Consider the following 60,948-nt stretch of genomic DNA (forward strand, 5'->3'; position numbering starts at 1 on the left):
ATGGTGCTCAGTTAGAGGTCAAGTGGTAGGGGAAAGCAAAATTGATAATGGTGTCTTGAAATCATTAGTAATAAAATAGTGGCTTTGCCTAGTCTTGGAGAAATGAAGGCTTTCAGAATGGGAATTTCACAGCCCTGCCCAGCCCCATCAGTACTGGGGTTAAGATAAAGCTGTAATGTTACAGAGACAAGGAAGTTCAACTATTTTGGCTTGAAGACATGAGTGATAGGATCTGCACTTTTTTCCTATCAACAATTGCAGATCAAGATTTGCAACCCAACTGAAAACAAAAAACAGTAATCTCACCACTGGGACTCGAGTTGTTTAACGCAGGTAGGATGGTGGCTTTTTTTTTTTTTTTTTTTTTTTTTTTTTTCCTTCTATGCCTCTCATTTGTCCAAATTTGCAAGCTTGCACATATTTTTTAAAACTAAGTGCCTCAGTTAGGGCTAGGCCTATGTGTAGGTAGTGGCTGTGTATCACAGACACATTAAACCCAGTGCCTAGAAACAGCAGCAAAGACGATATCTGAGGGCTGACAGTTACCGAGCGTATGATACTGGAGCAGTATTGCTGATTCCCTTTGATCGTGTCACTGCAACAAGACAAACGCAGGTTTCTGTGCACTTCTAGTAATCGATGTCCAAAAGCATTGGGGCAAACAATACACATGCCCTCATCTGGGCTCTGTGATTCTTTCATCTTTGCAGTCACACCGATGGCTTCCCATGCTTATACTGTGTTTTTACGTTTCTGTCAGACATCTCAGGACATTGCTTAGCAGCAGCACGACGCCTTCCAGGATTTTCAGTGCCACCCCAAGCACTTCTAACCCTGAAGATTTGCAAAATTTGGCAGGGTAAGGCCCTGAACAATCTGATCTACCTTTGAATTTGTTCCTGCTTAGGCAAGGGGCTTACACTAGAGACCTCCAGAGTCTCTTTCAGTCTGGATTGCTTTATGATTCTGCAATGCCTGCTTGACACTTGCACTGTGTTCCTGCAGCCTCCTATCTTCTTGTCCCACCACCCCGCTGTTAGCCATGCAGTTCACACGACTCCCGTTCCTGCACTGACTGCCAGCTGCCCGTTAACTGATTATGAAACCATTCCTTCCTCTTTTCCCTCGCCTCCCACACTTTGCCTTTGCTTGTGGTAGTTTTTATTTATCTGCTTATACATTTATTTTCTACATGGCTCTGTTACTACACAGCTTCTTCCCCCGTGCCTTGCAGGCTTCCTGTGAAGTGCTCTCTGCTACTTGGAGTCCTCATCTGTGACTGCCCACGGGGTGTTGTATTGCAGCACAGATCCCTGCCATAGTAACATAACTGAGATAACGTAAATAGCTTTTCATCAGTGACTTACGTTTGAACCAAAGATTTCTGAAACAAAGGCCATGGGTATTTCACATACTCAGCAAAGTTATCAAAGCTTATTATCGCTACCCACACAGATTAAGAAGGAGCTATGACTATGACAGTAACACTTAATTGCTGTTATGTTTCACTTTGTTTTGTTTTGTTTTATTTTATTTCACAGAATCTGCAAACATATTCTCGTCGCTTGCCATGACAGGGAGTACAGCGGGGGCACCAAGCGACGCTCACTCCCCTATTTCCTACCACACTACATCTTCGCTGTGTCCAAATCCCACGCCGCTTGGTGTGCGGGGAAAACAACACAGAACAAAACAAAATAAATAAATAAATAAAAAACCACCTCGGCGTGTGCGGAGAGCTTTTTCGGCTGCCCTTCAGGCCCCGCCGTGCGCTCCAGCAGGCTCCCACCCCCTGGCACTGCGGATCAGGCTCAGCCACCGCCACAAGCTCACCCCGCCACCTCCCACCCCCTCGGCAGCTCGCCCACAGACGGAGGACCCACAGCGCCGCCCGGCGCTTCAGCTCCGCACTGCCCAAAACCCGCCCTAAAAGCCCGAAATTCGAGCCATTTCCGCGGCCCTCCCTCGGCCCTGAGGCCGCTAGGGGCGGCTCGGGGCCGCTGCCTTGGAGACGGTTGCGGCGGGGCGAGGCCCGAGGCCGGCGGCTGCCCGCCATGCTGCCCGCCCCGCTGCCCGCCCCGCGCCGGGGGGCTGCGGCCCCGGCCGCCGTCCCCTACTGCTACTGCAGCCCGCCCCGCGCCCTGCCCGCCCGCACCAAGTACCGGCCGCCGCCCGAGGCCGCCCCGCAGTGAGTGCCAGCGGGCTGCTCGGCCCCTGCCCGCGGGGAGCCGAGGTTTGTCGGCATCTCGGAGCCCCCCCCGGCTCCGAGGGGTTGCTCCTCTGTAACCGCGGGTGTGGTGGTGTTGTCCTTGCTGCAGGGAGAAGGAGCCCGTCCGCTATGCCAACCTCATGTACGACCCGAGGGTGGTGCGCGGCAACACGTACGCCCTGCAGGTCATCCCCGCGGTATGGTTTTGTTTTTTTAATGTAGGTCATACGAGCTAAAAGCTACTGCTTCTGTAGCATCGCTTCTCGGGAAACTTAAGTCTTGGGGTAAACTCAAAGGACGGGACTGACCCCCTCTGCTCTGCCCTCGTGAGGTCCCCCTTGGAGTGCTGCATCCAGGTCCGGGGCCCCCAGCACCGGAAGGATGTGGAGATGTTGGAGCAGGTCCACAGAAGGGCTAGAGCACCTCTCCTATGGAGAAAGGCTGAGAGAGCTGGGGGTGTTCAGCCTGGAGAAGAGAAGGCACAGGGGTGGCCTTGTTGCAGATTTTCAATACTTAAACTGTACTTATAAAATGATGAACACAGACTCTTTGCTCAGTCAGACATTGTCAGGACAAAGGTAAATGGTTTTAAACTAAAGGAGGGGAGATTTAGATTAGATTAGGAGGAAATTCTTCACTCAGAGGGTGGTGAGGCACTGGCACAGGCTGCCCAGACAGGCTGCGGATGCCCCATCCCTGGAGGTGTTCAAGGCCAGGCTGGGTGCGACCCTAAGCAACCTGATTTAGTGGGTGGCATCCCCACCCATGGCAGTTGGAACTAGATGATCTTTAAGGACCCTCCTAGCCAAGCCATTCCATGATTCTGTGATTTCTCCTGACAAATTGTAAATGTTTTAGTGATACTTATTTTCAATACATGGATGCTTTGATCATATAAGAATTTAAAGTAGTCTGGTTTTAAAAAGTGATTTTGTGGAAATAGCTTTGTGTTGTTTGGTAGCTGTTTCTTATGGTGAATTTCACATATGTTCTGTTTACAAAGCTCCAAAGGCGTTTTCCTTTCAGTTGGCAAACACAGTACTGAATTTAAAAGTGAGTATGGGCTTCTTTTCCTTCATCAGCAATAAAGATCTTTTATCTAACAAACAACTGGACTTAAGTCCATTTGACCTTCTTAAAGGGTCACCTAGATACTCTCAACTGAACAAGAACACAACATTTTAATATGCTTTATCTTGCAAAGTTCTGTATATAATAGCCACTTCCAAATAGCAGTTGATTGTTCTTGGTGTGAGATGCCGTTAGTACGTGCCTATAGGTAGCCACCAGACCTTATTAGTTTCATGCGCTACAGTCTTAAAGGGAGCTGACACTGTAGGGTCAGTTACCATGAGAAGCAAATCTGAAATACTATGCTTCTTGTGTTAAAAACAAACAACAATGTTCATTTACCAACAGAGAGAAATTAGTAATATTTCCAAGTACAAACTGTATGGTAACATATTTTTTACGTTCATCCCTGTCCAGTGTACCCATCTTGATCTGTTTGAGATTCAAAGGCAGAGAGAAGCACGGAGAAAAGCACTGGCTAGAAAGAGAGCAAAAGAGCAAGTGCAGCTAACACCTGAGCCTGTGGAAGGCAGAGAGCATGTTCACGTGCAGACAGGTAAAAGGACGGATTTTGTTTTCAGATCAAATTTTTAAAAAACTTGCTGATCTATATTCACTTACTAAGTGGATGATGCAATCAGTAGATTCACAGACAGCTAAGGTTCTCTAAGCCTCACCACTATAACCCCCCTATTTTTAGTACTATCTAATTATTTATAAACTTGGCTAAATAGAGTGACATTTTTGCAGAGGTTCTCTTTTTCAGTTCTCAGCGTACATTCATGAACAGTAGTCAGGATTGCTTCATTTATTCTTTTGTTTTTTACTGTCTTCAGAGGTGTTTGGAATATGCCACAGGTAGAGGTGTGGGTTTTTTTTAATCATTATTTTTAATTTTTATTTTTCTAAAGAATGCAGTCATATCTAGGAATAAGATCACTATTGAAAGTTAATGGGGAAGGGGTAGGAGAAAGAGGATGGGCGGTGGCCCTAATTTAGAATAAGAGACTGCCCTATATGTGAGAAAATAATTTTATTTGTTGCAAAGCCAAAATATGGAGTAATCATGGGGTAAGTGTAATGCATTGCTATGTTCCTCTGAAAAGCATTTCAGATTGGGCTGACTTACAAATGGTCAAACAGCTGTGGCACGTGCTAATCAGATATGGCCTTTGGTTTGTGAATGTTCCCTGTCCCCCAGTGCCACGGAACCTCCTATACCACCTCTGATGTATGCAGCAGCTTTTCACCATTGAAAAATGCAGAAGAAAGCCATCTGGTGTGGGTATCTTGGTCTCTTATCCTTCCCATTGACTAATGCTGATAATCTTAAGTCCTCCACAGACCTCATTTTATGAACCAGGCTATTTATCTCTGTAGTAGAGGACAGGTATAATTCAAGTTACGTGCATGCTGTTACAGATGTAACACGTGGTTACCTCAAGGTCAGTGCTGGTGGGGCCAGAAGTAGACAATCATTCTTTAAACCCAACAGACACAGTGTTTTTCATACAGCGGAGAAAAATGTGGGGTTTTGTTTGTTTTTGTTTTTTTAATATTAATGGTTAGTAGATATATAATCATTGTCCCTGTTTGAAATTGCCATATCCCGTTACATCTACCAAGAAATGTTTATTCTGCAAGGTGGGCTGAAATGGTCTAGACACTCCTCTGAAACCTGGTGATAGAAGTGTGTTTCTAGGATTCATTTCCAAGAAGCACAGGAGACATTACGAAGTACGTGTCCTTAGACGGCCTGTGCAGCAAACTGATCTATGCTTTAGGTCAATTTTTTTGTTTGTTTGGTTTGTTTTTTTTTTTTTTTTTCTTTATGGAAGACATTTTACTGCACTATTTGGATATAATTCACCCTGTACAGTAATAAGGAGTAGTTGAGACTTAAAATAAAAAAAGAATCCTATTTAGAGCATTCATTATGCTTTTATTTCTAGAGCTGTATTTGGAAGAGATTAGTGACCGGACAATAGAGGTTGATACGGAATGTCAAACAGATGCCTTTTTGGACAGACCACCCACTCCTTTCTTCATACCAGCCAAAACAGGAAGAGGTGTGGCCACACAAATAGAAGAAGGAGAGGTATGAAGCAAAGTGGAGTCCACAGGTAGTGTCAAAACATGCCTCCTATATGAAACAAGTTTGAGGCAAAATTGAGGCAAAATCAGGAGTGAAATTCTCCTCACAGAACATGCAAAAGAAACCATGCAAAACTAAGGACAGTGCTTCTCCATGTGCACTGGTTCTGATGCTTTTAGCTAGGAACTACAATGCTGAGAATGCTCTCCCCTGCAGAAATAGAGCAGAATAACCTGAGAGGGGATTGGAAGGACAGAAGGGAGCAGCAGTAGGGTGTAGGTGAGAGCTCTGCTTCTCCCTGGCAGTGCCCCGTGTGGCTGCAGTTTGGGGGGTGTGGTGTCTCACTTCAGCCCACTCATCACTTAATCCTGGGTGGCATTCACGCTTCCTGCCTTAGCTGACACTGGGCCCCCAGCTGCACTTCTCGGCACCCCCTTCAGCACAAGTGCTTTGTTCATGCTCCTTTGCTCCTTGCTGAGGTGTTGCGAGGGATTGTGCTCAGGGGTCATTTATCTCTGTCCTGCTGCCCCCCATCCCCAGCTGTTTGACTTTGACATTGAAGTCGAGCCGATCCTGGAAGTGCTGGTTGGGAAGACCATGGAGCAAGCTTTGCTGGAAGTCATGGAGGAAGAAGAGCTGGCCCAGCTGTGGGCACACCAGCGTGCCTACGCGGAACTGCGCAATGCCGAGCTGGCGGAGGTGCAGCGCCTGGAGGAGCAGGACAGGCGATACAGGGAGGAGAAGGTAAGGCTTACGAGGAGCAAAACAGGCCTGCCTGGGTGCCCATCAGGCAAGAGGAAAACACTTCCAGTACTGAAAGACAAGCTGTGAAGTAAGCTGGATGAATATGAAAGGGTATTGTCAAGCTTGATATTCCTCTAAGCAGCTGCACTGTTTGCTTTCATGCGCCAGCACTACCGTGCTGTTCTGTTCCTTTGGAGCAGTCATACTCGAGCAACCTGGCGTACTCAGACACCTGATCAGGAGGCCAAACCTGACAGCGTTTTCCTCTGTACCTGGTGCAGCTGTTACTCAAGACTTTCTTACGATAACTGCTAAATGGATAGTCAGAATGCTTGAAAATAAGAGGCACCTCCTAGACTTTCACTTTTCACATACCTCTCAAGATCTCCAAATGCAAAACTGCATTAGTAATATCTAGCAAGTAGGAATAAACAGCAATGGCAAGTCTTCAACAACCTTATATATTGGGGTTCTGAATATTTTCCTGGACCAATCTGAGTTTTAATTTTTTCCTATGACAAATAGGATAAAAAATAGAAAAGATGAAAAGTTTAGGAAATCACCCAACCTCAGCTCATTCCTAGACCAACATTCAGCTCTATCTGCAATAACAAAGTAATGAGTCGAAATCAGTGCATGATACAATATCAGAGAAGGATTTCATTTAGCCAGCCACAAGGCCCTTATTTAACAGACTTGACAAAATTTAAAAAGGTACACAAAAGGAATCCTTTAGTCCTTGTACTCCACAGATTGAGTACAGGCTTGCTTTCTGTTGCAGGAAGCATGGCCAAAAGCACGACAGACACCAGTAGAGTCAGATCATGCTCCATTTTATTGCCTGAATAGCCTAACTTTTATACTGAACTTAACAGGGGCAGACAGTGCTTCACACAAGATTTTTGGTCAAAAGCACTCAGACAAACAACTACAAGAAAACAACCCCACCTGCAAGAAAACAACCCCCTTGTGATTAGCAGTCACATAGACCTTGTCCTTGAAGCCAGCTACTGGTAACAATATTTTTCTGAATTCCTCAATTGGGCGATGTGGGAACAGTCATGGGAACTTCTCATAGTTGCCCTGGTAGCTTGGTTTGCTCAGCTACAGCAAGTCATGGGATTTTTGCTGTTTCAAAAAATCCCTCAACAGCTTTCAAGCACTCTTTTTTTTTTTTTATGAGGAGTTTTTGTGAAAGTAGGAGGCCACAAATACTGGCCTTTAGCTCAGAAGTCTTAAGTATTGGTACTCTTGTTTATCTTTACTATTTATGAGTTTCACACTGTGATCATTCTTCAAAATCTGGATCAAAGGAATAGCAGCTAAAGGGCTGAAAGTTTTATGTGCCATACTGTCTTGACAGGAACGTCGCAAACTCCAGCACATGCAAATGCTACAGAAACAGAAAGAGACGACAGAGAAAATTGCAGCTTGGGCGTTTGCTAAACGCTACTTGACTGATCTCATTCCTTCAGTCTTCAGCAATCTTCGTGAGAGTGGGTTTTTCTATGATCCTATAGAAAGAGGTTTGTCTTTTTTTTTATTATTATGTGAAGTGAGTAATATGAAAGTCAAAACAGCCTTAGAATACAGTTTATTGTCCTATTATTTAGAATAATATAATAAGATTTCATTCATTTACATTTGTGGCTGCACAGATAGTTTTCAAACTCAGAGTTTTTTAAAAAGAAACATTATTGTTCACCTGTACAAGTTATCAAGAATAAGCAAGAACTGACAGTTTTGCTTTAATGAGAAGAGGTGCTTTTGATTTGAGAGAAATAAATGGGTGGTTAGGATTGGTAGAGAAAGAAAGAGTATTAAATGTATTTTGATAGGACAGACAAAGGACAGACATCATTCTGAATCTTCGTTAATGATTATCAAAGCAAAGGAAAAATAGTCAATAAGAATTAGGCTCTGAAAATAATTTTGGAGTTGTACCTCTGTGACTTCCAAGCTTTTAGAGTCAGCAGCATTTCTTATGGGCTACCTTGCTGCATCCCACTTCCCCAGTCCCTGCACAGATGCCCAGACCACAGCTTGGGAATGGAGCCATGGAGCAAATGCAGAAATGAGTGTATTCTTCAAGCAGGACAGGGTTTGGGACCACTGCATACAAAGAGTGTGACTGGGGGAAGCAAGAGCTCCTTAGTCAGAGGGAACAAACGTTTTCAGCAGACCAGAAGCCAGATGTACTTGGAAAACAGAGCAGGAAATGTTATTCTCCTGACTTGTTCAGGATAGTTATTTTCATCTGACTGGAACATTACTGTGCTGCTCGTTTGTGCTTGCCGTTCGAGGGTGCCAGGCCCCTTTGAAAATCAATGGAGGTGAGAAGACTCTGGTTCAGGTCCGTAATAAGGAGGAACCTCAGTAAAGGAGGGAGGAGATAAGACACCCAGTAATGCCTGAGAGGGTTTCATCTGGCTCTTGCAAAGCAAGTGCTTTCTGGCAAGGATGTGCATCCCTTAACAATCACAGCAAATGAAAAACAGCCTTGAGATCCTGTTGTTCATCCTTAATAAACAGATACTTTTTCTTGCTTTCCTCCTGCCAAATTCATACAGATATTGAGACAGAATTCCTTCCATGGCTGATGACAGAAGTGGAAGAAACACTAGAGAAGAAGGTTCTGGGAAGGATGATGCTTGACTGTAAGTTACCAAATCCTGGAATATAGTCTGGGCTGCTTGTTTGTAGTTGTTTTTTCCCCAGTCAGAACAAATATGACATTTACAGGGTCACTGTGGACTAAAGAAGGAATTAGGAAGAACTCCAGCGGCCAAGTGTGTTATTTTGTTTGTTTGTTTTGTTGTTCTTGTTTTTATTCTCTATTTAAATATGTTTTTAAAGTAGGGAAAACCACTGTGGTGGCCATCTGGATAATTGATTCTCAGCTGAAATACTGGAAGTGTCAGACATGCTGCACTACTGGCTTTATACTGTTAGAGATGTGTTGCTGCTGGAAGACACAACACCTCTGGCAGAATAAGAATAGTTAAAGCATGCCAATTCTTTTCTCTGCTATAAAAACTTGTTTTTCATGTGTGTTACACAGCCATCGTTGCTGTGTTGCTTTCTGTGTGATGCCTGATTTTGCCAATGGGACCAGAAAAGCCCACCCTTTCTAGAGCCACATGTATAACATGAAAGTCTGTTAGTGCATTTGTGTGAACTCCCTGAGCTACAGAGTAATGTGCTACTCCTTTCATCCAAAATGAAAGAAGAGAAGGATAATTTTGGCCATGACTGACAGAGAAGTCAGGTGACTGACACTTCTCATCAAAACGAGGGCTTACTTCTTCAGCAGTCAATAATCATGTCCTTGCTTTTGAAATAGATTTAAAATATCACTCTCTGCTGTCTTTCAGTCTAATTCAAGCTAAGTATGCAGGTTTGTCTATTGGTCAGTCTTCAGAGGCTGCTTTGAATACCTGGATAATATAAATTCTGTCTTGTGTAGAAGCACAAAATTATGATGAGTTTGTGTCCACCTTGGTGGCCCTAGGTCAAACCACTTCTTATACTTGCATTGTCTTTATTCTTGTGGTTTTACCTCTGGCTGTGATTTTGGGTTTAAATTACAATCGTGTTCATTTCCTCTGGGTTAATTTTCAGTTTAACCAGGACCCTGAATTTCCTTTGTTGAGGTCCAGTTTGGATAATCACATCTGGCCTGTTAGTATTTTATCCTATGATACATGTGCTTATATGTTTACTCAAGGATTCTTAAAGCAGCTCTTCAGAAAGGAGGGAATTTTCTCTCCTGTTAAGTAAGAAGTATTGTATGTGACCACTAAATAAACATCCCAAGGAAAATGTTGCTCCAGAATGCAGTCTTGATGAGAACATCCATCATATTCCTGTTAAATCTTTGTTTAATTTTTACTGCCAGTAACCCTGGTCTTGCACCAGTTCTTAGAAGTACAGAGCAGTTGGAGCAGGCTAATAAGTAATACCAGCAGCCCCTGTTTTGCTACTTATCCTTTGTGTATCCTGGCTTATACCCAATCACGCATTGTTGAATAAACATTAACTCTGCAAAAGGAACTGTGGATTGCCTTCTCAAACAAGTTTTGTAGAGGCAGACAGCCGCAGCTGAGATTGTGGCTTCTTCTCCATCTTATGCAAAAGCGTAGGAGAAATCTCTAAGGATACATTTTTAACCTATTTGAATGTAGAAGCTACTTAAATGGTTTGTTTATCTTATCACCATCCAATTAAAAAAAAAAAAAAAAAGAACTACAAGGGAAGCACCCACAGTCTAAGGTGGCTGTGTTTGCCCTCTGATGACCATTCCTTCTTTTACTTGCGAAACTCAACCCAAGAATTAACAATGGAATTCCTTTTGGCACCTGTACATTGTCTTCTATATTAACACCTTCTTCCTTCATTGTTGGCCTTGTTATTTGCCATATTTAAATTATGTATTACAAAGTGAGTGTTGAGCTATTGTTGTGTTCATTGATTTGGAAGACATATAATGTTTAAAAAAAAAAAAAACTACAAGGGCTAAGTATCAAAAATAATAAAGAGCAGATGTTTTACAGCTGCTTTTCAGAAAGAGAAAATCTTTCTGATGACTCCCACAGTTCCAGTATTACGCTGTGCCAAAAACATCACACTGTACGCAACCTGGCTGGTCCCCTTTCCTGGCAGGGTGACCTGCTTGAGAAGTGACCAGACAACAGTGAGGAAATGAACAAGGCAATCCACATGAGCCATTTCAAATCACTGCTTTCAATGCAAACTGCTCATTTGGTTTCAATTAGGCTACAGCTACAGGGAAGATTTTTCTTATTCAAGTATTCTTTAGTTTTAGTGTTATTTCTTTTCTTTTTTTCCTTTTCCTGCATAAGAATTCATATGTCAGTAACATATAAATAATTTCAAATTACAGGTTTTTTACACTGTGTTCGTTAATGGTATTTTTCTCTGTTTCAGCCTTGATTCGTACAGTGGTTGAAAAACGCTTGGATGCATTTAGCCAGGAACCTCTGTCTGGTCAGACCGAGGCCTCTGCCGAAGAGCCTGGGCCCGTAGATGCAGCCCCGCAGGAGGCTGATGAGATAGAAGCTGCTGACCTGCCGGTCACAGCAAGTGAAGAGAACGACCAACCTGTTGCTGAGGAACAGCTTTCACGTCGCATCTCTTTCCAGTTAGAGGAACACGATCAAGCAGAAACAGAGGACCTGGAAACTGAGTAACAAGGAGGCAAGTCATCGTCCTACCTATTTACAAGTGTCGTGCTGCTCATCCATTCTGAAGGATGAGCTTAAGCCACAGTAGAGCATTAAAGGATGTTTTCCAAATATTGGCCTTGCTGATTTCAATCTGAAAGAATCAAGGGAGGTTACTAGAGTAATGAGTGGCAGTGAAATACTATCCTCTTCTACACAATCCAACGCATCAAAAAACTGGGACATTTACAATTGAAAACTAATGCTGTCCCGCAACCCATGCAAGGACATGAGAAGAGTATTGAGAGCATCCTAGCAGCCTCTGCGAGTGCTTTGATAATATTTTCAGAACAGATGTCCTTATTTTGCTTACTTTGAAATGTAACTACAAAATATTACATTTCGTAACATGTTCTACAATGTGTAGAAATGTTCTGCAAAACTTAAATTTTCTTTCCACTCATGTTATTCTCTCTTCCCCTGACCAACTTCTATGGGCATCTCAGCAGGCGGTAGGGCAAAGGCAGCTCTTCCTGAAGGTCTTCAAGTTCAAAGTTCTGCCACTGGGCACTTGTGTCAGTGCAAAATCCCCTTCAGCCGCCTCCTGATGCCTGCAGCACTGGTGAGGGGCTGGAGCCTCGCGCTAAGCCCAGCCTCAGATTTCCTTCTAACCACCCTTCCATGCTGCTCCTCCACAGTGGTACCAGACACAACTGACAGAAGGCACCTGCACTGCCACACATCCCTGGCTGCTCCCCAGGCAGCTTTACAAGTGGGGCATTCCTGCTCATAAATGTGCATCAGTGCTGCAATGCCATTTACTCTTTCTTTCCAGCACTTCTCCCAAACCAAAGCCTTCTTAGTTGCACCTCAGAGCACGAGAGAGGTGGTGGAAAGTGAAACACTGGCTGATGGCATTCTCCTGGTGAACAAGGAGATCTGAAGTTCTGTACTTTGGGTTAGAAACACGAAGAGGGGAAGCCTGCCAGTCTGCGCTCGCTGTGCCTGGAGCTTTTGTGACTGAGTCCCCATGTGGACATGAGTAGGGGAGGCACCAGGTCCTGCAAGCTGCTGTTCCCAATTCCTGTGTGCTGCAGGGGTCCCACCAGACACAGCTGAATGCCAGAAGGAACCTTGTGCCTGGTTTCTGAGGGGGCTGGGAAGAGGACCCAGAAGCACCTGCCCTTTTGGGGAGAGTAACTCTGGTTTTAGAGCAGCTGTTATCATCCTCGTCCATGTTCAGGGTCCTGCAGCCTCCTGGTGCTGCAGTTTGTACCAAAGGCACTTGGTGAGGGTGTGCACCGCCTGTGTACTGCCACCAGGGCTGGGGTTTGGGCTTTCTGGGTCACCCTGCAGCACTTCAGTATCACAGACACCACGGGGTGAGGGTGGGTGCATGCACACGTGTGTGCCCTCCTGTTTGTGTGCTGCCTGCTATGTGAAGCTCTGGAGATTGTAACAGAGGGCTGGGAGGTGTGATCAGTTGATCCCTTGGCAAGGGTCCCAAAGAGAGATGATGAGATATTTGTGAGAGAGTAAGTTGTCATTAATAAGGTGTCATTACTGTATTCCTTTTCTCAGACATGTTAGGCATTCATTGCCATTCATTCAGATGCCATTTCTTGAGAACAACCAACAGTCTGGTGGCAGGATGAGACGCTTTGTTCACCAGCCTCTATTCTTGGATGTTAACACCTGCTCTTTTTAACTTCACTTCTTTTTTATTTTTTTAATTGAAAAGCAATGCCTTTCATGTTGGATATCTCTACATGTGTTTGTACTCACCCAGAATTCACAAGTGAGTGAAAACTGTGACAGTTACTGTCATTCCCACAACTAACCCGTCTCTTGTCTCTCTCATCTCTTTCAACCCCTTCTTTCATCTTTGAACTCCCTTACCTCACTCATCCTCCACAGGTACCTCCATTCTGCCTACCAAGAGGCTGTAATTGCTGGTTCGCTTTCGTGCTGAGGGGGATGAGGAAAAGAGGAGACATCGCCGATGAGAACCAAGAACACATGAGCCTTGTAGCTGACTTATACGCATTCTTTATCAAACACCAGGAGCTGAATCATGCAAAAATCCTTGAGCAAGATTATCTCCTCTCTATTGCATTCAGGCTGCTGCAGAGGCTCTATCCTTCTGTTGTATTTGTGCGGACCTAGTTTAGACAGAAATAACTTAGCCAGCGTGGCCTTGAAAGAAAGTTGAGAATACTTTTTTTTCTGTTTTTACAGACTTCCCTTTTCTTACAGGTTTTTAGAACCGTACTGCAACGTGCTCTATTTATGTCTTTGTTCTGATTTTAATGTATCTGTACCATTTAGGCATACTATCCTGGAGAGGAAATTGATGGTGTCATTTACTATTTATTGCCTGTTTCTTCATCTGGAGGAAAGAAAAGAGGGGCAAAGGCTAGGTGATGAATTCTGCCTTGAATTGTAAAGGCTGGAAGGGAACTTTGGGGCGCTGAGAATTTAAAAACCTTCACACAAAGTGAATGTGAGGGGGGTTGGACCAATAACAGCCTTACCACAGAATGAGGAGGGCTATTTGAAGGTGGGAAAAAGCTCCAGTTCTAGAATGGAGCTTTACTTTTGGTGTTTACATTAAAATCAAACACAGTAGATACAGTCACTACTCTGAGGTAAGTGATGAGCTGGTTTCCACAGGAACAGAAGGGTGTCCTAATGTGACTGGGGAGTATCAAGGTTAAGTTTGCTGTAATAGGTTATGTCTTACGGAACCGGAAAGCCATGGAGCAGAAACTTCATCAAACTCCTTATGATACCATCCCCTCAGAGCAACTCTCCCTGATCCCTGTTTTCAGCAGGAGCTCCTCATTCCTGATACCTGCTCACAGCCCCAGCGACGTCACACAGGGGTGCGGGCAAGGGACATGGGGACAGTACATCTGGCACTACAGTGCAGGACAGGCTGCAGCCACCCCACCATGACAAGGTGCAGGCAGGCACTGCTCTGACCTGTGGCAGGGTGTTCATCTGGCAGCGGGGGCTTTGTGCTGGGCCCTGGGTGTGCATTGGCCTTTTGCAAAGCCCACATATGTTTACAGTGTGAGGAGCCAAGAGTGGTCACCCAGCAGAGTCCTCGGTGAGATCGTGGGATTCTGGGCTTCATAATTAATAAGCAACTTGATCAGTGGCACATTGGGTCAGGATGCAGGCTGTGGGTGCTCTCCCCGGGAACCACCAGAAACCAGGTACACCATTCATTTTGGTCAAAGGACCAGCTGTAGCTGTCAGGTACCCAGCGGGGTACTTTGGGGGTCAGTAAAAGCCCCAGACAGCTGCATGCATGCCCAGTCAGGCTGCTTGTCTCTGCATGTCTTTCCCAAAAGCTGCTGGTGACAATAAAACTCTGTCCACGTGGTTTCCATCTCTTGCTTTCTCTGCAAAGCAGAGCCAAAGCATTGCTCCAACAACCAGCTCAGCAGTTTAGCTTCATGTTTACTTCAGCAATTGTTTGAGAAGTAGGGAAGACATTGAGATTGCTTGTTTCTGATTCCGTTTGGAAATCCTCTTGAAATCCTCTTGATGCTGACGGACCGAAGCAGACTGTCCATTTCTCTGTAGCACAGTGACAGGCTGGGAGCAGTCTCAAGCCCAAAATTCATGGCTGGCTTGCTGCTGACAGAACCCACAGGTTTCAAAGAGGTGAGGAGAGAAAGGATAAGGAAAATACACCATGAAAACGCTTGCTAATATACACGTGCTAAATACAAATCTCGCCTTATCCATCCTTAATGGCCACAGCCTTGGGGGCCCGCAGGAGCTGCATTGCTCTGAGAGCAGCATGCAGCAACGGACAGCACTGGCTGTGATTCCTGTCCTGCCCTGCAGGAGACACCTTTACACCTCTGTGACAGTGCTTGGTGCCTTGAGATCCTGTGATCCAGTGCAGTTTCTCACTGCCGGGGTAGCTCCACTGGTACAAGGCAGAAGGTAGATATGGCCCGACAGCTCACTGTAGCTCACTACAATCCCCGCGGCCGTAAACCTGCGATATTTCTACTTATAAAATAAATAAATAAAATAAATAAATAAATCCCCAAACTTTCCAAACTGAGCAGGGCCCAGCAACCCCCCCCCCCGGGGAGGAGGGGAGAGGCGAGGGGGGAGGAGAAGGGGGCAGGCGCCTTGTCCCGCCCGGCCCCCTCCGCTCCCCCCCGTCCCGGCCCCTCCGCCGCCGCCCCGCCGCCAGGCGTCTCCCGGGGGCCGGGACGAGCCCCGGAGCCTCCCCTGGAGCCGGAGCCGGAGCCGGAGCCGCCGCTGCGCTCCCCGGCCCGGTGCTGGGGCAGCGGGCGGCGCCCGCAGAGCCGGGCCATGAGGTGAGGGGCGGCCGGGCCGGGCCGGGCCGGGCCAGGAGGGGCCGGGAGGGGCCGGGAGGGGCGGAGGGCCGGGGGCGAGCACCGGCCCTGAGCACCTGCACGGCCGCGGGGAGGCCATAACGCCACGGGAGCCCGCCGTCGGGTTGCGTGGTTTTGTGCTTTTTGCTGTTTTTTTGTTTGCTTTTTTTTTTTTAAACTCTTCTCCCCTTCGGCTGCCTCTGCCCCACGCCGGGTGTAGCGGGTGGGGGCAGCTCTCGGTGCCTCCCCCGGTGCGGGCTGCCCTGCGGCACGGAGCTGCCCGGGGGCTGGGGTCGGTACCGGGGGCAGCCGCGGGCTCAGCCCCTGCCCCCCGAGCTGCTGCCGGCTCGCCTCGGTCCCCATCCCTCGCCGCCGCCGGCCCCCGGGGGAGACCCGATTGCTTTCCGAAGGGGGGAGGAGGGATTTGCCGCACCGGACGGGTCGTTTGGTTGTTTTTGTTTTTTGTTTTTGAAGGGTCTAAGTTTGTTAATTTTTAACTTTCAGTTTTGTTTTGTTCTCGTTGCTCTGTGACAAGTCTGCGTCGCGCAACCAAATGACAGTTTGGGTTTGTGGTGGACAGGTGAGTGCAGGACAGCCAAAACGCTTCCCCAGGGGCTGCTTCCCGTGTTTGACCTGAGCATAACGTGCATGGATCTCCTTGCAAGAGGCTAACCACCTTTGTAGCAGACATTTTAATTATTTGATGAGAGCACAAAGTTGTATCTGTCTATAAAACGTGACCTTAAATATGATCTTCCACCTGCAGCTGATATCTTTAGATGTATGAAGGACAAAATCCAAGTTATGCTTTGGGTACATGATACATGTGTATATATTGTATATATACATGTCTATATGTATCACCTTGATGACCAGTGTCTTCAGTAATAAATACAAATACCACCTACATCCTCTTTCCGAAAAGTGCCAGGAGAGGATGTGCATGGTGTTACTGCCAAAAGATTAGCAAATCCAGCTCTGGCAGAATGAGGAAGGAAGAAGCTCCAAATCTGTAGAGCACTCAAGTCTCCCAGCGCTGCAGTCACAGAACTGCCATCAGCCTGTGGGACCTGAATCTCTGTTCTACCAGTGGCTGGCAGAAGATGTGTTTCCAGTCTCAGATGCCTAATCACGTGCGGCGACGCAAAGCGACAAGTGGTGCTGCAAGGATTTGGCAACTTCTCTTAATTTCTGTGTGCTGGAGCCCTTGGGAGAAGTGGCACTGTTTGACATTGTTGGCATGAAGTGGTATCGTGATACTCCCTAAAGGTTTTGGATCAGAGGCCAGTAGGGTTTCAAAGAAGAGGTCTTGCTTCCTCTTCCCTCAACACCTGCCCTGACCCTCAGGTGATTTCTCTGGGGGGCTGACCGCTGTCCAGGGGGCAGGTTGACTGCAGCACTAGGAGAGGGCACGCACCTCTTCTCCTCCCTCACGTTGGGCATGGCATACTTCTCCTGCAAGACACCAATATCTCGTTTTCTTGCAGTGCCCACTGTGTTGTACTGACCCACGTGTGCAGCACCTTCGTTGTGCCCTGACCCTTCACTGGAGAGAAATACAAGTGTTGTCTTTGGGAATTCCCATTCACTGGTCCTTCCCATCCCAGCGAGGGCTTTGGAAAAGCTGTGCATCAAGCACCGCTCCACCCCCGTGCATGCCCAGCTGTAGCACTGTAAAACCCAAAACGGGGCTGTGCCAGGCAGGTGGCTCTGCATGCAACATGAGCAATTCCTCTGGACAGAAGTACGGATACAGTGACAGGGTCAGTGACAAATTGTGTGATTATTATTTGATATTGCGTGCATTTGCTGCTGTGGTGCAGCTATGCATTTGGTATATTTTCCGCCATTAGTGTGCACTTACTTGTCCTGCATTGTAAGTCAAAGCAGTCAAAATCTCATTTGCAAACCTAATGGGAGCTCGTATAGATCCTGGAGCAGTAATAAACTGCGTAAGAGGCCGACTGTCACAGGGTTCTCAATTTTTGCTTGGTGCATCTCTGACATTTGAACAGGACCTGGTCATTCAGAATTTATGGTAAATACTGATTATTTACGTAAGAGGTAGAATATGGGTTGAATGGGAATGAAAACAAGAAACAAGATCAGAAGAACTACCGGTTTCTGTGGCCCTACACGTCACAGTGAGAACAGCAGTGGGAGGTTTGGAGAGTTCTGTGCAGGAAAGCACATAAGCATAACAAGATAATTATTTCTTGAAGGCGGAAGGGGCTATTAAATAATATGCTTACACCTCCAAGTTTAACCAGGTTGAAGCCTCAGATTGGCTTCTTCAAGATAAATTAAAATTCCTCTGTTTTTAAAATATGAAGAGTTAAATTGCTTTGAGTGCATTGCTTCTAGGTAGACTTTCTGTTTTTTAACATAGACACTTGTTTAGCATTCATTTTGCAGTAACATAAACCAGCAGGTCACAGATTGATGCTCCCTAACTAAAGGCAGCAACTTCTGTTTCCTCTCAGTTCAATAATCCGCTCTGCAGTGAGGATCTCCTTGTTGTGAGGATCTGTAAGCACACACGTTTCTTCTTTCCCTGCCTGCCCCTTTGTCAGGATGGAGCAGCAAGGAAGCAGCACGAGATAATTCCCCCCTGACTGTCACGACACGCTTATTCTGCAGTGTGTTTCAGGGGCTGGGACCTGGGCCTCTGCCCCTTCTGCTCTTTCCCTCAAGCACTTAATTTCTTGGCTGATTATTAAAAACCAAGCCCATCAACCTCCACCCCTCCCACAAGTGAATACACGCGCTGCACTTGAGGCTGCCTGTGCTGGTGTTTTATATGTTTCATTTGCTTGAGCACTTGACGTTACACCTAACTTTATGGACATAAATAGTCCTCTTCACTAAGAGTAACCCTGCTCACAAGATGTTTGCAGAACCAGAGCGTATTTAAAGCATGCATTGCCAGCTAGTTCCCTACTGGCTCCACCGAGTTTTTATTTTAAGATGTTCCTGCTTTCTAAGATAAGCATGAATCAAATGAGACTGCTCCAAATGCCAAGGGAACAGCGGTCACACACCTACTTAAGCACATGCCACCATACAACTGACCACACCATTTAATTGTCACTTAACCCAGAAGAAACTGTTTGTTCTTTTTCCATGTGTGTGTGTGGAAACAGGTAGGAAATCTCTTCAGAACACTGCCAAGGATACTGCTATTTTATGAGAACTAGCAGGAAATGACAAGGCTTAGGACAGACAGAAGGTCAGTCTCCTTGAATTCTGCATGGGGAAAATCCTGAAAGTTGATCGTAAAATTTAACTCCACACACGTCCTGAGAATAATCAAATATTTTGCTTTTAGCTCTGTTTTGCTGCCGACGCTTCTCTTTCTTAAATGCGTTCTTCTCTGTTTGTATTTCACTCTGAAAGCATGTTTCGGGTCACAGATGTCTCTACATGAAGATGTAAAACAGACAGACCTTTCCACTTGTCCTTATCTGTGTGTGCCTGATATTTGCTCCTTTCTCTTGATTTTTCTGTCTGTACTATACAGATTGAGCACCCCTTGTAAAATGGCATGAGTTGCAGTGCTAAATCAGGATCAAGGATGGCTTGGTAAACTAATTCTGTCTTGGAGGACAGGGAAGATCTGCTTTTATCTTTCTCCTGCGCCTAGAACACTATTTTAAGGAGAAGCTGTTTCACAAACAACTTGCAACAGGGAAATCTGTACTTCCCAAATGACATTAACTATTTGTAATTCCAAAATGGAATTATGATACAATTATGATACAGATTGCTTTATAAGGCATTGATTTACAATTGTAATGATTTGGAAGGGGAACTTGATCACACTGATTACCACCCAGTGTTTTCTCCCACTCATAATATGAGATTTTCAAGGGACATCCCTGGACTCGCTGACACTGTGTGTTACCTTGCCTAAACCTGTTAAAAACTGCAATGGGAATAAAATGCAGAACTACAGAACATGCATTTCTAGTCCTTGTGGTGAGTTGTAAAAGTGTTTAAATTATCTTAAACAACCCAGCTCAGTCATGCTGAGTTGGTAATTCAACATCTGACTTATTTTTTGGTTTTCATCTTTTTTTTTTTTTTTGCTACGGAGAGGCTCAATTTCAACTATAGAAAAAAGGTCTGGGGATTTGAGTTGATAACAAATCTTTGAAGATTTTAAGCAAATATAAATGAAAACTCTAGTTCTTGTCTGTGTCAAGAGCCTTGATGAGTAGCTGTGAAGCGTGGGATCTGTGTGCATTTCATCTTGCTCATCTCAACTTTGGTGCTGCTATTAGAGTATAAAAGAAAGTGTAGGGAGCATCTCAGGCATATCACTGTGGTCTGCTGCTAGGAACAGCACCTGGTCCTGACTCTCCAATGATTAAGTGCTGGAGAAGATGACCTCCCAGCTCTGCCTGACCTACAGACCTACAGGGTCAGAGAGTAAGTGCTGACATTCATCTCAGCCCAACCGCTGGGACTCCATCCTCCATGTAATGTGGGTGAATTCCCCATCCCGGTCATTTTCTCCTCCTCCTGTAATTTGAGGGAGCTAGGAATGGGTCTGCCCTAGCAAGATGTTTCTTCATTGCCTGTTTTATGTGTATATCCTGGGGAGGAACAGGGAATTTGTCTCTTTTGTATGTTGAGATATGATGGGAGAATGTCCTTCTCTTGCAATACATCCGTCTTGTCTGGCTTGGTGGTATTCTTTTTGCCTTAGGTGGGGCACTGGGCTCCTGTTGGGAAACTTGTGCACATGAGTAAGGTAGCTTAGCTGGTGGCTAAGCTGGTCCAGACCCCTGTGTTGCACATAGAGCAATTCCATTATGTTGCACATAGGCAAGGAAATATCCCTGTAGTCCACTTGATGCCTAGACCAGACAAAGGCAATACACAGACAGCATTTCCTCTGAGTGTTGTGACATAGCCTTGTTCCTCTGCTCAGTCTCTTGATTCCAAGTCCCTGTTACTATGAACGGTGCTGAGGGACTGTTGAGGTATAAGCAAGGGTAACTTCTGCAAGAGTATCATTGATGTATTTCAGAGACAACTGCAGCAGCATAAGTCCCATGTGCTTTTTTGGTCATCAACTGTCATGGATATTTTCTTCATATAGTCTAGCTGGAATGTTATTTCACTGCAGCCTTAGATGAACAGCATTTGTCTGTCCTGTCCTGTCCTGTCCTGTCCTATCCTATCCTATCTTACACAAGTAGGTAACATTAGAACCAATACAGCTCTTTTAAAGATTAAAATGAAGAAAGTGCAGCAAGGCTGAGCAATAAGCAAGAGATTTATGAAGCATTACAATTCTGTTTTGCCGGTACCTTGAGGGATTGACACCCAAAGACATCAAGTATCTAAGTGCTATATTACCCTGCAATAATAAACAACTGAGGCACCAGCGAAGTCCACGTTAAAAACATTCTTGAGCTAGTTCAAATTTTGCCTTGTCCCCGTAGAGGTGGCTGTTCCTTCTGTGCCAGGTAGAATCACCTCCAGAGCCATCTCTGTTTGTGGTGTGCTGAGTCTGGGGGCAGAAAGTCAAGGTGGATGTGAAAGGAGGGGAAAGTGTGATGACAAACAAAGGTTTGGAAAGCGACAGTAGGCATGAAGCAAAGGAAAGTTAATGAAATATAAGGAAGTATTAGCTGAAAGGAAGCAGTTACTAAAACAACTGAAGTTGGACTGAAGAATCAAAAGTGAAACTCTTAGATGGAAGAGCAGAACAAAAACAGATCTGCTTTTTTTCAATGTAAGAAGTTACACTTGAATTCAGTTTTCAGTTAGTCTGAGCAACCAGCTCAGCTTTCTGTCCGGAGAGGTCTCTGTCAGCCTTTTTTAATGTTCTAGAAAGTGACAAGCTCTACACATGCAGCCCAGGATGCTTTCTGGCCTTTGATTTTTTTCTTCCTTGTTAGTGGGAGTCATGGCTCACCTGCATCGTTGAGTAAATAGAATGCATTAAACCCTTCCCAATACTACTAATGTTTTAAAGCAGTCAAGTCAAGGAGCTAAGATCCATCATAACTCTTTTCTGCTTCAGCTCCTCTTAGGTATATCGTTGATCACTGATACTAATTAAATAGGTGACTCAATACCTCTCACAATGAAAGAGAGGCAGGTGATTTGCCTTTTGAAACACTACCTTTTTGTGTGCTCAGTGCTCATCCAAGAAAAGCCTTGGGTTTCTGGCCAGAATGAATCCAAATGGAGTAGAATAAAAGCACTCCTCCTCCTCCTCGTTCTTTCAGAACCCTTTCCGTGGAGGAGAAGTTTCACAACTAGTACACGATGTATCCAGGGTGAATGCATCACTTGCTTCTTGTAGACCTGGCAGCCAAAATGGTCCTTCCTTGTTCTGATGGTGCCAAGCACTGAAAAGGGATTGCTGTTCTCTCACAGCCCTCAGGGTAGGTGCTGATGACATTAAGAAAAACAGTGCCAGGTGAGGATTTCCATACTTGGTGGGGGTGGTTGTATCCCCAATGAAGGAGGGTGAAACTAAGAATTTCAGCAAAACATCACACAGCCAATAGCACTGCTTCATCACAGTCAGTGAAACCAATATGTTTCTGTAAAATGTTTTAGTTTCAGTATCTGAGCACGTTCAGACAAAAATAAGCTTTACTGGAAATATTCTGACTGGTACATGACTCATTTGTTTTTACAAACCTAACGCTGCTTTCCTCACAAAACAAGTAAATAAGCAGGCAGAGCTAGCTCAAGTTTACTCTAAAATCTGAAAATCTTGAAAGTTGGTGCCTCTAAAAAGTACTCTCTGCTTTCCCTTCTGTCAGCTCAACAGGGGTAGGAGGAGGGATGATGGTGAAAAGTTTTTTACTGCTATAATTTCATTCACAATGTCCTGTTTTGGAGACTTGTTGCGTTGGATTTTAACTTATGCTCAGAACAAAAGCTTGCAGAGGAATTTTCAGTATTTTGGAGGTTGCAGATGGATCTTAATGATATTCTTATCACTGTTCATGCCCAGCAAGGCTTCTGGGCCTTATTACTTCTCGCACAACAGCTGCCAGTGACGAGAATAATTTTCACGCTTGGAAATCATCTTTACTTGACCTGTGTGCATTTCCATGCTGTTCTTCTCTAAAATATTCTGAGCATGAGTGATAGAGAGAATCATCTCCCTTTTTAATTCATGAGCTTGCTCTACAGATTTTTCACTGCATCTGCTAAGATACGCGGAGCTTTTTGATTAAGAAAAATGTTGTATAGTTTTAATGCATTTATTGACTAAAATGAAGAGAGGCTGCCCTGGTCAAACATGGACAAAGAAGAAAAGAAGGATAAATAGGAGAGTAAAATGATTTCTCCCCCTTTATCTTATTCTATGAGAAATTAGAAGACTGTAACTGATTTTTCTCCTAAAGTTGAGCTTAAAGCTTTGGTGATTTGTCAGCACTAAAGCCTGAATCTCAGAACAGTGTAGTCTTTACATGCCTCAGCACCAATACGGGCAACTATTTACAGGCCTCTGTGAAAAACAAATTTTAGGTTCTGGACCCCTGACAAAGATGAAATCCTGAGTTACAGAGTGCATGCAAGTATGTAAGAAGTCATCAAAGTGACTTAGTTAAGAAGGGGTTTGGGGTCTTAGTTTTTATTAAAAGAAATCTGTCAAACTTTTACTAAGTTTTCCATAACATCTTTTATTACCATTTAAAATAGATTAAAATTGTAAGGAATTTTAGAATAAGACATTACAAAAATGACTATCGACTCCCTAAGCTAATTTAAAACAGTATAAAAATTAAGTCATTTTAAATATTTTGTACGCACATCAGTTGAACAGTTCACAAGATATTTGAAGACAATGCAGCATGTATTTTTTTAATTTATTTTTTTAATCTGTAAAAATATTAGGAGGGTATTTTTTTTTCTTATGAAATTCATTAATTCTTTGGGCTATATAAGTTTCTAAATTTTCTTTATTATCTGTAATTTGCACTGATTATTTTATTAATCAACTAATTTAATTTTTAAAGTTATAACCATGACTTTTTCTAAATTCCAGTCTGTTAGCAAAAGATGTTGTGGACCTATTTGGGTGCTACTCTTGCTGTTACAAGTCTAATAACATATTTTGGTTTCAGACTCTTAAATTGTAACAAATAGTCATTTTTCAATCTTTTAATTCAACAAGGGTGATCTTCAAAACTTGAATCTGTGGAGCTTGCAGGGCAACATCCAGCATTATCTTTGTGAAAAATGTGAACTCTGCCTTCAGCTTGTGCCTGCAGAGCACTGACATCGTAAAGATTCTCCACATGAGAATCTGGTTTGCTTATCGTCAGTGAACAAATACCAGAAATCCTGTGGTGTAGGGTTTTTTGTTTGTTTGTTTGTTTTTGGTTTTGTTTGTTTGTTTTTTAAAACATTTTAGTGGAGTTGAAGACTGGTACAACAAGAATAGTACACTTAAAACCATCTAAGTATTGGATAGTGGACACTCTTAGATAGCCATAAGTTCTTCCACCTGCAGACCTTTCATCCGATATGAACACCTCACAGAATATGTTCACAGAGATTTTATAAATTGCTAAAATGACCTTTTGGTAACTTGGGGTGCAGATGTCAAATGTCTGAGTGGATTTGGGTTTTCATTAACTCACTGAACCATGCTGAATGAATGTTTCAGATGTCAAAGTTGAAGAGGTCATGCAACTGAGTGAAGAAATAAGGACAAATGACCTCTTGGTGAACTTTCAATGAAAGGCTGGAGATCACAGGATTTATTTTTTCTAGATTATCATTACAAGCTTTTCTGCATCAGGGCAACTTTTAACCAAAGAAATGATGTATTCCTGTACTTAGCATTCCTCCACAGTGCACCAAATTTCATGTAACTAATTTAGTATTGATATAGGAGTTAATGGTCACTTATTTTTAAGTGTTTTCTTCATTCTGTGGAGCCAGTGGCTGAGAACTCATCCTTTACCAGCCTCTACAAGACTATTCAGCGTTGGCCTTGTTATTCTGATTTCCTAATTCCTCTTGCATACTCCAGCACTGAAAAAAGAAGCTTGCTTAGGCAAGAGCCGGCCTCCTTTCATTTAAGTTTCAGTTTTGCCAGAGAAGACATGAGGACTACATTGCAGGATGAAATTACAAGGCTAAATTTTTAAACAAGCATTTAATGCCACTTTTCTTTTTTTGGCTTCTTATTTGAGTAACGTGTAAAGAGTGGCACAGGACCCAAGGGGGTTTGTGTACCATACAGTTACTAAGAAGGCTTCCAATCCAGACCTCTGAAAGGAAGAGGTCTAATTATAACTCTGTGCTACAAGCTGTCAGTCTGGGAAAACAAGAGGCTCAACAGATCAGTAGCTGATAGTGGGGACCAGCTTTTTCTCTTTCCTATACCTCTGATAGAGGTTATTATGCTAGATAGGAATGGTGATTCATTGTAGTGATTTTGTGCCCATATCTACATTTATTTAGCAGTAATCTGTGAGCAGCAACTTGCTGATTTTCAGGATCATCATCTGGTTTCTGAATGAAATGAAAAATGAAAGAAACAGATAAAGAACATTTGGGAACCTGTGCAGCTTTCATTAGTGAAGTACATATGCAATATTTGGAGGATTTGTTTTTTTTTAGCATTTAGGGTTGTGCAGTGCAGGCATTGCAAGCATACTATGAAAATAGAACCCCTAAAATGAACATACTCTTTATGAGGAAAAAATAAAAGAAAGAAATCACTCCTTGAGTATTAAGCCCTGATGATTTATTGTACTCCAGCTTTGTAAACTAGGTTTAATAATTGCACTTTGCATCTGTATCGTAGGATGCAATAGATGGCATTTTACATGAAGTATCTCACTCTTGCCATTCCACGCCTGCAGATTGGAGTGAAAGGAAGGAAGGTTTTTTTGCTGCAGAGGTTGCCGCTGGCAAATCCAGCAGCTGCTGCTAAAATCTTAGGTTTTGCAGGTTGCAACAAATAGTGTGAGGATATGACAGAGAGCTTTCAAGCAATTTTTATTTATTTATTTTAAGTTTGAGTCCCTAGATTGAAAACAGGGAATATAGCATTTGTAGTAGACGAGATGCTGTTAAGAAACAGTGGGGAATATTTGGGAACAGCATTAATTGTGGTTCGATACATAAGTTACATATAGGGATGTCCAGCTTTTACAAAGCAGCTAGAGACAAAACCTCCAGACCTGTAAGACTCGCTATTAAGACCGCATGCTGCATCTAAAATACCTGTATAAATACCAATATTCTGTACCTGAAGTCCTTTTTCAAATAAAAAGTTCCTTAGTTTTAGTAATTTCTGAATGAAATGAGTTTCACAGGATTGAAAATTAAAGCTGTTTTAAGAGTAAGAGCAAGATTCTGAAAGTGATATTTGACCAAATAATTTGTATATGAGTATTTACATAATTTAGTAGCGATGCTACATTGAAATACAGTGGTATAGGACACATCTGGATGATGTAGGTATGTGCAAAGTTTATGAATATCTGAAGCTGGGAGATTTTAAATTACCATAATCTAAGCAAGATGTGTAAGGTAAAATATTGGCTTGCAGATGATAAATCTATTTTAAAGCTTTCCTGAAATTTACTTCTGTTGCTGAAGTACTTACCAAATCCATTTACCTCCTTTCTGGTCACAGGTGTGATTATGGCTGTAAGTGGAAACGTGTGGGCCCGCTGACTCGTTGGCCTGCTGTAGGTTTCATTCATCATTTTTGGAAAGCTGGCAGCTTCTAATATGTTTTACTTGTAGTGAGCTTATGAAAGGAGATAGTGTTAAAGCCAAGACTTTCGTAAAACCTTTTTTAAGCTCCAGGAGGCTTGTTGACTTTTTGTGGCAGGCTGCATAAAGAGAATGCAGACAAGGAAGGGAAAATCTCTCTATCAATCTGCCCAACTGTCAGTGGCTTCCCTGGCCAAAAGTGGGTGCCTGTTCCTAAAGGGAAGATTGGAATTTGAGTCTAAAATGATGAGAATAGCTTAGCCAGTGTGTTGAGAAAGAATGTCTCACAGGAAAAGTGCTTTTTCACATGACTTCATACAAGTGGGTTTTGTGTTTGTTTTGTGCCAGCTCAGTCCTGAGTTTCAGCTAGTAGACCAGAATCCTCTCCACAGACTCATTGAAATGGAAATGTTTCTGCCCTCTGCTGTGGAATGCAAATTATTTTAGGAATGTTCCTGGGTCTTGAGGCTTTTTAAAACTCACACTTTTAAGATTATTTTTTTTTTTAGCTCTTTTTTTAACTGATTCTCAGAACAAAACAAGCATCCAGAAAGATGATTGGTGCCTAGGACTTGACCCAGCAAAACACAGAAGTGTAGGTTTGTCTTCACATGTACAAATAGTTCCCTGTAAGCCAGTGGTGGTAAGACATGGGAAATGCAGAAATGCTTTGCTGGATCACAGTCAAAGTGCTGAGTGCTTTGCAAAGCCAAACAACACAGCAGCCCTCAGAATGGAAGACTGGTCTGAGATACTATTTTGTGTCATTCCCTAGGATTTGGGCTACCTTTTTTACTATCTTTTTTTAAAAATACTATTTCATAGCGTTTCCTTGCACTGGAGATAGGCAAAGACCTATACTTGTTGCACTGTCTGCCATAGGTCTTTTGCTGACCAGAGTAGACCAACATCAAGTGGTACGATGTTAGGAAAATGATAATGAGAGACACTGGCGTACTTCAGAACAGAGAAACTTCCTAAGGAACAAGACGTGGGAATTTTTGGTCTTTGTGTTTCTAGGGTTAAGACACAGAATATAAAGTGATTTGCTTTAAATGAATATTGTGAGATATATTTTTTTAAAAGTTAAGGTAGACTTGAATAGGTTAGGTTTACATATGGACCATATTTGATAGTGCTACATGTCGAGATGATCATAAGCAGGTTAGAGTATTGATTGGTTGGTGCAAGGAATGGGAAGACAGGACTTTTTTTAGGTATTCTGTCCAAGTTTAACACTTAGTGTAAGTTGTTCGAAATAAGAACCAACTGATCCAAAAATTGTTGAAGTCAATTAGATGTCTCTTTGCCTGATCTCTTGAAGTCACTGGAAATTGACATTGCATTAGGTAGCTTGCATAGGGAGGCATTTAATCCTTAGAGATGCTATAAAGTATCCTTCAGCAGCAGGCCTAGTTTATATATTTGTACCTGTGTGTGTGCACGCATGCTTTAAAAGGATATTAAGAAGCTAAACAAAGTATTCTCAGTAAACGCATTAGAGAAACTGTATCCTTGAGCGCATTACTTATTCTTCACCATCTCCCTTAGGATTTTGCTCCTTATTCTTTTACCTCTGCTTAGTCCTTTGAAAAGGAGAAATGTTCCATATGTAACTCCTGACTTTACTTTTTACATTCACACATAAAACTTCCATATGAAGAACTTCTGCAATGTCCATGAGCCAGATTTCTAGAGACGGGACACAAGTGTTGATATGTTGCTATATCCAAGTTATTTTCTTAATCAGGAAAAGATGCAGAATCCCATATAATAAAGAAAAATATTATAATGGTAGAAGAGTTGTACTGTTTTCTAATTATAAAAATAATTCCATGATGTGAAAAAATTACGTAAGTTTATGAAAGGGACTCCATATGTGGTAGATATGAAAAGACACAAAATTTTACTGTGGGATGTGTTTGGTGAGTTGTAATCATCATGTGCCAAATCCTGATTTTGGGTGCACATGTGGGACTAATACTAACTTCAGAAAGTCTGTGTAGGTTTCTCTGAATGGAGATTTTGGTCCTTTGTATTGTTTCCTCCCCTGTTAATACTTAAATCATTTCTGTATCACTGAGATTTTCCTTCCTGTTCATGAATTCAAGAGAATAACTATGTCAGCAGAAATGCCCAGCACGAGAGCTAGCGACAGCCAAAAAAGAACAAGTGGGCAGCACTAATGGGATTCTAATGCAGTGCAGTAGATGCGTTGTCACCAAAAGGTGTGCTTTCTTCTAATGGATACAACTCGAGGCATAAGGTATGCTGACAGTGAAGCCCTGGCAAACAGTTTCTGTCAGGGGGAAGAAAGAGTCCTTCCTGATTTAATCTTGGTGTAAGTAGGTTAAGTGTGGTTTTCCTGTCACGTCTTTGCTCGTGTATTTTAAAGACATCTGCAACCGCGTTACTTAGCTTGAAAGAAAATGCTTTTACTTGCATTTTACCTCTGCTCAGTTAAAATGTCATGAACAGTACTTGGACAGTTACAAGCCATCTATTTTTACGTGGGGCTGCTGTGAATCTATAAACAGGTTGTACAGCACAATTTTCGGAGTATCTGAAATATAGCAGTATCCCCTTCACATCTCTATGAAAAGGGTGGAGAGATGGCTTCACAGCATCAGGAAAAGTCTTCCAGGGACTGATGAACTAATGCATCTCTCTGACATGCAGCACAGCACTGAGGTGCATTTTTGAGCCATGTAATGTCAAATCATTAGGCAGTGCCTGCACTGGTAATTAGCATTGGTTTTTGAGGCAAACTATTGTGCCGAGAGCAATGTAAGGAGCTCTGTACTAACCTTTGAGGGCTCAGGGAGTGGGAGATGGGGGGGGGTATATTCTGTAGTAGGTGCTGACTAGTTCAGACCAGCCAGACTTCTGAGCACAGTGGATTCATAATTCAGAAAGTATCATACGGGTCTTTGTCTCCTCATGACATGAGTTTCTTCTGCAGACAGCATGTTCTCCTGCCATCTGCAGATGGCATCACGGTGCAGACATACGAGTAGCACCCACAGCATAAGCATGTTAAGATGAAAGCTTTTCCTGTTGCTGATACTTAGCTCTGTCCATGTCTGTGCCTGCTTTTCCTCCGACTTTCTGGACCACGATGCCAGGGAAGGCAGGTGTACATTTTCTGAGAGAGTCAGGTCCTAGGTAGAGCCCTAACACATGAGCCCATGTGACAGTGCTGTGGCATTGCATGCAGGACAGCTGTCTCGAACATTGAGCTCTAGGCTTATGCTGCAGATGTTGCAAAGGCTCCTCTCAGTCAGAGCAGTTTCCTGGCCTGCCTTGCAGTGGAGTTTGTCATCTCTAGCGAAGGCTTTCATTGAGAATTGCATTCAGAAACCTTAACCAGGTGCCACCATCGTATTTTCCAGGCACAGAAGGACTAGAAAGGGGAACTTCTGTTCCCCCTTTTGCTGAGCTGAGCTGTCAATGCTCAACCACTGGTATGCAAGGTAGTTTTCTGTTGAGGGATTTTTTGAAACAGCAAAAATCCCATGACTTGCTGTAGCTGAGCAAACCAAGCTACCAGGGCAACTATGAGAAGTTCCCATGACTGTTCCCACACCACCCAATTGAGGAATTCAGAAAAATATTGTTACCAGTAGCTGGCTTCAAGGACAAGGTCTATATGACTGCTAATCACAAGGGGGTTGTTTTCTTGCAGGTGGGGTTGTTTTCTTGTAGTTGTTTGTCTGCGTGCTTTTGACCAAAAATCTTGTGTGAAACACTGTCTGCCCCTGTTAAGTTCATTATAAAAGTTAGGCTATTCGGGCAATAAAATGGAGCATGATCTGACTCTACTGGTGTCTGTCGTGCTTTCGGCCGTGCTTCCTGCAACAGTTTTCAAGGCCACTATAGGCAGCCCTCACATGTCTTATCTGTGAACAGTGCCAGAGGTCCTGTGGGGGCTGGTTTCCCTTGCTGTCCATTTTCTTGTGGATCTCACCTTCCTTCTGGTGCAGCAGGGGCCCTGATCCCCACGCAGGGCCTCATGGACCATACCTGGGAACTGGCTGGCTGATTTAATTTCTCCTGCATCCTCTGTACCAGAACAAACAGGGGAACGGGTGCTCCTTCCCAGTGGGGAAACTGCCACAGTGTACACCCACCCCAAATCACACATGCTTGCAGAGTACCCACTGCAGTGACTTGCAAAATACGCTATGCAAATTCTGTAAATTTTTGGCAATAGTAGAAAACCTAAGAAAAACAAAACCTGAAATCCTGCCTGGCTCATATACCAATGTACCAATATACAACATGTCCTTCTCCTCAGTAGGCAGAACCAAATGCACCTTCCATTCCTCTTACCAGTGCATAACCCATGTTTACCACCACAAGGCATTGAACTTTTCCTCATCCAATATGCCTGTAGTCTGTGCTTTGCTCTCTGTAAACATTGCTAACCATCTATCATACCATCAAGTCCTACTCATCTTAAATTCATAAGCCGATTTCCTGATACATGAAAGCCCTCAAGAACCTCAGAATGTTTTGCCTCAAATTAATTCTCGTGGCTGCAGTTTCCAGGTATGGGAAACATTCCCCTCTCTGTTCCTCCTCCTCTTCTGCCCATCCACTGATGAAAAAAGACAGTATTTAAGGGCAACCACAGTCAACTTCTGGTTGTGTGGGCATCATAGCAAGTTTGGCTGATATACCTGCAGCACTCATGTACAGGCCAATGTGGTGTACAAGGAGTAAAACCACAGAAGACTGGCCAACAGGAATGTCAAACTGAGGCCAAGGTGGCCAGAGGCCAACCACCCAAGTTTAGATTCACGAGTAGCCAACGTGGCCAGAAACCACCAGGCACTGTGCCTAGCTGGCACAGCAGAAGTGACTGCCGTGGTTGTGCATGTGCCATTCTGCATGTGCTGCAGCCCCCTGGGACAAGGGGCAATACAGCGGGCAAGAGGTGCCCTCATGCACCAGAGGACTGGCCTTGAAGCAGAAGCAGGATTTTGGTGGCTGTTCTCTGTGGCTGGGACAGGAGCTTCTGGGTCTGTGTTGAGAGTAACTGCAGGGAAGGGCTGGCACAGCTTATGAAGGAGCTTTTAGTTCTGGTTACACTCCCTTGCCTCTGCAAATACACCTTGCTGTGCTTATCTTCACACCAGCAGAGATAACATGACCGGCTGCTGGAAGAGGAGCAGGTGCACCCACTGCTCTACTGCCCTGCAAGTGGCTTGGGTTGCTGGGACTGGGATGCCCTCAGGAGGTGTTTGCTCTTGGTTTGCACTCTCTATGCCCTCCCCAAGTGCGGGACTTGGGCACTGTGGGGTTGCTGCTGTTAATGCTTGCTCACCAGAGCACCGTACACAGGAGAATAGAGGAAGTTGCTCAGGCTTTTGGAGCCTATGTAGAAACACACTTTGGTGATTTATGGTTATCTTCTTCATAGTGCCCTCATTGCCTGGGTTGAATCTTCCGCAGCAGTCTTGTACCTTTGGCCACATCCTATAAGTGTCACTAGAGTGACAAAGTCACTAGAGTATGGCTGGGTGGCAAGCATGTGAGGGGCAGGGAGAGGATGGATCGAGGCTGGACTTTTTCCTGGCAAGAGACCGTTGGCAGACCAGATGTGGGAGGATGAAGGTAAACTGCTGACTTACACTGTATGGAAGGGGATAGCTTCTTGTTTTGTGATGGTTTGCCAGGCAATTGCCCTGCAAAAGGAATGCCAGCAAAATTAAATCATTTTGCCTCATAATTCAGTGGGGGACTGAAATCTTTATTAGTTGATGGCACTGCTTTGATAGTGATAACGTAGTCTGCTGTGTTTGGGGATGAGAAAGGTTGGCATGTGTATGGTCACATATGGGTGCCATTAAAGGCCACTGTTCCTTCTGCAAGACCTAAATTAATGGAAATTAATACCACAGACAAGGGCCTCACTCAGAGTGGAGTCCAACTGCAGAGTAGTTTTGTTTTGTTTTGTTTTGTTTTTCAGAATTAAAGTATTTTCTGGTTGGTGGAAATCGGGAATAGAAACCCTGCTCACAGCATTACCGTTTTCATCTGGGAAGGAGGACTTGTTCACGTCCTTTGAGCATCTAGGCCCCTTTACTGCTTCTCTCTCATGTCTGCACACAGTCCTAGTCTGAGACGAAAGCAAGTCTGTACCAAGCTCTGTATTCACTGGAGACAGCTGTTTTGGCAGAAGACAGAGGTTACAGAAGAGAAGTTGATGTGCAGGCACTTCTGTTTCATGCCCTGTCCTCAGTCTGCTTGATCTCAGAAATGCTGCACTAGCAGCCTGGCTGTTCTCAACCTGGCATCATGTAAAATGAGAAACAGCAATACTGTAGGACTTGATTCATTTGCTTAAACATAAGCGTCCAGTGAGTGCTGTCTGAGCTGCCCTAGGCAATCCTGCCTGGCTTCGAGCTCCTGGACCAGAAGGGACTCATTTTCCTGCGTAACCAGTATGATATCTATCAGCCTCGTGTGGATGCTTCAGGTATCCTAGCACATCTCAAAGGGCACTGGATGCTTGTGTGCGAGCAACTGAAGCATCTTTCCTTGTAGTGTCTTCCCTGCTGAAGGTCTCTGATGATCTGCTCCCCATCAGTTTTATCCCCTTGATGTTAGGGAATGTATGCTGCCCAAAGGTGGGAGGAATCTTTTTGGTTTTGTGTTGAAAAATCTGAATTTTCAAGAATAAAGACTGCAATATACCCATCAACTACCCTTCACACCCACCCCTTTAAAATGCAAAATATGTACTTGTCATCTATTTGGTGAAGGCAGCATAGGCTTGAAAGACATGTTTAAGCATGTGGGAAGCGAAGACTAGGCAGCTGTTCATATTTCAAAGTCAGAACTCTTCCAAATTCTAGTGTAGAGCATCTATAAAATGTATTTTCTTTACGTATCACCCTTTATGCTACGATTGACAATTTAAATCCATGGTGGGTTATGTTGTGGTGAGAGACGTGGTAAAACAGCAAGTCTGATTTACTAGCTTTGTGTGTCATGGTTTGGGGTTGGGTCTGTGAACACTCACAGATGAGAATATGTATGTTCACCTGTTGCTAATTTGATAATGTCATCATCCAGCAGATAGCTGGATCACAGCTTCTTTCTTGGCGTATTCTCATCAGCAGACCTCTGACTCCTCTCTACTTCATCATCATGCTCTGTCTTCTTCCTATCTCACCACTTCTGTACTCCCCTGGCATCCATTTCCTCCTTACTTCCTCATTCTTCCTTGCTGTCCGTTTTTCCTGCCATCTCTATTGACTTCTTCCAGGCGCCTCTTCCCTCAGTTCTCCCAACTAGTTTCAATTCATTTGGAAGTATCTGACTAAAAATCGTGGTAGTTTTGGCCAATTCCAGTCAGCAACAAAATACCCTTGTCTTCACCAGGGCCAAGTTTTCACCCTAAATCATGTGCACACACCTTAAGTCCCTGCCTGAAATTTTCAACACTTGTGCAGGGCAAGGCAAAAAGGTATATGCTGATGAAATTTTTACTGTTACTTGTGAAAGTACTATTATTATTACTTATTATTACTTGCTTTATTATTTCTGTTGCTCCAAGCAGTCTCATCCATGCATTGAGATCCCACAGTGTTTGAGACTGCAGACAGCTACAGAAAAGCACTCTGCTCTTACGGTAAACTCTGCCTATAGTAAAATTTCAGGCAAAAAAAAACAGTGGATGAATGAGAAGGGAACCCAATGAACAGAGTTCAGCAGGAAGCTGGAAGTCTACAGAAGTCTTTCAAGAGTGCAAACAAAATGCCTTATCCTATGTGTAGTTAATGCTTTCTTTGACTTTGCTGCTGTGAGGACTCTTAAGATGAATACCAGAAATAGCAGGCTTAAACATAAGATGGCATGCAGTGGGGTAAAATATGCAGCAACTGAAAATTCTGTTTTTATAATAAATATCAATGAGGAAGTGGGATGTAGTGAATTGTGCTGACTTAATTACTTTGCATTACTTTAATGTCGTCAATTCACATTGTGAAATGGACTCATTTGTTCTCGAGTTAATAGATGGATTTACCCTTTTCCTCCTCTAATTTTAATTATTCCTTGCTAGATTTCCCTGGATATGTTCTCCACATTTCCTAAAGAACCAAAAAACTATGGATATGATAACTAGTATGAGATTTGAATATGAATGGCACTAGTTCATAAAACTGATCTTTCTTTTTCATTTATTTTACATAGGTTTCCTTTGCCTGATCTGTAAACATGTCCACAGACCTGCTATGTAAGTACATTTCTCTCATCCCGCAGTAATTTTTTTTGTACCATATGTTTATATCAAATTCCCAGATGTGCTCATGGTTGATGTCTTTTATCTTAAGTATGAAGTCTGCTTTTACATATGCGTTTGTTCTGAGACATCTGTGGAACAGTATTGCCATCATAATCAATGGGATTATTCTTGGAGTAAGGCATGACTTAATGTGAGTAAAATTGTAAAAATCTGTCCCCTGTATAAGAACAGACTGATTCATTGAGGCTTTAAAAATCACAATTCTATTTTAAATGTTTTATCTATCATTGGCACAAATGCCATCTGGGATTACTACCAAGTGATATGCTTGGGAAGTTTTAATCACTTTGTGAATTTAACTCTTGTGTTTCCAGGGCATCATTTTCCATGTCACATCCAAATCTCACTCACATCACTGTTACCCATTTTTCTTCTTCAACAGTAAATAATATGCAGGCATCATAACTACTGCAAAAAAGCTATTTCTCGGGTCTCCTTGATACTTGCACTCTCACTACAGCTTATCTGCAGCATTAAACGTGTTTTCTATGCTTATTGCTCTATCTAAATACGTTCTTTTGGAGTCTCTCCAGTGCTCAGCTGCCATTTTTTAAACATTGCCTCCAAGTGTTGCCCAACTGCATGCTGTACAGTATAAGAGAAGGGGGATTTTGGGAAACCATTTTATCAGTCTTCAATCCTTCCTAAGAAGGAACAAGGAAAATTATATATTTTTTGGTCAATAACTTCAATCAATTGTAATCAATTAATAAATATAGAAGCATCAGCAGCTGACTGGCAGATAGCACCTGTTTGCGGAGGCAATATATATAGTTCAAGATCAAGTTATTTGAGAAAGTGAATTTTTCAACCTTTGTTTGCCAGCTGGCAATTCTGGATTGTACTTAGGTTCTGTTAGATACAGAGAGCTCTAAAAAAGATGGATAAGGAAAGTAATATGCCTGACTGTATTATATACAACAGGCAAACAGCAGGAGTGTAATGTTAAAGACAGGAGAGAGGGTAGGGTAGGGTAGGGTAGGGGGACTTGTGCAGTAGTCCTGGTCAGATTTGCTTAAGACTCTTCAACTCTGCTTGGTCGTATAAGCTAGTTCATCCATTTCAGCTAACTTACGCTCTAGCAATTTCTTTTTTTTCCTCTTCAGCTCAGTGTCAGCACCACTCTCCTGCTTTCCTTAATGATCAGTGGTTTGAGATCACTGGAGAAGTGAAAGCCTGGGGGAGCTGATCTTGTCCACAGTATAAAAACATTGGTTATGGAGAAGAAGGTGGAAGCACTCTCTCCACAAGAATGCACCATGGTGGTACAAGAGGCAGCAGCCACGAGTTGCTTCAGGGAATATATATATTGCCTCTGGATATAAGAAAAAAATTCTTAGCCATGGGGTCAATTAAACATTAGAATAGCCCAGGGAAATAGTTGAATTTCCCATGCTGGAAATATTCATGATGTGGCTTGACCAGGCCCTGGGTTGTTCTAATCTAAGTCCCTTGCTTTCCGTAGGAGCGAGGGCCAGTTGACACTCGGTCATGCTATTAGGACAGACACTTGTGTCACTCAAAGGTGTGTGAATAGCAGTGCTCAGGGGACTTTCCAGGTTCCAGCTGGTGGAAAAACATACACATGTGGGGTTTGTGGCAGCCAGGTAGTGCCTTGGAAAAATGTCAATACAGAGAAGAATGCTAAAGAGAAACATAGGACATATGTACAGATGTGAATTGACTCTAGATTTTTATGCCTGCTTTTTTTTACATAGATAGCACAGAGTCAGGTCATGAGCTTAGTAATTATGGTAAGATGCAACACCAAGGTGTATTTTGGGGATAATGTCTGCCAGGCTCTGCTCCACGTAAGGAATTTGGATGTAACCAACCTGTTTGTGGCAGAAAGAGAAGGCAGAGGGAGGTGTTTAGACATGTGGACCATGTGCCAGGTGGTCTCGGCACCAGGAAGCAGTCTCTGCTGGTAGCAGTAGGCATGTAGCCTTAACAATTGGTCCCTAAGCTTAACCACAGTCTGTCACCAATACGTGGTTCAATACAAGGTCAAATTCTAGGACTAGAAATCTTGTTCCAGATCACATTAATGAAGACTACGTGTATAAATAAAAATACAAAACCTAACAAAATATAAAACCAGAACAACCCCCCTTAGATTCCTAGAGAAAAAAATACTGCAGGTGGGGGCAAATTACACATGGAAAATGTCAAGGCTACACAATGCAAGGGCTGCCAGGCCTGAAATTCCAGTAGCTATCTCTTCAAGCCCATGGAAATAATCCAGAAAAGCCAGCATCCCAATGAAGTTTCATCACGACAAATTGGAGATAGTGAATGTTTCTTCATTTCAGATGGAGAAGCTGGGGGCAAAAAGGAGAGGGGAGTTTATAAAATGTCTGGCAGCTATTGAGGCTCGACCAGTCAGGGAAGTAGCGGACTTCCCTTGGAGCTTGTTTTTCTTTTTATCCTTGGATGAACTAGCGTGCAGTACATTATGCTGCCTGAATGTAGGGGTTTGTCATGGTTGGCGCTGGGGCTGTCCCGGGAGTGTAGGAAGGCGATGAGTGTGAATGGAGCATGCGGTGGTCGCTGGGGCTCCAGCCCTGTCTTCAGGAAACCTGTCGCTGCTTCTCTGAGAGCCATGCAGGAAAGGAGGTGGGTCTTTGATCCCTTTGTTGTTGCTGCTCCCTGGGAATTTGCTGAAATCAATGCCCTGTTTTCCTGGAGAAATGAATGGCTATGCCTAACTAGCTTTGTGAAGCTCTGGGGAATTCACTGCCTCTGTTTATTGACAGCTGAAAAGGAGCACATGGTGCTGAATGGGTCCTCTTGTGAAAACAAAACAGAGCAGAGCTAGACTTAGTTGAACGCAGGGGCATTGGGAAAACTGTGCTGAAGGAAGATGGCATGTTTCCTGCCACCTTCTACTAGAATAGTGTGACTTTCTACTAAAAGTGCAATTTAAATTAAGGTAAGGGCTGTTTTGAATTCCTACGCGTAGTATGATTATGAAATGTTTGCATTTATATTCTTGAGTGCAAAAACAGTGTTTGCATTGTGTTGTGTCATGGGAAACACCTTAGTGACTCTTGTGCTGTTTTTAGCCTTTGTGTTATGTTCACTTATTCTTTAATTAACAGTGGTTAATGAATATGAAAAGTAATAGGAAATAACTTGGTATTTGAGTCTTGCAGTCGGGTCCTTAACATCAGTCTTTTATGTAGGCTATTATATACAGAGCTTTATGTCTCTGAGAATCAACTGGATTGCATCAGATGATTTCTTGACCAGTACAAATCACTGTGTTAACACTTATGCACACAGCAGCTGAGTAACCAGTGGCCCTGTCTGGCAGAAAATCTGGGAACCTAAAATCCCTTGAAATATAAGTGCGTATTTCCAAACCTCCGTTTCTGTGCGTCGACTGGAAGGCAAGAGATGGATTTACCTTTATGTTTGCTGATTTTAGGGATATGGGTTTTTCATAAAGACAACAAAGAATAGCAAGAGGAGGATGGTAATGAAGAAGCAGTATTTGCTTCATGCAAGTCCAGAACAGTTTATCAGACCAAAGGAATTTGGTGTGTAATTCATATGTAAATTTTCTACTGAAAACAAGAGAACAGATCACCAGAGTTTCTATATTAGTTTCTGCAGTGACTGAAGAAGAAAGTTTCTGAGCTCATGTAGCTACAACATTCAGGTGTGGACAAGTTCTGACTGCAGGAATAAAGTTAAGAAATGCCATCTCTTCATTTTTGGGTAAGATCCGGGTGGAGTACTGACTATCACGCAGCCTTGTTCTTGCAGGGCAGCAGGAATTGCTGTTTTTGTGTTGTAAACCTGATTCAAAGCATCTCTGTGTGTGCTGTTATATGAAAACTTTTGGGTAATCCCATAATTTCAGTGGGAGTGCTTGGAAAGTTTCATGTTTTATTGCAGTTGCTTGTGTTGCTTAGTATGGCATTTTTCCCTGAAGTGACTTTAAGCTACTAATCTTACTATTTTTGTCTCATTTTGCTCTTCTCTGCAGCAGATAACTTATCTGTTTTCCTTGGAAGCATCGAGGCTGCATATACAAACATGCTTTCTTTAGAATCCTTTTGCTGATCCTGAAAAGGAAAACATGTAGTTTAACTGTAAGCCATCAGCATTTTTGCATGTGGGTTCTGCTTTTAAATTTCCAAGATTTTCAGAGGAAAAAGCAAAAAAGCAAATTCATTTACGATTTTGAAAAAGATATAAAAAATATTGATGTGAAGCAGCCTGATATTTATATGATATTTATATCTGTGAGCTGCCTAATAACAATTATTGTTATACAAATGTTTCTTTTTTTTTTTTTGGACCGCATATAAGTGTATTCATAGTTGGAAGGCATTGGAAGGCACTAAAATTTAGAGCTAAAACTAATTTAAAGCTTAACATTTAAATTAGAAAGCAGATACATTTGTTGGTTGGTTTAATAACATAATCTAGATATGTTACAAAAATATTGGCCAGTGAGAGTTTTGGTTTCTGGGTAGTTGTAATGGTGTAAATAAAAAAGAAGCACGGTCTTGGAAAGCTTAGTTGTGATCACAGCTTTTTTTCATGAGTATAAGGGAAAGAAAGTACATTCACATATGACACAGAAGTTAGCATTTGTGTTTGGTTAATTGGGTGATAAGGCAGGGAAGAACCACTTATGCCTAACATAATTGACTGGAAAGCGTTTAGCCAGATGTGTGAAGGAAACTGCATGAGGATGTTTTGGCAAGACAGTTGTATCTTCTAACTTCAGGGATCTTTGTGAAATATTAATATTGCTGTGATCTATTGGCAACGTTGAAGTACAAGGCATATAAAATAATTGATGTCCAACCAATAGAATAAGGTATACTGAATACATCGTGGAATATGTGACCATATACAGCTCCAAGTACATATGGATGTTAAATGTTCGCGTTATATGAATACATATCTGAGGAATGGTGCATTTCCCCCGAGATAATGCCTTTAACACCTGTTGATCTTATTCTTTGAGTTAGCAAAATACAAAAATGAATTGTTTGCAATTTTGCTTTGCAAGATTGCTTCTTAGATTCCAGTAATAGACACTGTTGTTTTTATATATATATATATTTATTTTTAGAAATAGTTTAAAGAAAATAGAAATTAATCAGAAACAATTGTAGATAGAGTGCTCGGATTTTATTTGGTCACAAACTAAGACGACTGTCAACAGGAGGATAAGTAGGGCTTTATGGAGATACGTTGCAATCTGAGTTTAGAGTGCTTCATCTGCAGAAAAAAATCTGTAATCATTTCTAAACTCACAAATTTTTGCAACTTTTAAATGTAATTCTCCAATAATACTCTAATTGTGTGCTCTGTAATTCTGTATTTCAGAGAAATAGATTCAAGGTTGTCCTTATGCCTGAGGAGAAGAATTATTGTAAGGAAAATATATTATACTGCTGCCCAGTCTATTTGATGCTATTTTTAAAAACCTTTTCCTAATCAGTCTATTAAAGAAGCTCAGATGGATATAATTTCTTTACTACAGTATCACTTGAGGTATTAGATAATTATCCTTTGGTTCTTATTGAAAATCTTCAGGGTAGAACAAAATAAGTTTGTGTTAGATCTCAGGAAAAGATAAGTAAACGGAAACACAGATACGACAGTTGTATGTGTGGATGTTCTTTTCACAGCAATAGAGTCTTGTGTTTGTTCAGAGGCAGAGCTTCCCAATGTCTATACTTCTTAAAGAAATCACATCATGCCTTAGAAGAGGAAAATAACGGGACCATAAAAGCTAGGTTTGAGGGTCTCCTACTGACTTAATTCCCCAAAAATGGGGATTGAAGCATCCTCTGTGTTCTGGAAATCAGAAAATAAAGGCGCTTCATGCCATAACAGAAATTGTTTGCTATGTCCTGTTATTCAGGTGATGCAGAGTAAGGGTTAAAGATGTTCTGCTAAGCAGTTAGTGACCCTTCATTTATAGTAACAAATCTTTTAAAAAGGTACCTATATTTCAGTATTCTAAATGTTTTTCAGGATTCATGAGCTCAAAACAGAATTTGTTCTTTTGGATGAATTAGAAACCTCCCAAAGGAGGTTTGGAATGAGAAAATTAACTGGTTCCACAGTTTTATCCACACTGTTTCTCTTAAATGTGGTGCAGGTAGTGAGTATTATTTCAGGTTTGGCCCTCCAAGGTCTCAATGCCACAACTTGTCCTAAGTATCCATGTATTCACTTCTCCACATCAACTTCCTTTATTCCTAATGTGGCTAGTCACACAGCAGTAGAGCTAAGCATATGGCCTTCTGCCTGCAGAACTGGGTCCCATGGTCTTAAGACTGATTTTATTCCCACTAGCTGTGCCTTGCTTCATTTAGTTAAAACTGTCCTTAAAGACTCCAGGTGCTCCAGCTGCAGGATGAGTAGAGCTTCTTTGTCATGCAACTCTTCATAGAATCATTAAGGTTGGAAAAGACCTCCAAGATCAGCTGGTCCAACCATCCCCTACCACCAATGTCACCCACTAAACCATGTCCCTAAGCACCAGGTCTAACCTTTCTTTGACCACCACCAGGAACATTGATGCCCTCATTATGTCCTACAGCAAGCACGTATTTCCTTCTGCAGAGTATGTCTACCTGCTTCATTCTTACTCCCAGGAGAGACAGATTATGTGAGCAAGCCATCTGTCATTCTCCTCCGGGCAACATCTGAACTTGATGGCCAGTAACAACCAAGTTCAATGGAAAGTTTCATGACAGTGTGTTTCCACATAAAGGAGAGAGAGACCCAGTCTAAGGTTCCCTTTTAAGGGAGTGTTGCAAGTGTTGGAAATATTTCAACAGATTAATATGAGGCATTAGTCATTAGAATCTCTACACTTCATTTATCAGAACTGAAACCGTGGTGTTGACCAGCTGTGAATAAAGTTGTTGGCCGCATTCATGCTCTTGATACAGTGTGTGTGGTTGTGTGCATGTGTATTTATACATGCATACATACATACAAGAAGACATGCATGCTTTTTTGTTGTTGTTTGTTAGAATAAAAAAAATAATCGTAGAAATTTCTAATGTCTCTGTTAAATTACAACAGTAGCATTAGCATTATCCGCTAAATGATCTCACACTAAAATAAATCAACCAGCCTGCCAAAAATCTCCCCCAAAGAAAAGTGCTCGAGACCAATTAAAGCCACTTCTGCTGTGGGTGGTGAAACCTCTGCTGTGAGGGGCATAGAACAGGGAGTCCAAAATGTGCCCCCAGAGCCACGAGGTGCTTACGAGCAGTTTGGCTGTGACTTCTCTTGATGGTTGCCTATGTTTCTGTGGATGGAGGGATTTTATTTCTGCTGTCTGCAGTACTGAAGCAGTGTGGTTTGGGTGGTGCTGGTAAAGACGTAAAGCAGGGAGGTGGCGCAGCCAGGGGCCGCTGCCTGCACCAGCACCGGCTGCTGCTGGCTGATATGGGGGAGACGGGAGGACTGCAGCAGGGAGCGTTTGCTTGGCATTTTGTGGGAGCACGCTGTGCACGGGCTGAGGCTGTTTCTTGTAAAAAAAAAAAAAAAAAAAAAAAGCCAGTTGTTTCTGTGAATTTGCTGTTAACCACCTTCTCCGTTTCTGGATCCAATTTTATATGACTTTATGCCAAGCCAGTGGAGGGAAGAGAGAAGGAAAAAAAAATCAAAAATCGAACTGCATTTTTCAATTTGATTGTTTGAAATGCATTCAGCTTTCAGCAATGAGAGAAGTCTCTTTGTTCACGCTGATTAGAAGCTATTACATGTAAAGTACAGGAAGTGACTTCATTTGAACTGTACATTCAATATATGGATTCTGATAGCAACCAAACCAATGTGGTGTACCAGAAATGTGACACATACATTTTAGTCCTGAGACTAACCAGAAAAAAGTGTGTGTGTTTTTGTTTTTTTTTTGAACTTAGCTTTCAATCAACCAGTGCTTTTATGTGAAGTCATTTTAGATGAGTGAAGCTAACAAGAACTTTGATAAGCTTGTTGTTCAGACTGGAGAGTGAAGTTAAACTCGATAAACACTCCGGCGTGCTTTCCCTGCTGTTTATTTTTTCTTTTCTCTAAGTTTACAGGAAAGTCCTGCAAGGCACTGCCCTTTCAGGCATTCAAACAGTGAAGGTACCTTTCAGTTTCTCCTCCCTGTGAAGTTTGTAATATACAGGAGAGCACAGGTATCCTGCTGCTGCGCAGCCGTCGTGAGACCCTGCCGAAGCTGCTGTGTGCAGTCCCTTTGTGAATATCACAGCCCAGTTGTGCTCCTTGAATCTTCTCTAATTATTTTGCTCCTAAGACTTGCTCGACGGAAGGACCACAGTAGAAAGCCTCGCAGGGGTCAGTGGGAGGAGGGCTTTTTACGGGAGGCTGGGTGAATTCTTCCTGACCATGCTGGTGGTAGTACTGCATCATCACCAGACAAAAACCTTACTGCTCCCAGATGTTCTCAACTGTCATTACGGTTACTCCCTCTTAGGAACTAGGAATGAATCACAGTCACTGTTATCATTTATGTGTTTGTATAACACATAGTTTTGGAGTTCTGAAAAGTTCTGCACAGGGGCATGACAAGGGCGATGGGAGGGAAGACATCTCTCCAGACACGTATCGGTGCTGAGGCCTGGGCTCACCTGCAGCGCTGCTGGTCCTGGTGCCAGGGAGCAGGCACAGCTTACCAGTCCGACTAAGGCCTGGGGTGGCAGTAAGGCACGTTTCTGTTTTATTTCCATCTCCAAATATAGTAACTCGTTTTTTAAGTTTTACATTTTCGTAGAATGAGGTCATGTTACTATAAATGTGCTTAATGTTAAGGACGATTGCTGGGATGTTTGCAAGCCAGCCACCCACCGTTCCCTTCCCTGGGGAGTAGGGGCCCTAAAAAAAGGCAGAGGCCCTCATGCTCACAGTGCTGCTCATCCCTGCAAGAGATCAGGACTGCTCCTCCACTGAATTTCCCAAATAATACAAATTCACATGTGTATGAATGTGCAAGTCTGCAGTCTTTGCTCAGGTGAGCGGTTATGATTGCAAAGTCAGCCCTGACTGTGGTTTCCTGATCCTTTTTTTTTTTTTTTCTTTTGTGTAGCTGATCAGTTGCATCTGTCTGCTAACACAAGGTTTTCTTTTATGAGATAGAAGTGATACAAAAAAGAAATTGAAGAAAAGTTCACCTATTTTCATGCTGGACTAGAGATCAGTTATTACAGCTAAAGACTGAAAGTCAGTAGAAAATTTAGCGGGACAAAATATTAGAAGGTAAACTTTTTAATAAAATTCTTATATTCTGAGTTCTGGTAATTGTAACTGGAGTTCTACTTTAGTATAACATAAACTGGATGAATTATTTATCAGTTAAGATAAATAATCAGCTCCCTTGTAAATGCACTTTCTACATCAAACTTAGGACATGTAAGGCTTCTTTCATAAAGTTTTAATTTTTTTTACAGAGGAAATGTGTGGCAGTGGTCCACAATAATGGGAAAATAACTTGGGATTAAGTGTTTGCTAATTGAGTACTTTGAATTTTTGCCAAATAAATAATATTCTGGAACAAGCTTTTCAAGCTTGTCCAGCAATGGGTGCTTCAAAACAAAACACAGAGCAGGGAAACCTCACATACTTTTATGTAAGAAGAATCAAGAATTGCATACTGCAAATGCAATATATGTTAGAAGATTTCAGTAAGGTATTTATGTGGCGTTCCTCTACATGAAAGCCCCACGAGGGTAATGGAGCAGTGCAGTTTTACTTTGGGGTAAATTACTGTTGTTTGCTATGCAAATCTTATGACTGTAATTAGACTTGGATTTGGAGTGCTGTGTACACTGATCTTTGTTCCCTCCGTGCATGGGAGCTAGTTTTAATGCTGCAAAACAGCACAGCAGATCTGGAGCACTGCTGGGCCAGACAGTCACTTCTCGCCGCGCATCGTTGCAAGCAATGGCTGTTGTAAGAGGAATGGTTTGCCTCCATGCTCACAGCACACACGTGTAGCACTGCAGACGCCTTCTGAGCCGCTGAAGGATTCAGGTACCACCATGTCACTTGACAGCAGAGGTTGGAGAAGATGCAGGAAGGCTGCCCTGATAAGGATCTGGTTGTTAGCAAACCATTTTTTAAAAAGTTTTGCTCTATGGCTGATTAGCCAAGGAGCTGGTGGTATGCTCAGGCTCTCCCGGCAGAGATTGCTGTTCCTAGTATAGCTATGTATAGCCCCGTTATCTCTGCAACCGGACTTTGTGTAACCGCGGCCCGTGGCGCCTTGCCCACGCTAATGAGCTCTCCCTTGAGGCCGGGCTTGTGCCTGTGGGGGTGGCACTGCACGGGGACTGTGCCGCCGTTTTGGAAATACGAGGTTGGTAACCGTGCTCGAGCCCAGCTGGCTGCTTCTACCTGCAGGAGCTTGGCCCCGAGCAGGGCAGGCGGCCCTGTAGTCATCCGGGGGGAAAGGGAAGCAGGCTGGGCTGTGGTCTGCAGTGCTGGCAGAAGAGAGCTGTCACCTCCACCTGGAGCAGGGGCAAGCACCACCACGGTGGGAAAGGCGCAGGTGAGCCACGGGCATGGTGTTGGTGTCGCGGTCAGCCCATTGCGGTCAGCTGGTGGGTGGGAGCCTGTCCCGTGGGCACTGTGGCTGCTGGCAATGCCTCCTAGCAGCAAGGCAGAAGCTGGCCCCATGGCATGCAGCAGAATAAAAATCCTACCAGGTATGGGATCTGCAGCTTGTGCTGTTTCATCTGCAGGTAGCTAAAAAGGGCATTATTTGGATCAGTGTAAGAATCTTTACAGGCACAGAGAAAGAACCAACAAGTACCCTGTAGGGGACAACATAGCACTGCTGCTCTGAAGTTACAGTAAATGGCATGATCTGTTTTTTTGTTTTTTTGTTTTTTTTTTTTTTTTTTACAGCTTGTAGTACCTGTGAATTTGTTTCTATTATTTTTGTTGCCTACTCATTTAAGTAGCAGCAAAGCAGAGGAACAGAGGCAGTTCTATTAGTCCCTTGCAGGCTTGTACATTATCAAGTATTTCTGTAAACATGACAAGGAATCCATCAATCTTGTTTGTGTAAATATAAGTTACGGGAGCAGGGAAACTGTAAAACCACCAAGCAATATACGAATGTTCCCAACAAAAAGCAGAAAAAAATCTTCACTAAGAGTGAAGAATTTCTATCAGACTGCATTTCATACCTAGTGGTAATGCTGCCAGGTGTGTGTTGCTCCTGTAACAGGATGCTTCATGGTTCTGAACACCTTAGAGGGTGTGAAAAAAATATATATAACGTTTTACCTAAGCAGCCAAGTGAAAACAGGGCATAAAATCTGTGTGAGTGTTGCAAAGTGGTGCCACAGTGTAGCTACAATAGCCGATACATTTTTTGCCTTGCAATTTATCATTGAAATACAAGGGATCCTGACTGAGCTGGTCCTTAACTACCTCCAAGGAAGATCATGAATTTGACAGTTTTGCACTGTTAGTTATTGGGGAAGAAATAGCAAAGACCCCCACTCCTCAGGGGAACTTTTTAAGGCAGTAGGTGCTCTCAGCAGTTATACTTGCAGTGGCCCAATCCCATGTTTCTGGCACACCCAGCAATTTTCAGTGTGCAATACATTCAGAGTTGGGCTACCAGCATGCCAGCGTGGGGTGAGAAGTACTGTGCGGTACATGTAATTCCAGGATGGCTGTTAAACTGCTAAATTAGCTGGTAATCTCCACATCCCACATCAAAACACAGGCAGTCCTAAAGCAAGCGTTGGGCAGGTCTGGGTGTTTTGAGGTGCTGCACAGAGACACCGGCCCAGAGTCACCCCCAGCAAGGTGCTTAACAAGTACATGAACCCAAATGTACCAAACTGCCAGGGTGTTGGCTGAAGTGGGTGGGAAAGCTAATTAACTTATAGCAGTGTCCTAACTCTGAGCTGCTTCCAGCTATGGAGTCTGCTGTTTGGTCATGTTCTCCAGGACAGCACCCTGGTGTTCCAGGTTTTGGCTAGGCACCTTTCTGGCAACTACTTCTTTGCACTAGCCTTATTTTCAGTTTCAGGGAGCATCCTCCATGTGTGTGTTTTAAAATTCCATTTGAGAGTGTTAGATTTCTGTTTTGAAACCAAATCCTCCCCCAGTGTGGACGGAGGCTGGTTGGGAGGTCAGCTCTGTGGTTGTGACGGCACCTGCAGGTGGTGGTGAGTGCCTCAGTCAGGAGTGGGGATGTCACCACCCATCAGCAGGGCCTTCACCAAGCTCGTCTTGTGGTTGCTACTGATATCTCTGGGAGTATTTAATCATGAGCTTTCCCAGTCAGGCCACTTCAAACCATACCATCTGCTTGCATGGCAGCAGAGTTTAACTGACAGGATACCAGTGACAGATTTGGAGGCAGGTTCAAGGGAGGCCTGCTGTGTTCTTCTCCCCTGCTTTCTGCTCCTCGTCTACCCACTGCCTGCCCTGGGGCCTCCATGGTGGCACTGCCCCGGGAGGGCTGCAAGGTTTGCTCAGGAGCTGGGCATTCAGGCGATGAATCACAGAGGCATGGCAGGGAGTGATAAGGTCGTGTACTTTATGATTAGATACATCCTCCCTCTAACAGCGGCTCTTTGTCTCCCTTTTGCTTTTGGTAATGTTTTTCGGCTATTTGCATACAACAACTCTCCAAGCAGGAGCCGTGCAACTTGAAACAAAGTCGCTATTATTCTAGGTAAGCCTAGGGAGCTGGTAGAGGACCCCTAATAGCTTGGTTGCCCTCAGAAGACATAGATTGTTGGTAATTTATTTAAAAGCCTATTATGTTAAATCACCATGAAAATATTTTATTTTCCTTGCAGCCTAGCTGTAAAGGACCTTCAGGTACATAAAATGCTATGTAATTAGAAAAATCTGTCCTGCGGCTATATTTAGGGTGTTTTTTTTTTTGTGCATTTTCAGTGATAACTGAAAGTATGGCATTTGGTGATGCCACAGTGATGACTATAGAGTGACATGTTCTTTATCTGTAACAGTAGCAAAAAGAAAAAAAAAGTCATGGATTTCAGTTATTCGTAGTGCTGGTGTGCCACCTGGGAGCCATGACAAAAGAAAACTATTATATGGTCCCCAATGTATTGAAAAATATTGACTACTGCCATATTGTCTACTACTGTAGACTGACCAACATATAGGTCTACCTCCTCATTTACAGCTAGTGGAGACACCAGAGAACTCAGTAGGAACACTTCAGACTTATTTGGGGAGGTTTTGGACCAGACTCTTGAGGTGTGTCTATTGCCTTCTTGTGTTTTCAAATGGAAACCTTTTGGAGCCACACTGAATATTGCATCTGTGTCACTACCATCCTTTCTCTAAGCCTGTCTTCAATGTCTCTCCAGACGGTGTCTTCTGAGTGCTTATGCTTCCCTGAACCTCTTTGGCTACTAGCTCCCACCTGTAGTGAAGCCTCATCTCTCCCAGCCCAATCTTTGCTACAGCTTCCCATGGCTCCCTTGAACTCTCTTGGCTGTCTTGGCTTCCCCCTTCCATTGCTTACTGCCACTTACTTGATCAGACTTGCTCAACAGAGTTGTCAAAAGTAGAACAAAGCAAGGTGGTCATGGATGACCAACATCATCTTTTCCTTTTAATCATAAAGTGTTGTTGGTTTGGTTTCTACTGTCTATAAAAAGGCTTTGTGCAATGTTTTCCCCATCACCCTGCATAACTCCACTGCCTGGATGACTTCTGCTGAAGAGTATCATTGCTGGGTTGTGTCCCTGCTCAATTCAAGTTTCCCTGGCAACCAGTCTGAGCTACACTGTGCCAAAAATACCGTACTGTGCTGGGAGAAAGTCAGTGGTTGCAGACATGTATTTCTCATTAGTGACTTCTCTGGATGGTTTGTATGTCCTGCAGATGTGATTACTAAGAAAAGATCACTGGGAAATGTGGTGTGCCCTTGTGTTTTCCATAGGCTGCCCATGCTAAGAAGGCTACCTTGTGTGGCTGTTGCCTGAGTTGTGGCTGTAAACACCTATCATATTCATTTCTGTGTTACACCAAAGGTCTCATCTCCAACTAAAAAGGGTCTGTGTAAGCTCACGAAGTCACAGTGATCTTTCTTGGGCTGCTTGGATCTCTGTGAGTTTCTTTGGTTATTACTAGTAACATTGCCTTTCTCATATACACCTTGATTTAAAGGTGTGCATACTGCGAGCTCCAGTTTTCCTGTCATGCTGGTCTCCAAAGGGACTGTTTGCAACACCTCAGAGTGAGCTTTGTATAAGTTTTGGAGTCAGGACCTACCAATGCGCACAGGAGGGAATGCACAAACTGGAGGTCTTATTTCAAACCTTCCTATTTCATTTTTGGTTTGCAGATAATCTTTTCACTACTTAATGTAGAATAGTGGTATAAAGAGGAAAAAAAAAAAAAGGAAAAAAAAAGATAATTTAAGCTGTGTTTTCAGGTGAGAAAATTAGAAGAGACAAAATTGGAGAGTAGCACAGCATTTTAAATAATGTGTTCTCTTTTCTGGATTTTTAGGGTGTGAGGATTGCGGTAAGAGCCTTATAGGAGAATGCAAACTCCATGGACCACTCATCAAGGCTAAAGACAGGGTTATTCCTAGCCGAGCCCGTCTTACCCTACCTCATTACCTTACTTTGCGAGTGTTGGAGCTGCGAGCTGGAAACCAGCAGAGTAAGTATTGTTGCTCTTTTCCCCACATTTGGGAAAGAGGAGGCCACTGGCTGTACTAACACTTGCTTGTTTTCATGAGTAACTTAATTGGGTATTGACTGTGTGAAGCTGATGTTACCAAAGCTCACACTCAGCTACTGTTTTTTATGACTGATTGCTAGTAACCTCAATGCATAGACTGATGTCAGGACATTAGCCAGAGCTGGTGTGACATTGAACTGTGAGCAATCAGTTGGTTCTCGTGAGGTGATATGCGTCTAATGAATGTTGAATTTGTATCTAATGGTAACAGCCATGTACTATATTACCTATCTGTTTTTTCCCCAAGCATGCAAAACAGGAAAGAGTATTCAATAAAAGGCCAGAAACAAAATGGTAAATAGCATCCCTCATCCACCACCCACCCCCTACAGACTCAAAAGAACACAAGGTGCTAATGTACCTTTTACAGCATCTTCTGTTCACATTGTTGAAGGACAGTTGTTTGTTTTCTTTAGATGGCAGGACAGCTCAAATGCCCACATTTGAGCAAGGGAACTACATGCTCAAATCTTGCACAGATACCTGTGTAACATAGTTTTGTGTAGATAACATTTCATAAAGAGAACGGCAAGATTCCTGTTGTGTTGCTTCATTGGTATTAAATTAGAATGGGCAAGATGGATAATTTTGAGTTTTTATAGATCCTCTCCTCTCATACTGGGAGATGACAGCCTGGTCAATTATACCAAGAAGTACAGCACTATGATAACATCAGCTTGTACATTGAAGAGTATCAGCACATTTGAGCATTGCATGTTAATGTTTTGTCATGCGTTTTATGTACTTTTGCAAATTGTATTCAGTGTAAGTCCCATTTTTAAAAAGCCTCTTTAAAGACTGGGATCCTTTTCAGACTCTTAGCCTTTGAATGATTTACCTGGTTTATTAGTTTAGAAGAAAAACTAATATGTTCAGCACTATTGTGTGTCTCCATTTTCATAGTTGTAATTACACAAGAAATAGCTCATTACACCTGTATTAATATTAGACTGGTCTTGTTTGTTTATTTATTTGTTTGTTTGTTTGTTTGTTTTTCATTCACAGTCCTCGGAGTATTTGCGAAGAAAGTAATACAGAAGAGAACACAGTTTGGTCCTTATGTTGGTCAACTGTCTACAAAACTGACCCGCTATGATGAGAGTAGGCTAGTCCTGCAGGTAAAAGCCCTATGACTTAAAGACACATATGTACTTCATGTTAACATTTCGTATTCATTTTAACCGGGCAACATGCCTTCTAATCTATTTAATTAATCGTACTGATCACCATGTATGAAGTTAAATCATATTACTAGATTGCACAGCATAGCCTTTCACCCTCCAAGAGAGGCTGGCAGCAGCTGTCCCACGACATGCTGTATGTCTTCCTTTGAACTTCCTCAGAAGCTTGGGACTGGAAAACAGTCTGCTGTGGAGGAAGGCATAGATGCAGATACTCCTGTCATTTCATTTGAGAATGAAAGCAATAGTTTCAGTAATTGCTGTAGATTTCATTTTTGCATGAAATTCATGTGAGTGGTCTGCCAGGAAAGGAATACTATTTTGCTGTAGGATTTTCCTTGCACGTTGATACCAGTTCTTCTCCATAACTAAATTTCTTCCATCCTTACATGATGCTGTAATTCTTACAAATGCAGAAAAGGTACATCTCTAGTGAGTTCGTGAGCATGGATGAGCTAATCACCCAGTTCCTTCCTCTCCACCAAGCCATTGTAAACCACACCCTATGCTCTATCAGTCGGCCCAGTTTGCTTTAAAGTGTACTCTGATAAGCACAGCTCTGACTGATGAAAGAGCTGTTTCTTCACAAAAAGAGACTGCAGTCCCAGATTTTCTACATGACAGCAGTAGCTGCCTTGGCATTTCTCTAGCAGCATTTTGTATGCAATCAAACCAGGACCTGACCATCAGGAAGGTATTTTCATTGGAAACGTGACAAAGTTAGGTAAAGTAGTTCCCAGAATCAATGGAAATGAAACTTGTTTTGCAATTAATTATTAGCATAGTTACAGATTAGAACAGATACATGCAGCGCTGACATCTGTGTTGCAGCTTCAACTGTCCATGTTCCAGAGAGTGTGAAAAAGCAACTGTCTTGTATGAAAAGGTCGGAAGCATTTGCCTTGTAGAGGCATTCTCTTGCAAAGGAAAGGAGGAATGAAGTAAAGCAAAAAGAAGGATCTTTCTGGCACAATTGTTCATTTGTATTTATTTTTACATTGTTAAGGAGAAAATGAGATGACTGTTAAAAAGTCATTATATTGTATGTTGCCTCTTTGGACTTATTACACAAGCTGCATGATTGTTCAATGCAAAACACAGCATTAATGCATCACTAAAGTTTGAGATTATCAAGTACTCAGGAAGTACATTAAGGCACAAAGCTTATCTTCCTACCTGCTTGCACTTAGTTCTTATAATACTATCTTTATGTAACATAGAAAAATGAGAAATATAAACTGGAAATACATACAAAGGCCTACAGCTATTGTAGTGGTTGGGCGCCTCAGAAGGTACTCATTCTTCACTTTCTTTTGCACATGGTGTTCTCTGAAAGTGATCTATTTCAAAACAACCATGATTTCAGCAAATGTATCTCTGAGAGAAGGTAAATAACTAGTAGCTCTGACTCCAAGTTAAAGAAAATTAATATTTCTCTGTACAGGACTGGGTTTTATCCTGTTCTTTCTCCCATCCTCCACCTTAATTTCAGGTGTTGAAAGATGGAGGGAAGTACTTTCTGGACACTCCCAATGAAGACTGTGGAAACTGGATGATGTTTGTCCGGCTAGCCCGGAACCAAGAAGAACAGACCCTTGTGGCTTATCAGCACTGTGGAGAAGTCTACTTCACGACTGTTAAGGTACTTAAACCCATATTGCTTCACCTGTCACTCACATGGCAGTTCACCAACAAAGATTCTGAAAGACCAACCCTTTTACAGATGAAAGATTTATTATATTCAACTGGAGCTTTACGACATACCACCCTTTATGTCACTTAATCCATAGTAAAGCAAGCAATCTATGGGGTTTTCCAGTAAAAGGCAATGTGTACATACTGTTGTGGGCAGTGAAGAAACTGAGCAGAGAAATAAAGAAATACCATTTGTGGTGGAGGTGTTTAAATATAAATGCTGTAAAGTCTTACCAGTCTTCAGTTCCTAGTCGGCACATGGAGAGATTATCTAGCAGTGTTATATTCGACAGTACTTTTTCTAGGAAAGCACACACACACTTCTGTCCTTTATCACATTGTCCTGTATTACAATGTGTTTTTGGACACATTGTACGTTCTGATCACATTACCAGGTGCTCAGAAACAGGATACTAAATAGCCTCTTTAAGTATGATTTTCCAGACATTATTTTTATTTTTATTTTTATTTTTATTTTTATTTTTATTTTTATTTTTATTTTTATTTTTATTTTTATTTAAATCAGAACTTGAACTTTTAATCAGAACAGAATTTCTAATCAAAGCTTTTTTTTTTTTGCCTTTTTTTTTTTTTTAAATCAGAACTCTTTCGTTTAGGAAACTGAAGTCTGTATTTTGAACGTTCCTTAATTTCCTCTTTTATATTCTAAGTAAATACCTGTGTAGTATAGTGAGGAACATAAAAGTAAGTATAGGATACTAGTCAAAAGAGGTTACTGTGGGAATATTTATCACACAGTGATGGTGTGAGAGTAAGTAATGGTGATAACACTTCAAAGTCTTTTATAACAGTGTTAGGTATATTTGCCTTTTGATGAATAATAAAGCAATTAAAAAATCAATGTAAAGCAGTATATACCAATCTGTGACAATGTTTAGGCTGTGCTTCAAATTATGATACAGTCAATACCTTTTCAGATTTATGATGTGATTTTAGATGCACGCTGTACATGTAAAACTGATAGGATTAATAATACTGTATTTGAAAAGCATGCACAGCTGCTTTTCTAAGAAACTGTAGTTACAAATTGATAACGTAAAGTTTCTGTTTCAATTTAAATACTGTGTTGAAACAGCTCACTGCTGTTTTCTACAGTACTGCTCATTGGCATTAATGGAGAGTTGCATCCTATATATTAAAATGAAAAGTATTTTAGGATGAGCAATGTGTTTTGGAACCCTTACTATGCATCATGGGGAGTTACTCTCCTTTTCTCACTCCTAAATCCCAGTACCATTCATGGTGCCATCACATCCTGCAGACAGTGTCCAGGTCAGTAAGGTGATGGCCTTTTGCTACACTTAGGCACACCCTGCTGGTCACATTGTGAGGCTGCCTTAGGGCTGGTTATGAAGATATTTTCTCAAGATATTTTGAATATATTCTGTTAAGTTGGGAGTAGAAGTATCGGCTCCTCTCTCCACTTTTTTTTACAGAGATATCAGTTTAGAATAAAGGTAGAAAAATTTCAGTAACATGAAACTACAGCACAAAAGCATACAGGTATGTATACGTCTAAGTGGCCTACTGACAGCACTGTTGGTGTACTTGCTGATCTAATGACTGCAGTCCCTAGAAATGAGTGGTTTTTAAAAGCAATGAATTAATTATGAGGAAGTAAAAATAATCCAGGCTTGCTGCCTGTTTGATCACAGGAGAATCTCCTGTGGGTGCTGTCATAGGTTTCTGTTATTACCACAGGTGAAACTGTGTAAATGATATCCCGTAGAAGATTAGGACACTAGAGGTTCAAAACTGAGATTAGGGCTTTCACCTTACTTGATTATTTCTCACACTCATGCCCTTGCTTCCCCTACAAAGTCACATTTGCTCGGTCTCAACTTCCCATGGGGGAGATCGCTGCTGGTCCAGGAGGGTCAGGCAGGAAGTCCTGGCGGTACCGTGCTGTGCAGCCATTTTGTGGTGTCACAGCCCCAGACATGTGTCTCTGTGGATTTCCCCCATTTCCAAGTTTCTCTTCCTGATGGCTTAGTTGTCTCCATCTAAAAAGACTATGCAGGAGCTCAATGCGTGATTGGCCTCCTAATTGGTGGTTCTGCTTCACGTCCTTCATTAATTGGAAGATTCACCACAGACCACTTCAGTTTAGACTAGGTGTTATTAGAACATACAGCCAACCCATAATGGCTGTAGTTAATAAGTAGGCTTGTTCCTGGGAGTTCAAAAGTTCAGTTTCGGACATTATGCGCACAATTATCTGTCACCGTTTAGTGTTCACAGCCTGTTATCTTTTACCTGCCATGCTTATGCCATACTGATGTTATATAACAAGTGCACTTCAAGACGTCACATTATGTGAAATAAGGCTTGGCTGCTGTCCTTCCAGGCTAGTTTGTTCTTTTCAGTGGCACAAGTTTAGTTTAGCTCAAAATAAAACTACAAGTACAATGCAGATTGGCTGTACACCTATTACAATGTTGTGTGATTGCTTTTTTGTTTGTTTGATTGGTTGGTTTAGTTTTGATGATAGATGAATAAAACAGTGTACAGGGCCAGGAAGTCATAAAGCCTTTCTCCTTTGCATCTAAGTACATAATGGATTTTTAGCCAGTGAGTATAACCATTCACCTTTCTTTTTTCTGCTTGCTGTATAATTGGCTGAAAGCATTTGTAAGAGGAGGTCATAGTCCAGTCCCAAGAAGATCTGTGCAGGCATGACTGGATGGGAGACTGCAGAGTATGGGCTCCCTTAGTCCTGCGTAGGAAGGCTTCAGCGAAATAAGAGCAGAGGTACAATTAGCACGTGCGTAGCAAGCCTGGCCTATTAGAGCCAGCAAGTGTGAAGAACTTCCTTAGCTGTCTTGCCAGAAATGTGCAAGTTTGACTTGCAGTTCACATATTAATTCTGCACCCATGCTCAGTAAGTGTGACACATCCAGGAGGCATCCAAGCTATTGTGCATTCACTCTACATTTTTCTTTTGCCTGTACCCGACAGTTAAGTGTTATGTCCAGGGGGCTTCAAGATATCAAGGAACAGGCATGGCATATTGCTTAGAAAGACTGCTGGATGTCTGGACATCCCAGACAAATACTTCTCTCTGAGCAACAGTCATGAGGCTGAGGCACCCTTACTTCTACTTCTCCCCGTAAAATCTCTGTACATACTCATATCTGCTTTTAGAAACTGTGAAAGTGTCAAACCCCAGTGGATAGTAATGCTCACAAAGCATTTGACTCTTGTAACTAAGTTATCGATAATTTAAACAGATTCAATTGATGCAGCTTGGGTAATGATAACAAATTGTACCTTCTCCTCCCCCCAGTCTTCACTACAGTGTTATTTTTTAGTAGAAAAATTCACACAAGTAAATGTGAACTATTTGTTTTCCATTCACAGCCAATTGAACCCCACACAGAATTGAAAGTATGGTATGCTGCCGATTATGCCAAATTTATGGAAGCTTCTGCAGTCTTCATTAAAGAAGAAACTGATGTCTGTCCTTTGCCTCCAGTAGCAGTAAGTACCTCTAATCTGCATTCAAGCCATTGACAGACATAGTAAATTACAGCTTACTTACATGCTCAGTCTGATTATGAAACTCTGGTGATGTTAGAGCAAGTCATAGAATAGGTGGCTAACACAAAGCCAAGAGAAATTTTAAGCAAACGGCTATGCGTGGAAAGGCTGCTCATCATCTCCTGTGTTTGTTATCCAGTGGAGCCATTAGAAGTATCCAGAAGTAGTGATTCCAGTGGGACGTGTTGGAAAGACTTAAGTTTTTTAGGTAACCAAGCTGTCCAGCCTCAGACTTCTCTCACCAGTTCCCTTTTGTTACACTGTGATTGGTTGGACAGATAATGTATTGGTTATTTCAGTCTTTCCTGGGTTAAAAAACTCTTTTAATCCCAATACCTTTCCCTTTGGATGATAGTAAGAAATCCTAAACTGATGCAAAAGGTACCTAAGTATTGAAAATGTGACTGTGAATATTGATAAGTAAACTAGAAGGAAATGCTAAACAGGGAGTATGATTGAACGAGGAATTCAGAGGTGCTCCCTGGAGGAAAAGTAACCCCATTGATTCATAGGAGCATAGAATAGAATCACAGAAACATTAAGGTTGGAAAAGACCTCCTAGATCATCTGGTCCAACCATCACTCTACCACCAATGTCACCCACTAAACCATGTCCTTAAGCACCACGTCCAACCTTTCCTTAAACACCCCCAGGGACCACCTCCCTGGGCAGCCTGTTCCAGTGCCTGACTGCTCTTTCTGAGAAGAAACCTCTCTTAAATTCCAACCTAAACCTTCCCTGGCACAACTTGAGGACATTCCCTTTAGTCCTATAGCTAGTTATCTGCAAGAAGAGGTTGACCCTCAGCTCCTACACTTTCCTTTCAGGCAGTTGTAGAGAGCAATGAGGTCTCCCCTGAGCCTCCTCTTCTCCAGACTAAACACCCCCAGTTCCCTCAGCTGCTTCTCAGAGGACTTGTGCTCCAGGATGTACTTGCATTGAATTCACTTGCATTGAAGGTTTTATACGGTCTGCAAAGAAGGACTGGGAGGGCCATAGCATAAGACAGAAATGAGAGAGAAAGGCTCTGTCTGTGAACAAAGACAGAGTGGGCATAACGTTACCATATTCTCTAAAGCAAGCTAACCCAAGAGCAAGGGAAAGCAAAGACGCTTTATAAGAAGCATGAGTGAAATACAGAGACAGCTAAGGAAGTACACAGTTGTGTATTGTTTCAAAGTCTATTTCATCAGTGACTGTTGGTTTTATAGCTTTTTACAATTGTTTTTAATTTGAATTTTTAAAATGTCTATATTCAAAGTAAATTCAAGCGAATCCAGTAGAGCTCTTATTTCTACAGAAATAATAATTCCAAATAATACATTGCATAAAATAAATTTTTAAAAAGTTGTTTTAATGCCTTTAAGCTAGGATAGGTTTGATATCCCCAATGCTGTAACTTACTGAGTTTAAGAAAGTCTAATGCCAAATGTCAAGCTGAGTGAAGAAATCTCTCCTTGGGGCATTGACAATTGCTTTCTGGTAAAGGGGCAAGCAGCATGGAGTCAGCCCAAAACATAGAGAAAACGTGTGTGGCTAAACTACATTTGTGTGCAGAAACCCATCCAATTAGACAGGTCCCAGCTCTGGGATTTTTGTTTGGTTGCAATAGCAGATAAATTATGTCAGTCCAAGGTTAAAGTACAATTCTCAATTGCTTTTATAAGTAATTCCATAATAGGAACAAATAGACTTTGAAATTCAGTACACAGAGATGAACAAATGTGAAGGACTCAGTACTACTGCAGTAAATGCTAAACAAAAATGTGAAAATCAGTATTCAGCCAACCATTTTCTTTTTTTTTTTTTTTTTATAGTTGCTAGACTCCTAGAGAGCATCCATTTCCAGCTGAACAGCTGTGTGGTAGTAAAATCAAGTAAATATCACTAAGGACAACAGGTCTTAGGAAAGCCCAGGAGAAGATGTAGTGTCAGTGAGAAGAATATGACCTTTCCTTAGAATGGCTAATAAGAAAGACCTGCTTCTGTTCTCATTGCAGAAAGAGCCTGTAGACCCTTGGATATGCTCCAGTTGTAGAAGCGCTTTTGCAACTTTTGCTCTGCTGGAATCTCACCAGTGCATCAATAAAGACCGAGTCCTTACCACAAGGTTCAGACCACCAAATAAATTGGGACCTGTAAAAGCAAAAAGCAAACTTAAAGGGAAACTGAGAGGATCGGCATTAGGCAAAAGCATCACTCAGTGCTATGGGACCATTTCTTGTTCCTCTGCTGCAAAGCTTAGCTGTGCCAGCTCAGGAAGCACTTGTGATGCTCTTGTGAGGTTTATACCTAAATGGAGAAATGGCCGGTCTTCACTGTTGAAGGGAAAAGAAGTGAAGCAGCCAGACAGTTACTCTTGCCGACTTTGTGGGAAGATATTTGATTCCATTGAAAAGCTCACAGTCCACACTTACGCGCACAAAGGGGAGCGCCCCTACAAGTGTCCACAGCACGGATGCACAAAAGCCTTCATTTCCAAATATAAACTGCTCAGGTACAGCTCTGAAGGCAATCCTTTTCTTGTGGGTGTGTGTGGGAAAAACAAGGACATCTTTTGTCTCTTGAGTGTCTTAGTGGCAGTTAATCTCAGAGTTCCAGTTTTCATATTCCTGCGTAGGAAGAATTGGTGAAAAGTAGTCTCTCTCAATTGCAGTTGCTACTCAGATTATGTTGAGCAATTTGAACTTTCTCTGTGCTTTATGATTAACACAACTTAAAAAAAAAAAAAAAGCTAGGCTTTTTACTAATAATTCAAGAACTTGTGAAAATGCCTTTCTTCTTTCTATTTTTGAGTCTTGAGCTGCACTGTGTACTAGAACAAATGTAAATGCTGATAACACTTTTTTTGTGTGTGTGTCTTAGGCACTCAGCCACTCACTCTCCACAGAAATCTCACCAGTGTGGCTACTGTGAAAAGACCTTTCATAGAAAAGACCATCTAAAGAATCACCTTCAGACTCATGACCCTAACAAGATGGCCTTCAAGTGTGAAGAGTGTGGCAAGAAGTACAACACCAAGCTAGGTTATAAGAGACACTTGGCTCTTCATGCAGCCACCAGTGGGGACCTTACCTGCAGGGTGTGTGCCCAGGAGTTTGGTGGTACTGAAGTTTTGTTGGAACACCTTAAAAGTCATGCAGGGAAACCAACTGGCAATACCAAGGAAAAGAAACATAAATGTGACCACTGTGAGCGTCACTTCTATACCCGGAAAGATGTGCGACGGCACATGGTGGTTCACACGGGTTGCAAAGACTTTCTATGCCAGTTTTGTGCCCAAAGGTTTGGGCGGAAGGACCACTTGACTCGCCATACTAGGAAGACTCATCCACAAGAACTGCTGAAGAGCAGGTTGCAGAATGGTGACTCAGTAGGTCTCCTTGACCAACTTTTCCCATTCAGACTGAAGGAAGACACCAGCATACCATCCCCTTTTCCTGAAAGAGTCTCTGCGCAGAATGGAATTTTGAATAGTCCAGAACCAGAGGAATACAACTGTTCACATCTTCATCCCCAGCCAAGCTTACAAACTGCTCTTCCTCTTGAACCTTCTCCTCATTTGCAAAGGATGGGCTGTGCAGACAGCCTCGCAGCTGTCCATCCCACACCGTGCTCAACAGCCATTCCTGCCAACCTGAACCTTCATCAGTCTAATAAATATGACCTTAGTTCTACCTCATTTGCAGCAGGATCCCTCAAAAATCTTCCAATCAGAGTGGATGTTAAAGGTTACAATGTCCATCTTCTAGAGGACCTGCCATTACCAGAACCTCAGTCTCTCCACAAAATCAGTCTGGAAGAAGCTTCCTCAGGGCCTGTAGGTGATACTCACAAGTACGCAGTGCACAAGGAGACAGAGACAGCAGCTGAAACTACCAGCATGCCTTTCATGGATCTCACTCATGTGATGAGTTTCTGGCAACTCCCACCAGGTGACAACCAGAACACTACTGGGGACATCACAATGGCATTTGGTCCAGAGGAGCCATCACATAGGCTGAATGGCCAGCAGCAAGGTCTACAGCTAGCAACTGGTGGCATGGCCATAAACCAGCTGCATCATTTTCCTCGCTCCTTTCCATCCACTACAAATTCTGTAACGTTGCCTCATTTTCATCATGCCTTCAAATAACTATGCTTTAAAAAAAAAAAAAAAAAGACTGGTTTACTTAAATCTGTTAGGAGAAGGTTTTGTTTGTTTGTTTGTTTTCATTTTGTTTTAAGAAAAACTGTCCCAAATGTTTTTTAAAGCATGTTATGATCACGGTAGTTCAATTCAGAATGTTAATAAACAAGAAGCTCTATTTTTCATACTACTATTAGTTTTTAGCATATGACAATAGTAGGACTAACATATTTCCCTCAACATCCTCTGTATTTTTGTTTCTTACCTTTCAAACAAACAGCTGAATAAATATCTTCAATAATAGCAAAGCATCATAACAGGCACAATGAAACTTTGGCTGCCGCAGTAGGAGAAATAGGTTTAGGGTGAATGGGAAGAAGGGGGAAATCACAGAAAAATAATTTTAATGAGCCAAGAATCACAATAAGTGTATACACATGGAAACCTTAATATGAACAAGTTATCGGTGTGATATAGATTTCTGTTAAGCACTTAATTACTGAATTTTAGGAATCTTTAATTTAAATCCAAATAATTCCAAGAATAAATCTTATCTCCTTGTTTCAGTCTTTTAAAATGAAGAAAATTACTGCTGTGATTATGTTTAACTAGATTTCTTTTTTTTTTTTTTTTTTCCTGAAGCACACTAGCACACTTCAGCTGTGTGTATCTCCTGCATTATTCCAGTGGCTCGAAGTAACTACCACTGCTGCATGAATGTGCCAGAGCAGCTGTCTTGTATGGGTGTGCTTTTCAGAATGGGAAGTGAAATTTCTCAAAGGTTAGAGCAAACATTAATTTTCACTTAGAACATGATCATCTAGCAAGATACAGGAACCTGGGTCTCACGCTAGCAAAGCACTTAAGCATTTGCTTATATTTAAGCATGTGTAATCCCATCAGGTCAACAGCTTGCCTGATTTAA

General features: G+C 42.4%; 2 protein-coding genes across 6 annotated transcripts; both read left to right on the forward strand.

The window, feature by feature from the left end:
• Positions 1–2,054: 2,054 nt before the first annotated feature.
• On the forward strand, positions 2,055–11,811 carry RSPH3 (radial spoke head 3; the record flags this gene model as incomplete). The annotated part of the gene is made up of 8 exons (XM_082756167.1): positions 2,055–2,188; positions 2,319–2,406; positions 3,698–3,836; positions 5,233–5,378; positions 5,916–6,119; positions 7,483–7,645; positions 8,690–8,776; positions 11,067–11,811. The coding sequence occupies 8 exons, from the start codon at positions 2,055–2,057 to the stop codon at positions 11,327–11,329; spliced, it is 1,224 nt and encodes a 407-aa protein (XP_082612293.1). The 3' UTR covers positions 11,330–11,811.
• Positions 11,812–15,509: 3,698 nt separating this feature from the next.
• Positions 15,510–60,212, forward strand: PLAGL1 (PLAG1 like zinc finger 1). Of its 5 annotated transcripts, XM_082757824.1 has the most exons (11): positions 15,510–15,651; positions 16,174–16,249; positions 18,153–18,198; positions 18,813–18,898; positions 34,594–34,636; positions 49,220–49,375; positions 50,462–50,574; positions 52,130–52,279; positions 55,714–55,833; positions 57,895–58,391; positions 58,760–60,212. In XM_082757824.1, the coding sequence occupies exons 5-11, from the start codon at positions 34,618–34,620 to the stop codon at positions 60,027–60,029; spliced, it is 2,325 nt and encodes a 774-aa protein (XP_082613950.1). In that variant the 5' UTR covers positions 15,510–15,651; positions 16,174–16,249; positions 18,153–18,198; positions 18,813–18,898; positions 34,594–34,617; the 3' UTR covers positions 60,030–60,212. The 5 variants fall into 5 exon arrangements, with proteins under 5 accessions (XP_082613950.1, XP_082613952.1, XP_082613953.1 ...); XM_082757826.1 differs by lacking the exons at positions 18,153–18,198; positions 18,813–18,898; XM_082757827.1 differs by lacking the exons at positions 18,153–18,198; positions 18,813–18,898 and having other exon boundaries at positions 16,205–16,249.
• The last annotated feature ends 736 nt before the right edge of the window (positions 60,213–60,948 follow it).

Source organism: Aythya marila, assembly GCF_965140915.1.
Source record: "Aythya marila genome assembly, chromosome: 3".
In the NCBI taxonomy this organism is placed as follows: domain Eukaryota; kingdom Metazoa; phylum Chordata; class Aves; order Anseriformes; family Anatidae; genus Aythya; species Aythya marila.

What these genes read in the sequence shown, in the direction of transcription:
- PLAGL1 (XM_082757824.1), top strand. An exon ending in GTCCTTTGCCTCCAGTAGCA is followed by an intron (nt 55,834 to 57,894) that starts GTAAGTACCTCT and finishes TTCTCATTGCAG; the next exon opens with AAAGAGCCTGTAGACCCTTG. An exon ending in TCCAAATATAAACTGCTCAG is followed by an intron (nt 58,392 to 58,759) that starts GTACAGCTCTGA and finishes TGTGTGTCTTAG; the next exon opens with GCACTCAGCCACTCACTCTC.